This window comes from Protopterus annectens, chromosome 2.part2 (genome assembly GCF_019279795.1).
Source record: "Protopterus annectens isolate FY-2018-M chromosome 2.part2, PAN1.0, whole genome shotgun sequence".
Taxonomy (NCBI): Eukaryota; Metazoa; Chordata; order Ceratodontiformes; family Protopteridae; genus Protopterus; species Protopterus annectens.
The window spans coordinates 979724013-979796101 of NC_056730.1; positions in this window are offsets into that span (position 1 = coordinate 979724013).

The window sequence follows — 72089 nt, forward strand, 5'->3', positions numbered from 1 at the left end:
GCACATCTGAGCACTGTGTTTGCGCGTCACACCCCTGGGCTTAAACAGGAAGGCAATGGGAAGGGAAAACAGCAGTAGGATGGTAATCAAGGAGAACTAGCATAGCTGGCAGGCGAAATGTATCAGAATCAGCCAATTACACAGGCAGCAGACTAGCCCAGCCCAGCACACCACTATAAACTATGCAAACACCTTACCCTCTGGTTTGTCCCACATACTCTATTCAGTACAGAAGGTCATACTGGGCATGCTCCCACACTTAGAGAAATGAAGGCCATGTCAGACAACAATATACTGAAAGGTCATACTGGGCATGCTCACACACTTACAGAAATGAAGCCCATTTCTGGCAACAACAGTGGACCATACATATCTGACAGTTGCAGATGTTAGTGTATACACTCCTCAGTACACACCAGTCATGCTTTGCACACAGATTGGATAGGAATACACAGATATATCCAAGGACAACACACAATAATAGACCAAAATTGCACATACATACTATGTGTGGAAGAGAGTGAGGCCTGTCCCACCCAACACACATCCAGTTGGCTAAAACCACATGATGTGCAAATGTCAATCACTGTAGACATATGCCTCTGGTATCCCTCAGCACTATAGTGTCTGTGGTGCCTGTGCTAGCTGTGTAACATGCCTGTACAAGTCAGTAGTCATCTAGCAGTTGTATACACGTACCTGTGGAATATAAACCTGTGTGTGCCTGAGTGTTGTGTGTCTACCTCTAGATTAATGGGTTATGGCCCATGCACACACACTGCACTCCCCATTGCCCTACTATGGCAAGCCTGCTGATGTCTTCACCTTGAAATACACTTTTGGGGAAGTGCGAAACTGTGTGTGTGTGTGTGTGTGTGTGTGTGTGTGTGTGTGTGTGTGTGTGTGTGTGTGTGTGTGTGTGTGTGTGGTTGTTTGTGTGTGTAAGGATCAATTTTTTTTGGCCATTCACAGTCACTACGCACACCTGCAAATGGAGAACATTGATAACTATGCAGTAACAGAGACCTGATCCAAGCCTCCAGAGAGAACCCCTGCAATACCAGGTACAGCTCTCACCACAACTGTTGTCCACCAAACCAGGAGCAAAACAATAAAGATGGAGGAGTGTCCATATTCACTAAGAATATTCACACCATCAGGCTACTTGCCCAACAGAATGTGTCTGAAATACCTCCAGTGCAACTAACAGTAAGTTAGACTGCATTCCAAATTGTATATCTTGCTACAATTCCACCACCATGCCCCGTGATTCCCACTACAGCTTTTGAAACATATTGTGAAATATTATGATACAAGCAAACACCCTAATACTGGGTGACTTACACTACTCTTCCATTAACTGGGAAAACTACTTGTGTACCAACATGTGTGCCCGATGGTTCTTGGAAGTCATAATTCCCAATGTCCTGGATCAAGTAACCCATAGTCCCACCAAGGGCTCCAATATCCTAGACCTGGTCATTACCAACATGGGAAATCAATGCTCCACACCTATGGTCACCCCATCGGTGGTCAGGTATGCCCATGAACTAATCACCCTTAACATCAACATCCCTCCCCCACACCCCAGTAAGGATTCCTCCATAACACACATCTCCAAAGCCAATGTCGTGCTACACATGTCAGATGTGACTAACATCATGACACCCATGCAGAGGGGAACTGAAAGGACAACTGCTGAATCATACATGAAGGCACTATACAAGCACATCCACTTTTGCATGAATCGTGCCATCCAATATTGAACCAAGACTTTCCCCACCAAGAAAAGGAAGCCAGTGTGGTGGCCCCCTGCCATAAACATACTGTACAACAAATGGAGGAAAATGTTGCAGAAAATGGGGTATTTCCAGGATGCAAAATGCTTCCTTACCAGCTACAGTAAGAGGCAGAAATCCCTCATAACATCCACCAAAGCTAGTTACGAACATAATATAGCCAAAGATGCCAAAGACAACTGCAAGCCATCCCATAGCTATGTGAGGAATCTATATAGCAATGCTCAGAACTGCAGTGAGCTACAACAGGATGGTATTAAATCTACTGCTCCCAGAGATATTGCCAATATCCTGGCAGATCGATTCAGTGCCAACTGCACCCCCCTCCCAACCCCCAAAGGGCCCATCCCAACACGGATAGATTGCCATATTATGATAATAATGAACACAGATGTAAAAACCACACTCTACAGAGCTATGACAACAACAGCCATGGGTCCAGTCAACATCCTAGGCTGTGTACTACATGAGCTACTAACTGAACTGGCACCTCACCTACGTGCCATGTCTAATCATAGCCACACCTCAGGCTTCATGCCTACTGTGTGGCGTACAGCTACAGTTATCCCAGTCCACAAGGGGGGATCCACCTTGGATCTTGGGAACTACAGTCCCAGAAGTATGATGTGCCTGATCTGCAAGGCCATGGAATGTATTATCATGGAAATTAAAGCAAAGACATTGGCAACCTGCAAACACTGAACCCTAACCAGGTTGGATGTGTGAAGTGGCAATCATGCCACCTCAACCTGAATGACAACTGTGAGTCCATCTCCAGAGCCATGGATGAGGGTATGGTGGCTCACACAGCCTATCTGGACCTTGCCAAGCCTTTCAACACCATCCCCCAGTCTGCAATGATACATAACTGTATCAAGCTGGCCATTAATCCCAATGTCACCTGATGGGCTTCCAACTGCTGTACTGACACAACCCACACTGTAAATGTAGGTGAAACCAACCCATGCCAAAGACAAGTAACAGTTGTAGTACCTTAGGGTACAGTCCTGGCACCGCCCTTGTTTGACATCTACTGCTCTGAAGTACAGTCTGTCAGTAAGAGACACCGGCAAACAAAGGTCGCAGATGACTCAACACTGGGAGCCAATATCGAATCCCCACATGATGTGGATATTCTAGAGAAGGGCCTTACAGAAAGACATGCATGGTGCCTGAGCCATGGCCTCAAGATCAATGCCAAGAAATATATAGTTATCCCCATTGGGAAAGGATATGTGCCTGGGAAGTACCACATAAGTGGCAGTACACTAAACACCTAAAGTGTGATAACAGGCCTAGGGACACAGGTAGACAGTGGTCTCACCTTTGATAACCACATCACCACAACAGTCAGGAAACCCACCTTTGTGGCACACCTCCCACTAAGGGCTTTATGTCCAGGAAAAGGAGGCCATTGTCCCACTGTAGGCATCTCTCAGTAGACCCAGCACAGACTACAACGGCCCATTATTTATGTACCTCACAAGACATCTGCAACAAGTACAGAGGCTGCAGACATACCTCAAGAAATGACCACAGGCCTAAACCAGATGCCCTATGCTGACTGTCTGAAAATCATCCAGCTATACTCTGTCACGTATTGTGTTCTCAGAGGCGATCTCTGCTTAACATACCATGCCATGTCAAACCCACAGCTGTTGGACATGCTACACTTAGAGAATTCCAACTCTTCACAGCCACATGCTCCAGGGATCCAAATCCTGTTATCACAATGAACAATACATGCAGGAGGGATGTGTTCCTGACCCAGAGATTCCCAAACTCTGGAACAGACTGCCCATACATGTCAAGCAGAGTGCCTCTTTGACCCTCTTCAAAAGGAACCTGGACAATTGGATGGGAGATAGGACATTTACCTTGGGGATCATGTCAGCTGCCCTGCTAGACAGGGGTGCAGGGAAATAAATATTGTGGGAAGTCATAACCAGAGACTTGTCATGTCTAGGCATGTATAGGCCCTAGGGCTGATAGCCTAGTATCACTGTATGACCCTATGAACCTATGAACTACATTTTCCATTACCCAACCATGGCAAGGTTGCTGATGTCATTCACTTTGAAATACACCTATGGGGAAGGAGTAGCCCAGTAATCTATGTGGTGGGTCCTATAACTGTGTAATGCTGTAGTGTGATATACTAGTTAGGTAGGAGTTCTATTCCCAGACATGGCAAGTGTGGATGTTTGTGTGTGTGTTTGTTTGTCTGTGTAGGGAGCAATTCTTTTGAAGCCATTCACAGTCACTACAACCTCCATTGCCCTTCTTTGGCAAGCCTGCTGATGTCATTCACTTTGAAATACACCTTTGGGGAAAGACTACCCCACTAATCTCTGTGGCACACCCTATAACTGTGTAATGCTGTAGTGTGATATACTAGTTAGGTAGTAGTTCTATTCTCAGACATGGCAAGTGTGGGATATTTGTGTGTTTGTTTGCCTGTGTAGGGAGAAATGTTTTTGAGGCCATTCACAGTCACTACAACTTCCATTGTCCTTCTTTGGCAAGCCTGATGATGTCATTCACTTTGAAATACACCTTTGGGGAAGGCCTAGCTGAGTAATTTCTGTGGCGTGCCCTATAACCACGTAATGCTGTAGTGTGATATACTAGTTAAGTAGGAGTTATGTTCCCAGACATGGAAAATGTGGATGATTGTATGTTGGTTTGTTCCCCTGTGTAGGGAACAATGCTTTTGAGGCCATTCACAGTCACTACAACCTCCATTGCCCTTCTTTGGCAAGCCTGCTGATGTCATTCACTTTGAAATACACCTTTGGCAAAGGACTAGCCCAGTAATCTTGGTGGTACATCCTATAACTGTGTAATACTGTAGTGTAATATACTAGTTAGGTAGGAGTTCAAATTCCACACATGGCAACTGTGAGACTTGGTGTGTGTGTGTGTTTGTCATTCGTACCCTGTGGGGAGGTGGCTGTGAGTGTGTAACAACTGGACTCATTGTAGAGTGGGTTTTGGATATTTCTTATATGGTGGGCCTATTATATGTCACAATGTCCACCTTACAAGGATAACAGATGTGAAACAGCAGAGAGGCTGGGGTTGACAATCCATATCCCTACAGGTGACATCAAGGCCTGGTGAACAATTAAGGCAACCCTTGTATTACCTGGAGAACACTCTCCACCCATGTCTCATACATAAACACACTTGGCTAGGCAATAACCACTATGTTGGTAGTTCCCTGCATATTGCCCACAGATAGTAACCAGGTATGATTGAAGCAGACTGCAGAGGTATGCACCCTGTCCCATCACTACAATAGGCACATAATTGCATAGAGTGCTCCTTCACTATGTTCCCCACTGGATGCCTGCAACAACTGTAGTACCAGCAAATGTAACCCACAAAGGACATACCATGCCTTATACACATGCCCTGTATGGACAGATACCACTGACATCAGGGAATACCTGTATCATGCTGTCAATGTAGGTGCAGGGTCAACCTGGTGTTCATTGCCAGTTCCCACCACATGAGGCCAGGAATGGCACATCTGATGATAACAATATGTGTACACAACATGCCCCAGACACCCCAGGTACACGTCCATATGTCACATAACATGCCTGTGGGATGTGTGCACATCCCAGACACCGTCCGTGTCATGGACTATAGAACACATACATGGCAAGCATTGCATAGCACTGGCCACCCACAATAGTAACCCAAATGACTGGTTGGTAAATACATTACCCACCTGTGTGGGCCAATCCAGACACTACACCCCTGAGCCACACTGCAGACAATTTTCATGTGGCCTGATGCCAAGATATACCCTTTATCTAGCCTTGTACAGCCTTCTGCCACAGTCAACCACTACACATCTGTGAAGCAATGCACCCATGCATGTCAGTACTAGCAACCTGTGTCTGTGTGTGTGTGGAGTATAATTATTTAGATGCCATTCACACTCACTACATCTCCCATTGGCCTACTGAAGCATGCCTTCTGATGTCAGACACCTTCACATACCATTTGCCCATATATCATCTGATAACCCCTGTGGTGCATGTGATAACTGCGCATTACTGTATTGTGGCAAACTAGCTAGTTAGGAAGTCTAATCCTGACCCTGCCAACTGTGATAATGTGTGTGAGTCCCTGAGAGAGTGTGGCTGTGTCAATGTGGACACCTGTTCATGTGGACAGGCACGTGCACTACACCTACCTTACCCCCCTTTATCACTTCTGCAGATGTCACTCACCATCAGATATACCTTTGGACCACTCTCCAACATCTAAGGTCTGTGGCGCTTGCAATAACTGCATAGACATGTGATAACAATACATAGTCAGACAGGGGTTTGAAACCTTATACTGGTAAGTGTGTGACACAAACATGCTTAGGTTTTACTCACCCACCCCATCCCTGTCTTACTTTGTCTCTGTCTGTCTCTCTCACTCCCTCTCTGGTGGATGTGGAGAAGTATACCTGCTTTGCTTAGGCAGCAGCTTGTATTTTTTAATGCTCATGATCAGCTGATGGCCGCTGCACGAATTGCTTTCCCCCACTAGCTGATTGCATGTGGAACAGCTGTGGTAACATTCCCATAACCAATTGCATGGAAACACACTCCTTTACTTACGAACATCATGTGGGTGTTGGACCTTTTCATTCACTGTGAGCAGGGCCTCATGCCGGTGTTTGGCAAACAGCATCACAGATGGTACTGGGATATACATCTAACAACATACACTGTGGAGACAGACCAACAAACAGGACGGGGATGTTCCAGACATGAATACAGAAAGTGTTGCTCTTCTGCATTTGGAGTAATGTTGGTTTAACAGGGTTTGTATGGATATGGCTTGTCTACATGATTTAATACCTGTCATGACAGTGTTATGTGTTTGTTTAAGGTTATCTGCAGACTGTGCAGTGTTTGGAGTTGTATGTTTCTTGTGTTACTCACAGATCACCTATCTTAGAACTGCAGAAGCATAGTCTGAGGATTGCAGTCAGTACATGGTGACAGCCATGATGACAGTTACTGACTTCATATCCCTCATAGGACATATGTCACAACAAAGCGTGTTACAACAGTAAATGTATGAGGGTATTGCAGCAACATGCCCAGTGTTTGTGGTTCCAGACGCAAGCCTGTCAACATTTGTTCATATGTCATGCAGTAAGCGGTGCATATGTTCTGTACACCATTATTTATTGACATCATACCTGATAACAACCCAGTCAGATATCAGACTGCTAGACATGTTATTTATAGTAGGGGTTATTTCTGAGGACATAACCTGGGCATTCTGTGGTTGTGTGTACAGTAGTGGCATCTGTCTACTTATGGTGATTGTCGATAGTATGTGTAATGCGACTATGTACCTTGGCCTGTGTACAGACTGGTAGATGTTATTGTTCTTGGTCCTGTTCTATCTGATGTTAGATGCTGCTCCAGTGTATGGTTCCCTATCATCTCACATGTTTGTAGGACCAAGCACACATGTGTCCCATACCACAGAGAGGCATTGGACCACACTGTGTCATGACCCAGTATATGTAGGGTTAGTGTGTGAGTGGCACATATGAGGATGGTGTTGATCAGACAGTCCATATAGTGTAATATTAAGCTTGCATACCATATGTGGCTGTGGCTGTGTTCACATTGATTGTGGGTATGCACTTTTTCACAGGTGTCTGTTACTCTGTGCTGTGACATGCCTGTAGAGCCTGCTATATATGCAGGTACATGTGTATTCCTCCATATAAAATGTAGGCTTGTGTTGTGGCAGTCTGCCTGTAGTTTGCACAGTGCTTTGTTACATGCCTAGCATCTGAGTGTAATTACCCAGTGTGATGTTATGTCCAGATATTTGCAGGAATGACTGCTGATGGGCCACCATACCTGTTGTGTATTTCTGACAAAGCAGTGGGATTCTGTACAGATGTATGTCACTAACTACTGGGTAGTATGTGACCATGTGACCTCTGCACCACCAGTTATTATGTGTCAGGACAGACAGGAGTGTGTGAATGCATAAACTGTGTGGGCATATGTAGTCCAGTATTTACGTGATATACCCATATACATGGCTGTTAACATCCACATTGTCAGGGTTGGTCCACATGTCTTGCACGAAGAGGATCTGTGTATACCTCTGGACTGGCCAGAGAGTGCCAGACTGTCCACAGATATTGGTCATATCTCTGCCGTAGTCCACAGAATCATTACTGTGCTATCAGTGGTACTGTACTATGATGTCCTTTGGATGTCTGTCAGTAACCGATGGCGTACATGTCAATAGCAGATGTGCCCTCCCACACACGTCTGTTAAGACAACCCCTGTTACAGTAGCAACAGTCTACATGTATACCTGCAATACATACATGACATCCGCTTGCACTAAAAGGTTGAGACTATTGGTGCTGAAGTAGGACTCCACTCCATGTTCTGGACATATGGTAAACATATATATATATATATATATATATATATATATATATATATATATATATCGACCCCTAACCAGGAAAAGCCGAAAGATAACAAGAATATATATATATATATATATATATATATATATATATATATATATATATATATACATATATATCTATATGTATATACATATATATATATATATATATATATATATATATATACATATCCATATATCTATATAGATATATAGACATATACATATCTACATACATATATAGATATATATAGTGTCTATATCACCGTATCAAAGACGTAAAATGTCGAATGCTCACAAGAGCGAAAATGCCAAAATTTGAACTCGTTAACACCCCCGCTAAATATATATTCCAACTCCAAGATCGCACTACAGTAAGGAAAGGGCAAATATCCTAATCTTCACTGTTCAGTGATCTCAAAAATGGACCCTCGACATTTTGGCACTTTCGCTATTGTGAGCGTTCGACATTTTACTTTTCGATACGGTGATATAGACCCATATATATATATATATATATATATATATATATATATATATATATATATATATACATATATATATATATATATATATATATATATATATATATATATATATATATATATATATATATATATATATATATATATATATATATATATATATACATACATATACACATCTAGATATGTCTACACATATACAGATATATAGATATATATGCACATATAGTTATAGATATCTACATATATATCAACATAAAAATATCTGTATACATATATATATATATATATATATATATATATATATATATATATAATACATATCGTTATAGATATCTACATATATCGACATAAATATATATAGCTGTACATATATGATGCACATCCATATATATATATATATATATATATATATATATATATATATATATATACAGAGAGATCTATAAATGGCCATATATATGATGCACAGTACAGATGTGTATAAATACATATATATGAATATGTATGTGTATGTACATGTAGACATATATCTACATATGTATATATCCATATCCTTGTCATGTGTAAACATTGCTGTTGTGTTTACCTTCCCAGATGTATCACACCGTATGAATCTGATGTGTGTATATTTAGATATAGCACATGTGATGCAACCGTAATATCACTAACATGTACTATACAATTGTAGAAGTCACAGCGATTGTTCCATACTATTCAATATGTTTACTGACAAATGTATTGGAAATGCAACCAATGTCTTCACAGCTGTCATGGCATAGTGGTTTACTGTTGTGACTATAGTGTACAGGGTCCTGGGTTCAAGACCTGAAAGGGCTGTTTATTTTGTTGCTGGGCAGAACAATGGCTGTTGGATGCAGAATGTTTAAGGTAGTTTTGAGCAGCTTTGGGTTTGTGCGAAGTTAAGCAGTGCTAAGTTATGGTTAAACGTATGGGTACTTACACCATGTTGGCTTCGCTTACCAGTGCACAAATCCACTTAGCTGTTATATTGCAGCAATGCTGAAACCTGCTAAGCATGGCTCAGCCCTGATAACCTGTGCTCACATCCCAATCTGATAACATAGCAGGCTAATGTCATCTGTAATAGGTGTATGTAATGGCATGTACATAACATCCATCTATGTGCTGTCAGTACAGTAGCAAGGGGTGTGAGTGTCATGTCTGGGACACTTGAGTATATATGACCTGTACAATACTCTTAACCATGTGAACGTGTTACATACAAGGGTAGCATCCCAGGTTATGTGCCATCACACTGGCATGTAGTGTATCATGCCATTACTACTGTTGACAGTGCTTTCCTAAGCAAGAGTAGAGTGCTAATTGTAGTACTGGCAACAAGCACCCCTGCATGCATAGATGGACTCTGAGTCCTCACTGTCATGTTCTTGGTATGTGAGCTGTATCACAGTATATATTTCCTACTGGATAATGATCTAACATGTGGAAATTAACTGTAGACTACTGTCTGTATAGCACATGTCAGTGAGGGCTGCCATCATGTAGTAATGGCATACATATTGGTGTCAGACATCTATCTGTTGACACATTCATCCTACTGCATAGCTAGTTGGCAAGCTGATGTCTGTCAATCCCTGTACAGATGTGCAGATGGCAGGTATCCAGCTTGGATACGTACAGGAAACCTTTGCTTGACTGACACTGACATGTCCGCCTAGCTGTGTTATAACTGGCACAGATAGGATGCAACACCCTGTACGTACCACATGCCACATGTACCTCTACTACACTACCACAGTCAACAGAACATGCTTAGGTACAGGTCTCCAACACAGACACTAACCATGTTTTGTAATACATGTTGCATACATGTAAACTGGATTACCTCACTGGCCATTTGCGTGAGTCACCCAGAGAATTGGCTTATGCATGTCACTCTCACCCTGAGGGTCACCACAGTGGTGTCTGTAGATGGAGTGCTTGCTGGCACATGACAGGTGGCATGATACCACTGTACACATATCCCCTACACTTCCCATCTCTCCATGGACAATAGCCAGGGACACACTTATGACCACCTGCAGTGATGCATCCCAGTACTGGCAAATGTGTACATGTTCATTACTAAGGATATCAGTGTCTGTGTGTTAGTACACCCGTAGTTGGGAATACCATGAGGGCCTTCACACCCACCGCAACACCCATTGCCATACTTAGATGTGGCTGCTGCTGTACTGGACATTACATGTACCCTGTTATGTTCCTCTCCCTAAAGGCTACCTGAGCCTTGCAGTACCAGCACAACACTGTTGTACAAATGGGTTGATAGGCATGGGATCCCAACTGAGTTCTGCCAAGTGTATGTATGTGTGCATGTGTGTATATCTGTAGGGTACAGCATTCTGAGGCCACATACCACTATTACAATATGCATTGCCACACAGTATTACAGATAGTGATGTTCCTGCCCATAGGAGAGTCATGACAATGCATTATCCTACTATGCCTGTGGCATGTACATTAGATGCATATCCCTGTAGTACCACTCTTTGGATGGACAATGGGTTGTATTGCAGTCCTGTTCAATGTGTGATGGTGGGTATGTCAGAGTGCTGTCATGGGTTCCAGTGTGTACAAACTCCACAATGGGGTGTGGGTGCTGTGTACACTGTCTTTACGCCATGGTACCCCAGTACATGTCCCATGTACTACTTTATGGTGACCACTGTCACCATCAACCATACAGGTAACTGATAACACAATCCAGCCCAGTTATGCATGTGCTGTGTGCAACCTACCTGTAACACATTGGACATGCTAACAAGTAAGTTAGCACTGATAGGGCCAGGTATATTGGATGCGTGTCTGCCTGTTATGTGTCTGTTAATGTGTATATGATGGTATGTCACACAATGTATTGTCCATATACAACCATTACATCCCCCATCACCATACTGTACATGCTTGGAGATGTTCTGCATGTAACATGTAACCTAGAACACACTTCATCCTAAACAATGTGTGGTGTGTGCAATTAAACCCACACACATCAGTAGCACTACATACTTAGGTAGGGGTCTAGTCTCAGTGTTGCCAAGTAAGAGTGTGCGTGTATGTGGAGAGATCTACTGAAGGTTGCTGAATATATATGTCCCAGGGGGTCACCTGTCCATGTGGCACATGCAGTAACTGTTATTCAGACCTGTGACATATGTTCAACTGTCCCAGGATATGGCACAGCCGTGGTGTCACCACAGTGCCATACCCCTTGTGAGATATGACAGCAGACCATCCTTCTGCTGACACATGTACACCTACAACACAAATGGATAACATTATGGAGACCACAATCACTCAATGTTACTAATAGCTATAATGCATCATGGCTGGACAGCTATACTATCTGATATGGAAGCATTAAACATTACTGCTGACAACATGTTACACAGCAGTACATTGGTACACTGTAATACAGTCACCATGTGCATCACAACCATATTAGCCTGTCCTTGCATCAATGTTATGGATGACAGGGATGTGGCTCAGGTATCATCATATGGACAGGGTGTGTTGTTGGTTTGCCAGAGACCTAGGGTGGGCCATACATATGACACCATGTGTGTGGGTGAGGGGTGTAAGTTGCTGATATGGGCATGGTGATGTGGTGTGTGTAGGTATGGGGTTGCACTAGGTGTGTTTATATAGTGTGTGGGTATGCATGCACACAGTTCTGCCATGTGGCTGCCCTATACAGGTGTTTCTTGAACAGCTGCAGACCATACCTGGCAGGGTGTGCAGTTCACCACCTCTGGCCATGGACATGAGACCATGCCTGCCAGGGGTTCCATGGGCACATCCAGGTACAGGCCTTGATGTGCTACTCTCCCCTGATGATGACATATGTCTGCTGGAACCAGGTCCCTCCTGGAACTGGCCAGGGCCACTTACATGTGGACTGCGGTGGTGTGGTGTGGACAGCTCCCCCTTGCAGTGCTGGGGCTGGTACTGCCACTATGGTAGCAGCTTGGTATACTTGCATGTCCATGTCAACCGCCAGATGTTGGTGTTGCTGGCTTACAGCTACACGGCCATTGCCCTACTCCCACCACATGTTCTAGCACAGACAAAGCACGGTCGCTGAGGCACACCATCTCACCCACACATCTATCCATGACCTCTGTGTACATCCATCCTGTGTGTGGGCAGCGGTGTTACAGACAGCAGGTAGCAATACCTCTTACAAGAGTGGCGCACAGCAACAGTTATCCTGCTCCACAAAGGTGGAGCCACAATGGTACCCGGGAACTGTCGCCTTATAAGCCTGACTAGCCTGGTCTGCAATGCTATGGAGCACATTATCATGGAACTTATTAACATAGACATTGGGAACCTCCAAACATTGGACCCTACCTAGTTTGGCTTTGTTAAGGGCAGATCATGCCTCCTAAATCTGGTGGATGTCTTTGAGACAGTTACCAAGGCTTTAGACGAGGGGAAGGAGGTCCACACAGCTTACCTAGACCTCACAAAGGCTTTTGACACCATTTCCCATTCTGGTATTATAGACAAGCTCACCAGCCTGAACATAAACCCCTATGTCATGAGATGGGTTGCCAGTTGGGTCATGGATAGAACCCACATAGTGAGAGTTGCAGGCTCTAGGTTTGACTCTAAACCGGTTACAAGTGGTGTCCCCCAGGACTGAGTCTTGGGAACTCTCCTGTTCAGTATATACTTCTTAGAGGTACAGGCAAGCACAGGAGGACTATGGCTGACCAAGTTCACAGATAACTGCAAACTGGGGGCCATTATTGACTCTCAAGCTGATACAGACATTCTCCAGAAGGGTCTCACTAAGACGGATACCTGGTGTCAAAATCATGGCCTCAAGCTAAATGCCAAAAAGTGCATAGTCATCCCCTTTGGAAAACCAAAGTACCCGTGAACTACCACATACGTGGTAGTCCCCTAAATACAGAAAATGCAATAAGGGATCTGGGGACCTAAGTAGATAGTAATATCTCCTTTGATAATCATATTTCCAACGTGGTTAGAAAATCCTTCTATGTGGCCCACCTAATCAAAAAAGGGTTTACATCTAGAACAAAAGAGGTTATTGTCCCCTCTACTCATCACTCATCAGACCCATCATAGAGTACAATTCCCCATTTGGGATGTACCTTACAAGACACCTGCAACAGCTGGAAAGGCCACAAAAGTACCTCACCAAGAGGATTACTGGCCTCAAACAGATGCCCTATGCAGCCCAACTGAAGAAACTCCAGCTGTACTCGGTTGCATACCACTTACTCAGAGGTGATCTCTGCCTGACATACAGGGCCATGTCCAACCCAGAATTGATGGACACACTTCACCTAAAAAAAAAAAAAAACAAATCTCTAAGAGCCATGTGCTCTTGGGATGTAAACCTCACCACAATAATAAATAGGACATGCTGGAATGATAGATTCCTATCCCAGAGACTCCCCATGCTTTGGAACAGGATTCCAATCTACATTAAGCAAAGCCCCTCACTAACACTCTTTAAGAGAAACCTTGATGAGTGGATGGGAAACAGAAATTTTACCCTGGGGATCACTGCAGTGGCTCTGCTGGACAGAGGCACAGGGAACTAATGGCTCTGCTGGACAGAGGCACAGGGAACTAATCTAAGGGGGTGGTGAAAGCCATCACATTCTGGCTAGGCTTACAGATGCCCTTGGGCAGATAGCCAAGTACTTACCTATGATCCTATGAACCTATAAACTTGCAGACTCAGGCCAACTACATATTTGTATAAGGTTCCAGAACTACAGACAGAATGTGAGTTGTGTTGTTATATGTATTGTATAGCACCAGTGTTACAGGGTTTGTGTGTACATACTAGTTTAACATGGGATGCAGTTTGTCTGCATAGCTCTCAAATGTGGGCCTATGCACATGATGGCCACAGGTGCACCTGTTGTGGTTTGTCTGTGCACCACACAGGTCTTGTGTCAGATATATCACTGGCAGTGTGTGTGTTGAGTGCTATCAGTACATGTCTATATCCATTTCTGTTTCTGACTTCATATTCCTGACTAAGGGTATGTTGCAGACTATCCTGCATCACCAGCAATTTGCTCAGTGTATGACAACAATATTTCACATATGGGCCTGTGTTCCGGCATCTGTCCTCCACCTACATACCAGACTTTGTCCATATGACATGCAGTAAGGGGTTGTTATGTAGTGGCCTGTGATTATGTCATGCTGCCATTCCTGCCATCATTTCAGTGCTGTTGTGGGCCCCACACATATTGTGGGGTTGGGTCCATATATATGTGGGCTTCATCTGCACAAAACATGTGTGCCCTTCTGCAGTCCAGAGGTCAGTGAATGTAACAGTGTTATATGCCCTGTAAGTCAGTCTATGGGGGGGTATGCACCATAAATAACCTGGGCTGTTACAACATGTGTGTGGGATATAAGTAGTAAGCTGCTTTACAGTATATGGATGTACATTACCATACATTTCACCTTGGGAAGATTGCTGGCCTACTGCTTACTGCCATACAGACTGTTCGGTTTGTCAGTGTGACTGTGTTGGTTTCAATTATGCATTCTTATGTAACAGATACATCCCATTGTGTCAACTGAAGTCTTTTCCCCCTAGGGATTGCATACAGAGTGTAGTTAGAGGTTGCTGGACTATACATCTCCATTACTTACTTTTGACTGATTGTTATATTGTGGCCCAGTCTGTCTTTACTGTTGTACTACTTGCAGGCCTTGGCCTGGACAGCAACATATGTTATGCTTTCAGATTACTGTATTAAAGTATCTGCTTGAGAGTTGCATTAATCTGTTTGTATGCATTTCAATGTATAAACAGCTATATGACAAAGCATATACAACTGTGATAGTACACAAATAAAACTTTGCTATGTATGCACACTTGTGTGTGTTGTTATATCCTTTGACTTCTCTGTGGGTATATGTTTTAGGCAACAATTGTCTTTTGCATGGGTGACTCATACACTGTCCATTTGATAAGGTGTTATCTGTAGGAATACTGGCTGTTCAGTATGGTATGCACCCTCTAAATATGTAACATCCTATACATATCTCTGTATGTGTATTGTGTAGTTACATATATATCTATATATGTGTGTGTGTCTATATATATATATATATATATATATATATATATATATATATATATATGTATCTGCATATATGTGTCTGTGTGTGTATATGTATATTTGGAATGTTTATTACTTCCACATTGAACATTTCCTATGGTAGCCAGGGTGTACTGCATGATATGTTATTGATACCATCCTGACATCATACAGGTGGGATGGATTACTGTTAACGTCTTGTGCTCATGTTGTGTCGGGTCCTGGATATGGGACTTACAACAGTTGGTACTGGACATATTTAGCTTGGGCTCCCTCACCCCCTATTAATGGTGCCTTTGGTCATCTGTATTTGTTATGTTCTCCTTTAAATCTATATATATATATATATATATATATATATATATATATCTGTATATATATATATATATACTTAGACACACACACACACACACACACACACACACACATCTACATGTATCAATACATTTTATGTACTGGTGAATGACTTTGCTGGATGCTATGTTTTTGAAAACAGTAGGGGTATGTGTATCTGACATGGCTTAGTGGTAAACCACTTTGGCTATGGTGTTTAGGGTCTTGGGTTTGAGCCTTGCTGAGACTGTTTATTTTGTTGCTGGGCAAAAGAAAGGCTATTGGATACAGAGCGATTAAGACACTTTTAAGCAGTTGTAAGCTAGTTTGCATGGATGTAAGCACTGCTAACTTCCGGTTACAGCTTCTTATACTGATTTAGCTTCTCAATTGCTTAACCAGTGTAGGCAATGCTTACCCCCATGCAAACAAGGTTAAACCCGCTTACTGCTGCTTAAAAATGTTTACTCCCACTTACCCCCACACTAATTTCTTTAAAAGAAAAGAAAAAGTGTTGAGAAAAAAGTGGTGAAAAAGGGACACAAAGAGGGTAAGAAAGTAGGGAAAATAGCTAGGGATGTGCAGGATGGGTGTAGGGAAAGTCCATAGCTGCCCTTTTCTTCTACAGCAACAGCTGTGCATATACACTGGATTTGGAGATTGATTTGGACACTCAAACCCCTGAGAGAGGGGTGAGAATAACAATAATATGTTGTGAAGCCAATTAGACCAGATTACATGTGTCCAGTGGACATGTGTGTGAAATGGACAGCTATGTATGGGGAGAGATTTGTTTTTGGGAACAGATTGCCCCTTTTTTATTTTCAGGTGAGAGTGGGATGTTGGGGAGGGATAGTAGCTATATTTGGGGAGGTGGGTTGAGTAGGATAACAGGCAAGACAGCATACAGGGGTGGTATATGACACATGTGAGGGGTAAACACCTTGATGGGGAGGGGTGTTTGGAAATTGAAATCCCATGAGCTCCCTAGTGGATACAGTGGGACTGAGGTCCCGACCCATGGGCAGTCAACACTGCACCTTCACGGCCCCAAAGGTGGTTGTGCTGGGGGGCTGAATAGGAGGGCCAGGCCAACCAACTAGTTGTGGCAAGTGGCCCTCAAGCTGGCATAGCAAATCTCCAAACTCCCTGAGGGGCTCACTATGCACCACGCCCCGGACCTGGCGATGGGTGACAGTGTACTGTCCGCGCCACTCCTGGGAGGGTGAGCCCCATCCCCTGAGGTGCTTCCACCCAAAGGTGGTGCAGGACCAGTGGACGAGGAGGTCCCAGGGTGGGCCCCAGAAGTGCTGGTGCCCGGTGGCATGGCCATCTGAGGTGGGACAGGTGGGACTGGACTTCCCAAATGTGCTATGGTGTTCAAATTTACAACATATGTGGGTTAGTAATAGTCAACACATTCGAGAATTAGGTATAACAGCATGCATGCGTATTCCCATTAACCCAAACCACCAGATATGGGAACAGTTGCATAGCAAACAAAACACATGCATATATGGAACCACAGTGGCCATTACAACAGCATGCAGGTACATTGATGGCAGCATGCCACCAATGTGGGAGTATTTCAACATGGCACATGCATAGAAGCAATTTTAAATATTTATCAAACAATAGGACATATGTCCCAACAGTAGATTTAATGCAGCACATACCGATTGAGTTGTGTATTTAGTTTATTGTTGCAGATATAGTGGGGGGAGAGAAAGATGTCAATTAACAACTAGTATATTCCTGTAGTTCTCATTACATTCCCAGTCAGTGCTGTGATCTGTACCTTACAGGTATTAGTACACTACCCTATGGCCTTAGTTTGGACAGTGGTATGGATGTAGACAACTATATACATAAACTGAGTTTTACCTGAAGTATACACCTCTTACCTGGTATACCTGTAGAGGTATTGTTTGTTAACACTACCTACCTGTTTCTACACATATTCCCAGATTCCAGGCTGATGTTATGCAGATACATGTCCATCTCTTATTGCACACACTCTGGGCATGTCTTGACCACATGCAGGTGAACTGGGACATATTTTGACTATTGCCCTCTTAAACCTTTGGGGAAATGTACAATCACAGGTTTGTTTTCATTGACATTTTCCAAATATGTACAGGCCTGACAGTCAGTCATATGACATGAAATGCTGCCTACATGTCAGAGATTAGCACACTGATATGCCAGTGGGGCAAGGTAACAGCTGACAGATATGGGTCGATTAACTGGACATTCTGGAGAATTCTGTACACTTGTAGGGTATGATTCTGCATACAGCTTACTACCACCCCCAGGATTCGAATCATGGCTGTGTCTGCGAAAAATAAAACAGTGTCCATCACAGTTGAGTGTGCTATATAGATATTGCTGTGTATCTCTTCTCTGATTTCTGTCTATAATTCTCCTGTGGTTTTACAATCTGACCTTGTAATTACAACACTCTTATACAGCGTTTCCTAGACAGTTTTATTATGTAGCACAGTGTGGGTGACAGTGATGAGTAATACCTTATTATTCAGAGCAACTGCAACACTAGCAATGCCATACAATACCAGAGTAAACAGTACCAGTACAGGATATCAATCTTTTATTTCTAGGCACAGGCTTCTATTCTGACAGACCCACGGGGGCAATGTTTGTTAGCACTACCTGAATGTTGCCACACATATTACCAGATTCCACATTAGTATTATGCACATACATTTCACTCTGTTACTGCACACAGTCTGGTCATAGCTTGACAACATGGTGGTGTAGATGGGGCATACTTGGCTTATTACTCTCATAACATTTTAGGGAGTTGCTAGAGTGACAGGTTTGTTCTTTTAGATGACTGACAATCAGTTGTATTTCTTATTTGCTGCCTAAACGCCTGGGAACATCACACTGATTTGCCAGGGGGACAGTGTGACATGCAGCAGATATGGGCCAATTTACTGGACATTCTGGACATATCTGTACAGTTCTGGGGTATGATTCTGCATACAGCCTACTACCACTCCCATGATTCGAACCATGGCTGTGTCTGCTAAAAATACAACAGTTCATGTCTCAGTTGAGTGTGCTATTTGGTTTCTGTCTAAATCTCTCAGTTGTACTATATGACCTCTTGGGATTACAACAGTCATATACAGACATTCCTACACATTTTATTTATGTAGCACAGTGTGGGTAACAGGGCTTAATACAACAGTACTATTAAGAGATTGCAACTCTACATTACCATATGATACCAGAGGAAACACATGCAGTCCAGCAGTTAGATATTTTTTGTCAGGCTATTATGCTTTTATTTACATACAACCTATATGAGACTCTTCCTGCCATATTCTCTGGTGTACATAGTACATGCCTTAAACAATACAGGTTTTATACAGGCAATTAACTTACTACTACTTTTAGATTTATTTCCTATGACAGTACATGCAAGAGTATTATTAACCTGCCTCAAGTCGCAACGGCTGCATTCTACAGGCATGGGCTTTCTGGTTCACAGCCAGCTTATCTGCCGCTGTGAAAGACATAAGAGGAATATTTAGCCATACCTATCCATAATATACATGAGCTGGAAATTATTAAACAGGTTGTGGACTGATACTTACACACGGCTGTGACACCCCCGTCCTCCTAGCCTCTTGGATCCACCAATCCAAAAGATTTCCTTTCTCCGCTTCAGGTCGGTATAGTGATGCCTGACCTGCTCATCAGTTCAGGGTATGCCAGTGGCACTGGTGAGGTCATGGGTGAGATGGTCCCAGGCTTCTGCTTTGTATTGGGAATCCTGCTACTGGCCCTGCAGCAGTCTCTGGTCATGGTCTTTCACAATGAGTCCTGTCATGACTCTGGACTCCTGGATGCCCCAGCACTGCACCCGAAAGCACACACCCTCTCCCATACCAGTCATAAGGCCTACAGGTGGAAGCTGCAACCAGTTATGAGATGTATTTCCACCTGTTGGGTTTAAATATGGCCAATTTCCCACACTTTGCCATAAGTGGACAGTTTTGAAAATGCTAAGCTATGGGCAATTGTGCTTACCTGAGGTTGGCATTGCTTAAAGGGGTATACCAATGGGCAAACTGATTTAGCTGGCCTACACATTGCTTACACCTACTATGCTGGGCTGTGCAATGCTTAGCATTGCTTAATGTTTCATTTGCATACTATTTGCTGTTTGGCATTGATTTATTATTCATTACATGTTATATATGTGTTTAGTATCCATGATTCATGTGTACATACACTGTATGAGGTCCTTGTGTTTATTATGGGATTTCAACACTTTATTACAATGACACCTCACATCTGGGCTTAATACAGTACTCAAGTTTACATATTTATGTTATGTAGTAGGTTATGCAGCATAAAAATGTATATAGATTCCTTTCACATGTTCAGTTTGATTTTCCTATAGTGAGGATCTGTTTGGTGATACCTCAATTGTATGTATTGCTGTAGTGGATTACTGGTTAACTACTGTGACTATAGTGTATAGGGTCCTGGGTTCAAGACCTGCAAAGGCTGTTTATTTTGGTTCTAGCCATAACAGTGGCTGTTGCATACAGAATGATTAAGGCACTTTTCAGCAACTGTAAGCGGGTTTGCGCGAAGGTAAGCAATGCTAACATCTGGTTAAATATGCTTATAGAGAGTTAGCTTCAATATTGCTTAACCTGTGTGTGCATTGCTTACCCCTGCACAAACGGGCTTAAACCCACTTACTACTGCTTAAATATACTTGCTCTTGCTTAATAGTGCTTACTCCCACTTACCACTGCAATAATTTAGACAGTAATGTAAAATGCTTCTTGGGAAGGTGGTGGATTTGGAAACTCTGGATTTATCATTCATTCCACATTGTAGCTTTGATTTGTATCCCTGATTCATGTGTACATATACTGTATGGGGCATTTAGGTTCATAGGTTCATAGGTAGGTACTAGGCTATCTGTCTGAAGGCATTTATAAGCCTAGCCAGAATGTGTTGGCTTTCGCCGCCCCCTCAGATTAGTTCACTGTGCCTCTGTCCAGCAGAGCCACTGCAGTGATCCCCAGGGTAAACTTTCTCTTTGTGATTATCTGTGGATTTTACAACACTATGACAATGACACCTCACATCTGCATTTAATGCAGTACTCCAATTCACAAATATATGTTATTAAGAATGTTATGTAACAAAAAATATGGTTCATAAAGTGATTTGACATGGAAAATGGAATGTACTGGAGTGGGACCCAACCAAGAATGACTGCTTGCAAGGCGAATGTACTGTCCACTACACTATTGCAGTACTGCTTCATTTGCATATATCTTGATTTTTATCCTCTTCTGCCATTTTAAGCTGCAATAAACATAGCTAAACAATGGGCAAACCTATGCACCTACAGTTAAATTTTATCTGTTTGATTAAAAAAAAATCTTGTTTATTTTTTATATATTAACTATTGCTCTTATACACTTGGGGGATGTTGCTGGGGGTATGCAAACATCTAAGAGCGATTTTGCTCATTCTTATTCCTAAACTGCTGTTCTTGCTTGCAGGGGCATGCATATTCTGCGAGCTCTGCTCTCAGGCACGCCCCCTGTTCTCATACATGCTCCGTGTCCATTTAGGAGCTCAGGCAGCGTGCCTTCATTAATATGCCTGGCGCGCTGCCGTCCTGCTCCTAAATGGCTGCTTCCATGCAGGACTAAGCTAGTCCTGCACCGAAGTATAGTGAATCCAGGGGAAAGAGACTAAAACATTTTCACTGTTTGCATCTTACTACACATATTCAAAAACAAGAGCTTCTACTTTCTCAATTTTTGTATTATATTTTGTCTCTTCCCACATGTCCTTAGCTGCCATAAAATAATATTTTTTAATCGATACTTCTAAATTCTTCATCTTATTGTGACCAGGCCAGTAAATATGGTTACTGCTGAACCAATTCATGTGTGGTACATAATTTGCGGCAAGCCTTTGTTTTATCTTTATTAACTGTATATTCCGAAAAGACGTGAAACTGTCTCAACATGCTCCACAATACTGAAATGTCCTTTTCTGGATTTATCAGATACAAAATGATATCTTCTGCAAATAATGCTAACTTTTCATCACTACTATACCAATTTATATCCTTGAATTTCTAAGTCCCTTATTTTCTTTGCCTAATGACTCTAAATATAAAGTAAATAAAGTGGAAAAGGGACACCACTGCATGCTTCCTCCATTCAGACACAACTTCCCAGAGTGGATTCTAGCATCTGATCCCTAATATATCCTCATTAACCTTATTGTTGTATCAGGGAATGCAAATGCTTCCATTGCCCTACTCATAAAATCCCAGAACAATCTGTCAAATGCTTTCCCTGCATCAAGACCAAGCAACAACGGTGGTATTTTCTTATATTATGCTTCCCTGTGAATCATCATTGTTCTTGTAATTACAAAACACAAGGATGAGGAACCACCACGATGATGCTGCAAACGAGTTCTTCTTTATTAATACAAAGTAAGGAAGATGAGCGCTTTCTCGTACACACTGTACGCTTCTTCAGATCTAGTTCACATTTAATATAGCAAGGCTTATATAGTACTACTAATCAGTAAAAACACTAAATCTAATTAACTAATTAGTCAATCAGTGTTCTTAATCAAAAGTGTAGGGCTAGTTAATCATCACGGATAAAATCTGTTGCTTACTCAAGCAACACTTGTTCGTTGCTGTAGACTGCAGCTTACATATAAAAACTAAAAGTTAAAAGCTTTTATAACATTTAATACCAAATGCAGTAGTTGATAATTATGTGTATCACACATTTCGAAAAAAGACCATATGCAGAAAACATATAAAAGAATATGCAAAATTTCAAACAATGACTAAAAGGATATATAAAAACTGTGTATATAAAATACATGCCGTTATGGAAGATTGATATCATAAAAATGATTTATACATAGTATTTAGTAACTATCTCAAACATCTCAATTACTCTGATATCATATTCTGCTAAAACGATCAGTATTATATGCAAAACAATCAAAAGCATGAATGTCACCATAGAACAGCTGTCGCTGATAAAAACCTATGTCGCTATGAAGAGCATAGTTCATCAAACTCAGAGAAGTAGTAGAACTTAAAATGTCACTATGAAATATTGAACAAAAGTTACATTCTAAAATTGACTGGAATAATGGGTATACTTATATATTCATAGTGAAATCGGTATTTCATTGGCTTGACAAAAATCGTACAGAAAAGCCGTACAGAAAAACAGACCGTGAAAGTAATTAAGAGAAACAGAGTCAATAAAACATCAAACTGATGTAGCTGTTAAAACAATGAGTAGTGCCAACATAATATGTTTGGGCTAATTCAGCCTCAACAATGAACCCTATTTTTAACCGCTTATATAGTCTTATTTATCTTAAACATATTAATATATAATGTTTAAAATTAAAATATAATATAAATATGTAGAAAGACATATATAAGACATGTAGAAAAACATATAAAAAAAACATATAGAAAACACACAACTTATATTTCACGAGGATTCTGGTTCTGCGAGTAGAAGGGCCATCTTTCAAAATGTCATATGAACATTTAAACTAAAAAGTGTAAGAAATATAGGACATATATCTTATGAAATATTCATAAGGTGCATATTGTTGTATAAAAATATATAAAAATATATAATGAAATAGATGGACATATTACAATATTATTAAATAAAATAAATAACTAATCATATGATATAAAAAAATGATAATTATTATTAATATTAATAATTAATAAATTACAAAAACATCGACAATAAATATATATATGAATAAATCAATGAACATAAAAACAAGTAAAATTATTTTATAGAAAAATAGTGAATAATATGTATATATATATATTCAAGAAAATGTATATAGCCATAAGTATAAATATAAATAAATATATATTCATTATATGTGTGTAGTAAAGGAGTACATATTTCTTTTAAGAGAAATAAAAAATATAATGAATTCACCAAAGAGAGAAATCCAGAGGTGTATATACCTAGAAGTTTCTGAGGACTGCTTATATATTAGAAACTATAACAATATATTGTTATTTCAGACTCCTTTTTTTCAGGACTGATCTTACACTGACATATTGATTTAAGCCTGGAGTGTAATGTGCTTTAAATCTTAGGATCCATTGTAGCTCTATGCTCTCTAATTCATTAAAGGTATCCCCTTTCCTGTCACTTGGGCATACTAATTGTAGTATTCTGAATCTGAATCTGTGCTCAGGGTTATTCAAAATATGTTTAGTTAGAGCACTCTTCTGATCTTTTCTCCTTATGTCATAAATGTGGTTGTAGATGCGTTCCTTCAGGGATCTTGTTGTCATCCCAATATAGAACGCATCACAATCCAAACAATTAGCTAAATAAATTAAATTTGAGCTAGTGCAGGTTGATCTAAACCTTGGTTTAAAACTAATATTTAACTGGGGGTGCTTAAATTCTATGTCTCCCGAAATGTAGACGCACATGTTGCACTTTTTACATGGATAGGTCCCTATCTCATTCAGGCTAGTAAATTCTTCCTCTAAATTACTCGGTGTCTTATTAATAGTCCTGTATATCTCATGGTCTGATTTTTCAATACATAGCAGTCTCTTGAGATTCTTACTATTAGTGTATAGAAAACTGGGTTTAACCCCTATAGTGCCCTTCACCTCATCATTAGTAAGTAATATACACCAATTTTTACGAATAATATTAGTAATGTTTCTATTGTCACTGGTGTATCTAGTTAGAAAGGGTATAGTTTCTTTATATGACTTAGATATAGTGTATGTCTGATGAGGCCCCTCCCTATACACTGAAGGGGTAGGGATAGATCCAGTTAGTGATTTCACTCGCTGGATCAATTGTCTATCATAGTTCCTTTCTATGAACATGTCATCTAGTTTCATTATTTGTTCTATCTTGTCATTCTGTCCCTGACATAGTTTATTGACTCTTATATACTGTCCTTTAACAATGTTTTGAAATATATGTCTGGGATGCATGCTACTATATTCTAATAATGTGTTCTTCCAACAAGGTTTCCTGAAAATGGTGTGACCTAGTTTGCCATATTCATCTTTAGTAATAGTAATGTCAAGAAAATTAATTCCAGTCATAGAATGTTCAAAAGTGAATCTAAAGAAAGATGTCGTAGTTTCTAAGTCTTGCACTAGATCTAAAAACTCTTGTAGTGTGCCACTCCAAAAAATTATGATGTCATCTACGAATCTTTTATACAGTAGCATTTTATCAAAATAAGGATGATTAAATAAGTGCATACATTCCCAGTAATAGACAACAAGGTTTGCATAGGTGTTTGCACAGGGAGTGCCCATGGCCACTCCCCATTGTTGCAAAAATAATTTCTTGTCATACATAAAAACATTGTTATTGAGTACAAGGTCTAAAACAGCATTTAATAGAATCCTATCATCATTGCTATAACTATCAGTGTTAAGCAAAATATGTCTAATGGCCTCTGATCCATAGCCGTTGGGAATGGATGTAAAAAGATTTTTCATGTCCATAGTAATTAGGATACTATCTTTAGGAATGCCTTCTTTAAAACTAGCTAATACTTCTAGTAGTTGATATGTATCCTTTAAAATTGAGCTAATCTTATTAATAATAGGCCTAAGCTTCTTTTCAATAAAAACAGACATCGTTTCAGTGACCCATCCTTCTCCCACTACTATGGGTCGTAGTGGTGGTGGTATAGTCCCTTTATGTATTTTCGGCAACCCTTTTATGTAGGGGATTTTAGGTTGTTCTATCAAAAAATATTGATATAGATCTTGGTCTATCTGCCTGCACATTAAAAAGTCATATAATTCTTGATGTACAGAGAAAATAACTTTAGTTAAATCATTAGCATAAATTTCTTTATAAGTGTCAGTTTCTCTAAGCATAGTCAACATCAGTGTGTTGTAAGTGGTGTAGTCTAAAACTACTATTCCACCCCCTTTATCTGCAGGCTTTATAATTATATTTTTGTCATGTTGTAATGCATAAAGGGCTTCCCACTCAGCATGTGACAAGTTAGTATATAAATTGCCCTTTCTTTCACTGTTAAAATATCTATAGAGGTCTGTTTCACAGGCCTTAATAAAGCATTCTGTAACGGGTACTTGTGATGGTGTAAAAACACTTTTCCTTCTAAAATTCTTGGTGTACTCATGGCTATCATCATTACTTTGCACTTTATTCTTAAACATACATTTCAAGTTAATTTCACGTATAAAAGCCAAGAGGTCAGTAAGAACTTAAACATGTTACTAACCTGGGCTGGGATAAAAGAAAGTCCTTTGTTCAGTAGACTATAATCAGTCTCTGTGAGGGTCCGTTGAGATAGGTTAAAAACTAAGTCCTCTGTTCTCTTTTTCGGTTTCTGTTGTTTGATGTTACTTCTTCTTCTGAAAACTTCCTCTTGGTACGGCCTCTGCTCCTTGATCTGCTTTGAAAATTCCGCCGAAACTTCAGCGGTAGGGGTAAAAAACCTTCTATATTTCCTTGTTTAATCTTCGGTTTTGCACCTCGTATATTCTCGTCTTTTTGAGCAAGAGCTTGCTGGTTGCATGGGGGAGTATCCCTGAATGTATTGTTCTGTGTGTGCGTCAAAGAAGTAGACGCCAAAGGAGTTGCAATTATAGCAGATGATTCTCTTAAGGTGGAACCGATGCTTGTTACTGCTGAAGCATAGCTCTGATTCATGGAATGTTCTTGGTTGGAATCAGAGCCAGTGTGGGACACATTTGTATTAGTGTTGGTTTCACTGTATCTAGGCCAAGAGAAGACATTGTTATTGGCAAAGTCCATGTGATCCCTATGTAGCTTACGCGTTTTTATTTGTTGTAGCTTATCACTATAAGCAAAAAGTTGGTTAAACATACTATCAAGTCTCTGCTGAAAAGTTTCCTCCTTAAAATTAGTTGAAATGTCTTTACTCAGAGATTCAGCCCTTGAATGAAGTTCTTTCTCAATCGGAAGAAAATGTTCTATCAGTAATTTTATATAGCTAAACCCCAGGTCCAGGTTTAGTTGTTGCCACTTCCGAAGTAGCTCAGGGTGAGTTTCACCATAGGAAGGCATAACTAAAACCCTCATGCCTCTAGGAATTAATTTGAAGTGTAGGCATGCTTCTAGGTGGCGTCTTTGCCAGGTTAGTCTATATAGCTTATACATTGCATTTTCTAGTTCACGAAGGGCAACATTGAAGTCTTTCATTTTATCAATGTTACCTTTTTCAGTGTTAGATGTTGTAGCTGTATACTCCATACTGATGTTTAACAGCGGATTTTCCTTAGATTCCAATAAGCTGTTCCATTGTCTTTTCACATTTAACTTGTTCGGAGCATAATCCAACTCTATTGCGATCGCATCCATCGTGTGTAGGTAGCCGAGGATAAAAAACGGGGAACCAGTAGTATATGTCACAATCCCAGCAATAACCTCCAAAGATCCTCACCTCTAAAATTTGAGTAGGACAAAAGTTACAAAACACAAGGATGAGGAACCACCACGATGATGCTGCAAACGAGTTCTTCTTTATTAATACAAAGTAAGGAAGATGAGCGCTTTCTCGTACACACTGTACGCTTCTTCAGATCTAGTTCACATTTAATATAGCAAGGCTTATATAGTACTACTAATCAGTAAAAACACTAAATCTAATTAACTAATTAGTCAATCAGTGTTCTTAATCAAAAGTGTAGGGCTAGCTAATCATCACGGATAAAATCTGTTGCTTACTCAAGCAACACTTGTTCGTTGCTGCAGACTGCAGCTTACATATAAAAACTAAAAGTTAAAAGCTTTTATAACATTTAATACCAAATGCAGTAGTTGATAATTATGTGTATCACACATTTCGAAAAAAGACCATATGCAGAAAACATATAAAAGAATATGCAAAATTTCAAACAATGACTAAAAGGATATATAAAAACTGTGTATATATAATATACATGCCGTTATGGAAGATTGATATCATAAAAATGATTTATACATAGTATTTAGTAACTATCTCAAACATCTCAATTACTCTGATATCATATTCTGCTAAAACGATCAGTATTATATGCAAAACAATCAAAAGCATGAATGTCACCATAGAACAGCTGTCGCTGATAAAAACCTATGTCGCTATGAAGAGCATAGTTCATCAAACTCAGAGAAGTAGTAGAACTTAAAATGTCACTATGAAATATTGAACAAAAGTTACAATCTAAAATTGACTGGAATAATGGGTATACTTATATATTCATAGTGAAATCGGTATTTCATTGGCTTGACAAAAATCGTACAGAAAAGCCGTACAGAAAAACAGACCGTGAAAATAATTAAGAGAAACAGAGTCAATAAAACATCAAACTGATGTAGCTGTTAAAACAATGAGTAGTGCCAACATAATATGTTTGGGCTAATTCAGCCTCAACAATGAACCCTATTTTTAACCGCTTATATAGTCTTATTTATCTTAAACATATTAATATATAATGTTTAAAATTAAAATATAATATAAATATGTAGAAAGACATATATAAGACATGTATGCATGCTTCCTCCATTCAGACACAACTTCCCAGAGTGGAACCACTTCCACTTTAATTCTAGCATCTGATCCCTAATATATCCTCATTAACCTTATTGTTGTATCAGGGAATGCAAATGCTTCCATTGCCCTACTCATAAAATCCCAGAACAATCTGTCAAATGCTTTCCCTGCATCAAGACCAAGCAACAACGGTGGTATTTTCTTATATTATGCTTCCCTGTGAATCATCATTGTTCTTGTAATGTTGTCAAATGTTTGCTTCCCCTCCACAAAGCTACATTCATTCATATCAATTTTGGCAACACTTTTGTTAATCCTTTAGCTAGTAAAGACATAAACACTTTGTAATCATGGTTTAAATTTGAAATGGGTCTATAGGAAGCTGGATCTGATGGGTCTTTACCACTGCCACACCTCTCTTCCAAGATATTGGTGCTTAGTATCCTCTTAAAATACTGTTAAAATCTTCCAGATCTGCATCACTTTTGTCAGTCATAGCTTTCAGACTTTCACATGAATACCATCTGTTTCAGTAGAATATCCTGCAGATGGATAATAAATCAGCATTTCTATCTCATCTTTTCTTATCTTAACTGTTAATTGTTGAGTCTCATCTACCTGTAACCTTGGCATCCTTAAGCCTTCTATAAATATCTCCATTTGGCTCTTTCTTGATTTTCATATTTCTCTGCTTTATACAAATTTTCATAAAATTTCTGAAAGATATATAATAACTTAACAAGATCTCTAGTTATATTTCTAGTTATAGGCTCCCTAGGTTTAGCAGCAACTCTTTCTACATTGTGTTACCTAAGTTGTTGTGTTAAAATGTTTTCTGCTCTGGAGTTATTCTCAAAAACAGTTGCTAAACAGCAGTCTTTCTAATCATTGCATGTTATCTAGGTACACCCTTATTTAATTTTTGGTACTCTGCAGTTGTGCCTCTTATTATTCTGTGAGATTACTCTCATTCTCTAATACTTTAACCTTCATCAGCCCCACTAAATAATTCCTTTTACTCATTAAGCATATCTCTTTTTCTTTTATTTCTACCCAGTTTTACAACTCCATTTTCATTTTATCCCACTCACTAGCTATAACTTCTGAAGAAATTTCTATAATTTCCACCACCCATTCCTTAAATTCCTCTCTTTTTAACAGGTAGGTGGAAAAGTTCCAGTGTCTCATTATTACTTCATTACCTTACATTTTTATCTTAGTGTTTATTGGTGCATGATTTGAAATAATTATTGGATATGTGTTAAAACTTTAAATTAAATCTATATCCTGTTGTCAAATATTTCTATCTAGTCTGGTAAAGTTATTGTATCTTGGGGAATAAGATGTACATTTTCTCAGAGTTCCTACTATTGAATTCATGTCTTTCATACCAAATATTTTCATAAATGTCTTCAGAAGTCCCTCTTTTGTTATATTTTCCATTATGGTCCCCCAGATACATCCTCAATGTTGCAAGTCAAATTCCAGCCCACATCTATCAGTAATATTCCCTGCTGAAAGCTGATTATTTCTTCTAAAAATTTCTTAAACTTCATGCCAGCATAATCCTCCCCCCTTGCCAGTAGCCTCTTGCTGTCACAAATCTACCATTATTGTATTTCCCCCTCTTCTATCACTGTTGGAGCTCATCTATAAATTAATATTATTACTTCCTTTTTCCTTTGTCCGTTATATGTTGTTGAATATCCATCCAAAAATTCTTTCTTTATGAAATTCACATGCTTGTTTCTTTCCAAATGTGTTTCCTGCAGCATTCTTATTTGCACTCTGCGTTTCTTAATATGATTCAACACTCTTACCTTTTTGTCTGTACCTGTGTGGTCATTTACGTTCCAAAATAATATGGAGAGCATAGCTAGTCTGATGAGAAGTTATTGTTCCCATCTGTAGCATTCTTATTTTCACTCTGCGTTTCTTAATATAATTCAACACTCTTACCTTTTTGTCTATACCTGTGTGGTCATTTACGTTCCAAAATAATATGGAGAGCATAGCTAGTCTGATGAGAAGTTATTGTTCCCATCTTTTATACATGATGGCTTTTTTAAATGTGTATTTCCAAATTTTGTATTACATGCACACACTAATGTTTGACAGACTGACCCTTTATACAGTTGTTTCTTGTCATCTCCATTTGAATCAGTCACATTTTTTAAGACATTTTGTTTTAATGAAAGCCCTCAAATAAAGCAACCAAAAAACTAAATGCATTTCCATAATGTCCCGTAACCTATTAACATAGAACAAACAGACAAACCTATGTAGATCTTCAAAAATGAAGTTTAACCCTACTTTTAGGAATAATTGCCCCAAATCAACATCTGCACCCAGAAGCATTATCTTAGCTAAAATTAAGGTTACCCATGCTATTGTCATTTTACAGCCTGTGCTCCCACTTACATTAATTGCTGTATGTTCTTTTCTTATCTCTATACTACTCCCAGATGTGAAAAAAACAGCTTGTATGCTTTCGGAGAACATTAACTTTTAGCCTTTAGAAAAAAGTACACTAGCCATCTTTTAATAAAACTAAATTATGCACCGTTTTATTAAATGCATTGCTGTATTAAGGCTGCTGGGGAAGCTACTATCTCTTAATCACTTCTGATAATTTTTCATTTCATTTTTTTACTGAACTGCTTGCTGTTGTACCTCTAAATTTTACATTTCTTTAAACAAACAATGCTCTGAACTGTCAAGGTTAATTGCTTGCACCTGCAGACAGCTGGTTTCCATAAACCAAATGCACTCAGCTGCAGATTTCTTAACCCACTGACCATTTACTAAAGGAACAAAAAACAAGCTAATATAATTGCATATACAAGAAACTTAGTACTTTACATGCCATTCCTCATTTTGTCTTATTTTTAAAACCTACTTTCTTATATAAAATACTTGTTTTTAGATTAAACCATGGACATTAATCCCAGTGTTCACCTTTGCCAAAATAAGAGAAAACATCTCAACTCTACAAATAATATAATACAAACATAAATAATGTAAAACATTATTTTAATTTAATGACTGATGTGTATATTTAACGTTGGTTCACACCTTACCTTACCGTACGACTCTATGAAGTGCAATATAAATCTCACTGTGCAATGTTCATGCTGACTATACCATATACTGCTTAGTTTTTCTGTTATAGTAATGTCATGATCATGTTGTTACTCAAATTTATATGTAAAGTGTGTCTTGTCATTATGTTAATTTTTTATTCTATTTTTACTTTTATCTTTATTATGTTATTTTATTATTTTTCTTCTCTGTATATATGTTTTTGCACTGGGAACAGAGCATTGCAAGTTCATTCAGCAACACTGTGGTGTAGTTCTGAATGATAATAAAGTTTTCTTTAACGCTTGACTTTGACTATTTAAATACATATAATAGTGCATTTTTATACCCCACCCCCTCTGTAGCAGCCCAAGATCACAAACATGCTTTTGTCCAGCCTTTGTTCTCTTATTACATTGTAAGGCCTATATTTCTTAGAATTTAAAACACACATTTACTTTAATTTCTTTTATCACTTAGAACAATCACTAAAAAGAATACCCTCACCTTTAAAATATCCTGAGTATGTACTACACAAATCTGCTATGCTATATAACATGCAGTTTATACAAATACTATTAAGAATAAAAATTGTTCAACTTTTTTCCTTTCTGTGTCCTTCTAATGTTTACTGACATAAAGTAGAGTATGTGCTTTACAGTAGTGCACCACATGTTTAACAAAGTCAACAAAAGACCAGTCTTTTAAAGCCACTTTTTTTTACAAAGCCGTATTTCACAAATGTGATTGATGCTTTATAATCTCACATTTATTCACTAATTTCAGTGTTGCTGGTCTTCTTCCCGTTCATCTCCCTCTCCCAGCACTAGGCTCTGGTTCAAGTCCAAGGTACTCTTAATTCTTCTAGTCAACCCCTGTACTTTTTTTGAGTATCAAGCATTTTCCTTTGGAACATTGGAAAAGGTTTCACTGACAAAATCTCTCTGTGAGCCTTATTGTCAGAAGAATTAGAAGCAGAGTTACCTTCTGTTTGATGGCTTACGTTTTGTTGGGTAAACTTTTGTATTTCCTCCTTAGTCTGTCCTGCATCAAAATTGTTTTTGATTGTCCTGGAAAATATATTCTGAAGGCAGATGGCTATAACAGCTTGAATCTCACACCTGCCTCTTGACATGCCCTGATGGCTGGGATAATTTTGTTTCTCTTCTGCCTGGTTTATAGTGAATAATCATTTTCCACAAACACTCTACTGTCTCCAATTTTTAATTGTTTGCTTTTCTGCCTCACATTTGTCAGGATCAAATCTTTCTGTTATTATAATTGCATTTTTACTAATACAGGTCTTGGCTACCTTCTCATGGCCAGGTTTGAAGCATACACTCGATGTTGCCTTTTCAGTTAACAAATTCTGCTGTGTAATACCATTCAGTTGCTTATTTGTGCTTTAGTAAATGAATACAGTCTATTCCTTCCAGTTTCTCTGGTATAGCAGAAGAGCTCAGGTTTTCCCTGCTTGCTCTGTCTTCTAACTTTATCATGGTTTGAAATGGTCTTCTTGAAAAGTTTCATACTTAGCCAGTCTTTTCTTCATTTCAGCCTCTGATTTTCACAGTTTTATCAGTTTGTCTGAATGGCTAGTTAAAATTCCTTCTAGTTTTTCCAGACTTTTTTTATTTGAGTAGATATAGTCATTCAATGTTTCATTTATTTCAATCAGCTCTGAGTATGTTTGATTTATTTTTTCCTCTAAATTACTGGAAGCTATTTCTTGTACCAAAGCTCTTCTTTGGTGGCATCCAGGCAGTGTACTTACTAGCCAGTAACTGAATTTTACTCTAAGCTCTTATTTTTCAGTTTCTTTTTTTACACTGGGAGAGTTGAAATTAATCTGCCAGTCATTGTGCAGCCATTTTGGAAGTCTTCCAGGCAGTTCTGGTTTTAATGGCAAATAAAAGTAGTGCTTCTAGCAACGAATTGAGTCTCTGATGGTCTCTTCTCTAACAATAAATTATAATACAGATATTCCATGTTCAACAAGAAGCTTATTTATAGTTATTATGGTCTAGTCAACTGAATTTTATTCACTATTCTGATCTAACTGGAGGATTAACATCCTTTTATATCTGCCACCACCCACATAGATTTATTTAGCTTGAATCCAGTTTTGCACCAAAGCCCCCATATGATGTAGCTAGTAGATTTTCCTGAAATAATATATCAATGTCAGATGTCTAATTTTTAGAAAGATTTTTGACAGAACTAGCATTTTGAGCCATCCTTGGATATCATAGCACATTGAGGTTTGGCAATATAACACAAGAAGTTAGAATATAACAATCTTCATTCTGTAGCCCTGAGTTTGGTTCACTTTGTCTTTACTTGCACATTGTGTAAAGCCAAACAATTTCACTTAACTTGACCAATATCCCTTAGTCACCCCTGAGAAAAGGCACTTGTGCCTAATGAGCCATAGCAACATAACACATTAACAAATTAATGAAATAAAAAAGGTGGTAATAGTAATTGGTAAAGTATATCTAACATTCTGACTGGCATAGCCAGATGCTTTGTTTATGCAGGAAAAATGTCACAAAGGAATTTTTTTTCAGGAAGGTAGGCTGAATCTTTGCAAATCAATAAGAGTCAAGGGCAGCTTGAGTATGTCACCATTATGGAACAGTGGTCACTTATAGATAGACTAAGGAAAATAACCAGGTCTGTTTTTCTCGGGTCTATATTATAACATCGAAGTTCTCTAACATCGAATGTTATAATATCGAACCCGTAATGTCGAACGCTGAAAACAGTGAAGGTGCAGGACATAGAATTCTTTCCCAGGGAAAGAATTCGGTGGGCTGTTGCTGTGGCTTTGCTGTTTTCAGTGTTCGATATGTTGGAGCGTTACGGGTCGGGTTCAGGTAAGTGTGCGATTGTGTGTAGGTTAGGGTTAGGGGGCGGGTTAGGTGAGTTAGGGTTAGGGAGCAGGTCAGGTAAGTGTGCGGTTGTGTGGACGTTAGTGTTAGGGCTCGGGTTCAGGTACGTGTGCAATTGTGTGTAGGTTAGGGTTACAGGGTGGGTTAGGTGAGTTGGGGTTAGGGCGGGGGTCAGGTAAGTGTGCGATTGTGTGTAGGTTAGGGTTAGGGGCGGGTTAGGTGAGTTAGGGTTAGGGTGCGGGTGAGGTGAGTGTGCGATAGTGACGGACCTTAGGGTTAGGGTTGGGTTAATATAAGTGGATAGCTAGTACTGTATGTAAAGTTTAGTTTAGGTGTTGGATTTTAAGTTTATGTGTGTGGATGGCTGTTTTTTGTGTGTGTTTGCGCTGTGTGTATGTTTCTCAGAATAGCGAATTTTTTCCCTGGGAAAAAATTCGCTATTTTGACTGTTCGATGTTTTCACACTTCGGTGTTTAGGGTTCGATATAATAACATTCGATGTTAGAGAATTTCGATGTTATGATATAGACCCGTTTTTCTCTCGAGACAGCTTACAAATCATTAGACAAACTGGGAACACTTAACAGAATGATGGTAATAATCATATCTAGTGGGGAAAGACATTAGTTTTGTGAACTCAAATGCTTTACTGGTTCTGTCTAGTCACAAGCATTTTCTGTTCAGTCACACAAGGCTGAAATCACTGACACTATTTAATTATTCAGGACAGGATGGAGTAGCACAGTTCACTGAATATGGCAGACCATATTTATGTTTCTGAATGTTTATGGGAGTCTCCAGTGACAAGCACTGACATTTGATCAACTAGCATTCCAGTTAAGACCCTGGCTGTGGTTTTGAAAACTATATTATGATGGCAGTTCAAATGGGAGGAATGCAGGGCTTTTTTTTTTTTGAAGACCACAGTGCTACCTCTCTTCCTTTCATCTTTTTGATCCCTGTGATGGCAGTGAAAATTCTTCGTAACACTTCATACAGAGAGTACCAGTGAAATGAAGCTGTTGCCAGATTTTTGAAATCACAAAGATACTGTGGTACACATTCAAGGGAATGTCCTAGGATACCTCATTTTGTGTGTCATGCAGCTGATGTTAATATTTTTTTCTGATCTCCATTTATTGGCATGTTAATACGCAGGATTGTGAGGTGGGAGTGAAATGACAGTGAGAGTAAAATACAGGCTGCCATTAATGAATACAGATATATAGGATGTTTTACGTTTGGGAGCATTGAGCTGGTGTCATCATATATGCACAGGGAAAAAGGTTTGCCCTCCCCAGTAACCATTTGAAATGTCAGGACCCACTACTGCAAGTCCCAAAACACAGAGACGGAATGGCCAAAAAATGCGACTTACATATATTAAGTCCGAGATGAGAGTTATTAAGTTCAGGGTGTGTGTGTGGGGGACTGTCCCCTACATTGGGTGGGGGTGTAGGGGAGCTTGTCCCTCTACAAAAAAGACATTTAAAAGAGAAGAGCAATCTTGAGATTCCCCCTTCTCTTGTAGTTTTGGTCTTATTGTTTCAGCTGTCGGCACTCACCATTTCAAGTGCCCACATTTCAATAGGAAGCCTCTACCAAGACTAATCAGGAATCAGGATAACAGGAGGCTGAAGTGTAAGACAGACTCTGTACATGTGTTCGTTAATCTTATCCTCTGAAAACATTGCATCTCATACCTGAGTTGTAAAGTTAGACTACATACCAGGAATTGTGCCATAAGCTTTAGCTAGTGCTACCTGAAAACAGCACATCATAATAGTTATATTTCCTTACCAATGTTAAAAGAAGTCAGGTTAAGATTATTTGAGCTGCTAACATATGCACACTTCCAATGCTATTTGCACAAAAATACTCAGGAAGAGTAGCTGTATCTGCTATAGTGACCATCTGAATAATGAGTAAATCTGCTACAGCAAATACCATACACTAAAAATACTCTAAAAAGGAAGTGGTCATTTGAAAATATGTGCCTGCTAGTAGGACAGATTAGTATCCTACAATTTCACTTACAAAGCAACTCATAGGGATAGCAAAATGGCCCCCTAGAGGCAAGTACATGCATTACACAAGGAAATAAATATCAAGCCAAGAAGGTCATTCTGTTTAAACAATAGCAAAAATCATATTCAAAATGGGTACTTTTTCTAGGGATTAATCAAGTGCAGCCCACTTAGCTTAACACTGGGATAGTAGGATGAGACAATAGGAATGGAATTTCCTTCACACATTAAAAGGGAGTGGCACAGCTATAACACATTGGTTCACTTATTGTTAGGTTTTAGGGTTGTACACAATGTCCAATGGCCTTATTAGGGCTTTTGTAATTATGTCTTAGTAATGCACTAGTAAATCAATACCAAGCTGGAGCAATGCAATATGCCGATAGTTACCCATTAAGCAATGATATAGTATGGCTTTGACAAGTGATTCAAAGACATGCAAAAGTTGCACTGAGCAAAAGCTCAGTAGTGACTCGTTTACATATATCAGAACAGAATGCTTATGTGACCCCCCTACCAACCTGTGCAAAACACAGACATACACATAAATATAAATATACATACACATTGACACACACACACACACACACACACACACACACACACACACACACACACACACACACACACACACACACACACACACACACACACACACACATATATATATATATATATATATATATATATATATATGTATATGGATTCACCTCAGAGGCTCGAAATACTGAAATCTCGAATTTCAGTATCTCGAGCCTCAAGAAGCTGAATCCACAGAACAACGAAAACTGAAAACCACGAAATTCAAAACCTCGAATACTGGAGGTTTTGAATTTCACGGTACTACACACACACACACACACACACACACACACACACACACACACACACACACACACACACCATTCTCCGCTGCGCTCCCAACACCCCCCTCACTTAAATATTCTCACTCCAAGGTTGCACTACATACAAACACACACAAAAAAACACTACACAAGCTACATTCTTCTCACGCACACACATCACAGCAACAAAACACACTGACCCACACCACAGCCCTTACCCTTAACAGGCACACACACTTACCTGAATACATGACCACAGTGGAAGTTCAGCAGTGCAAAATTCAAAACCTCCGGTATTCGAGGTTTTGAATTTTGTGCTTCTAAACCTTCGCTGTTCTCAGGATTTGGCTTCTTAAGGCTCGAGATACTGAAATTCGAGATTTCAGTATTTCGAGCTTCTGAAGGGAACCCGTACACATATATATATATATATATATATATATATATATATATATATATATATATTTATTTATGGGTCTACTTTTACTTAATAAATTTACACTTCTTTGAATTGTAAATCACTGACTCCATTTCAGTGAAACAGCATTAGACTGAAAACAAGGAGTTCTGAACTTCTTTCCCTGGTTCCCTGGGAAATGAACCAGTTGGCCACAATGGAAAAAAACTCAACTGAAGTGGAGAAGTGGAGTCGGCGATGTACGATTCGAAGACGTGTAAATTTGGTAAGTGAAAGTAAAGCCATATATATATATATATATATATATATATATATATATATATATATATATATATATATATATATATATATATATATATATATATATGTGTGTGTGTGTGTGTGTGCACACAAATACACACACACACACAAACACAGACACCAGGATACTCACACAGACATAACCCCATAGAATCCCACTCATATCCCTACAAACACACACCCACACCAATAATACACACACACACACACACACACACACACACACACACACACACACACACACACACACACACACACACACACACACACACAGCCTGGAAACAACCTCACATTACTTCTCTGCTGGCATGCTAACAGATCTGTTGCTTCCATAGACATCAGTTGGTGTACAGCATGAATCTACTGCATTCAGTCTTTACTTCTCTGCATGAAATAGCATTGCATGACTTGTTACACTACCATGCTATTTTGATAATGATGTGCAGTTCTAGGGCGGAGCACATATGTACTTTACTTTAGCTACTCCCATTGCACATCACATTTGTATGCAACAATATTCAGCAAGGCTACTTTAGCATTACTTACCATTTTAGCACTATAACAGTCTTTTTACCTCATAATGCACTGAACTACAGGATTGCATATTGATTATGTGTTTCTAAATGCTCCCAACACTAGTCTTGTAACTTTGATGAGGCCAAAGCCAGTTACTGACAATTTCTTTTGTATGTCTTTAGCTTTATATAGGGTATAATAGGTTTAATGCCATTGAACAGCTTTAATGCATATGAGAAGGAATGTTGATCTTCCATTTCCCCAAGAAAAATACTAGAAAATAACAAAGTTAATGCTGCAGTGGTCTGACAAGCAGTACAGCCTTCATTTCATGGCCATGTCTGTCCAACACTCGAATACATAGGAGTTTGTGTATAATAGCAAGCACACACTCATCTATCCTGGTCAAGTCAGAAACAAAAAAAACACAGTAGCAGTATAATCTGTGTTGATCCCTTACAGATAGAAAAACTAATTGATATTCTCATGCATGGCTGATAACAGATTATAACTGTTATCTTTTGTTTAGAAGGACAAATAGTCCAACAGACAGTTCACATTTTTCTCATAAACAGATAAGAATTCCACATTAAAACCTGTATGGGTCCTCCTTTTGACAGTAAACATCATTCAAACCAAGCATATCTGTTAACATATGCTGTCAGCATTATTATTAGAGGTTGATGTGCCTCTGTTTTAATATCTGTGGTTATCACTATCAGTGTAAGCATAACTTTGTGTGCTTTGCATCAGGTAGGAGAATTAGTAGTTAGCACTGACAACATAAATTATTGTACTTTTATTTCATACCATGACAAGCATTTTCAGTATGAATTACTTTGCATTAAATAAGACAGAAACAGCAGAGTACAGCCTTTATTTGGCAAATACATACAAATGTAATGTGCACTACTTGTTGAGTACACTAACCTCTTATTGTAAGTCTAAGTTAATACCTGCTATTTACTGTTCTTGACCAGCAATGCCATTACTATCAGCCATGCAAAGACTCTTTACTGCACTCAAACAATGTTCCAAACATTAATGTACATTTGGAAGAGGTTATCGTGTTTGTTTCTTGGCTGGGATGCATTCTCTGAGGAGTCTACATGTGCTTACTTTTGGGTTTTCTCAGAGCAGCCCAATTTCCTCCCACATCCTAAAGACGTTTGATAGGTGGATGATTAATCTAAACTGATCATAGTTATGCTTGGGGTGCATTTGTGTGTGTGTGTGTGTGTGTGTGTGTGTGTGTGTGTGTGTGTGTGTGTGTGTGTGTGTGTGATGTGAAAGAAAGGACTGGCAATCTACCTCCATTCCATACTTGCCTAATAGACCCTGAGGATGGTGATGGCTGTTCATAGGTTCATCACAGGAGTTGGATGCTACACAAAAGTAATGGATTTATGGATAGTAATCTAGTATTGTGAAGTATTTATGTAATATCCCTGACTAAAAGTTGTAGATATATATTAAGTTATAGCTGTGTATTAGTTTCCATCTTTTATTTAAAATTCTCAGTGAACAAAGGTCAAAATAAACATGTGCCTAATGTTTATGAATAGTACTGCTTATATCGATGTATGTATATTGGTTTCATCTCATAACATATTTAAGAATCTCCTAGGTATATCAGAATACTATTTATTGGTTATTCTTGGCCAGAGTTTTTAATTCAGATTAGAATGCTATTTTAGTATCTTTGTTTATCATCAATAGTTGGTAGTGTAAATTTAATATTGGATATTTTTTAAGCATCATCAATCCTAATTTGCATGCATTTGTTATTTAATATTATTAGCTTGCTTTGTCAATATAAATAAGCCTTCATCTGTTATTTAACCAGCTAACCAAACAGTGTGAATGCAAAATCAGTATTCATCTATGTTTAATAGCCCTTGGCAGAGTTGTTCTTAAAATTTTTGTACAGCTGCTATTTAATATCCTCATCAGGCATTGTCAATAGAAATAAAAGGGAATCTGCTATTTAATTCCATGACCCTATTGTCAATACAAATTAACAGACAGCTGCAATTTCATACCTCAACTGGCTCTATCAATATGAATTACTGTGCATCTTTTATTTAGCATATTCTGTCAACATGATTCATTCAAAATGGTGTACATCTGTCATTTAATGTCCTCATCCAACATCATCAGATCAAATGAAATTGGTTGAGTTATTTCAGATTTTTGGATAAGACTGCTCATGAAAATGAGCACGCATCTGTAAAAGAGTACTGTCATCAAGTATTTTCATAGCAAATTAATATGCATCTGCTAGCAAAGTTAATACAAAATGACCACCTCGTCTTTAATATGTTTGGATGTCATCGCAAATACAAATTAGACTGTGTTATTTTGCATCTTTGCTTGGCTTTGAATATACAAATTAAGGCGCATCAATTGTCAGGTATCTCTGACTAGTGCAATTAGCTTGCACTTGTTATTTATGTCCCTTGCCCAGTGTTCCCTGTTATGCACGTTCTGCACCTGTTTCTTTCTTTGATATGTTAGCCAAATTCTGTAAGCATAGACTGGTCTTTAACTTAACATTTTTATCTGGCATTGTCAGTGCAGTTTTATCGGCTATTATTTAATACTTTAGTACTGTCTCGGTTGCAAGTTAAAAGGGTGTATGGATGTTTTAGGACTAATGGCCCTTTCATATTTCTGACAATGGTATTTGTATATTGCTTTATTTATTTATTATTTGTTTGTTTATTAATGTTAACATATTTATTGATCCTGATGGTGATATTTATATATTTATTTACTTATTTTGCCACTAATGATGGTATTCACATATTCATTAACTTATTTGTCAACACTGATTATGACATTTATATATTTTTTTACATATCTGTTGATGCTGCTTTCAGCTTTTTTCAGACTTTAATTTAGGTTCAATGAATCTGTCTGTCTGTCTGTTCTCAACCCAACAGTCCCCTTTATTAGTTAGTTAGGTATCAACAGTTGCCTCAACAATGAAAAGCAGTCTATTTTTTTTTTGGTCAACATTTGTGTTTTCTGGATCTGATTGTCTTGTAGTGTTAATCACAAAACAGGCGTGCCCCATGAGCTTCTACTTGAAAGCTAATATTGCTCACTCCACAACTAACTGCATCTGATAAGATTACTACTGCTCTGGTCTCTACCAGTAAGTATCAGTGGCTTCAAAGCATCTGACATCTGCCCAAAAAAGGACAAAAGGTGGGCTGTTTAATTCATTCCTTGCTTCCTGGCCAACCATGTGAGACTCAATCTCTTTCATTTCTCTGGTGAATGCTACATTAATAAATCATTTAGTTTTGGAGTATTATTAGATACGCATTTACTACTGCATATATAGGTAGTTGTTGATCATTGTTTTTATATGCCTAAAGTACGCAACTGATATGTGAAAAACAAACTGGGAGTTACACTTTGTAATTAGGCATCAATAGCAGACAGGTGTAACTTTTTCAGTTCAAGGATTATGAGTGAGGAAACTCATGTTTTTCTCATGGAAACATGCTGTTATTACTGCATAAGACTATGATATGAAGGCTACACTATTACAGTGAATTATGAGTGAGGAAACTCATGTTTTTCTCATGGAAACATGCTGTTATTACTGCATAAGACTATGACAGGAAGGCTACACTATTACAATGAATTATGAGTGAGGAAACTCATGTTTTTCTCATGGAAACATGCAGTTATTACTGCATAAGACTATGATATGAAGGCTACACTATTACAGTGAATTATGAGTGAGGAAACTCATGTTTTTCTCATGGAAACATGCTGTTATTACTGCATAAGACTATGATATGAAGGCTACACTATTACAATGATTCTTCTTTAGCCAGGTTCGACTATGAGCTGTTGACTGGCCCCTTGAAGCCTAGAATTTTGACCTGGCACAATCTTTGACAACCATCCCGGTTTAACCATGCAGCACCCTCTCTGCCCTTTTGACACACTTGTCTCAGTAGTACTAGCGTATCTGGTATTGCTTCACATTAATTAATGGGGAAGGTTCCTTCATTCCTGGAGGCATAGTATTTTGGTGACCTCACCTTATGATGAAGTAGTAAGAGCTGAGAGTTGAGCAGTAGATGACTGACATCTTTAGCTGACTACATCTTTGCTGCTACTCCCTGTGCTGCTCCTTTGAGCCAGATGTGAATGCCATGTAAATAATGGCCCCAGTAGTCACTCCAAACTCTCAGCACCATGTTATAATGCCTCTTTTCATGCTGGCTAAGTCAGTGCTTTAAACAACTATAGTTTGTCTTCTGGTCTCCATTGCAGGATACCTCTACTGTGGATAACTCAATGCTCTCACCATGAGATAGGAGAGCTAGTCATCAGTCATCAGTGTTCTTCTCCTGGTTGGCTCACCATTTGTTGGGTCCTTTACAGACACCCTAGTCATCTGTCATGGCATAGGCGGTGTGCCCCAATGTTTAATTCAATGCAGCTGACCTTTAATCTAGTACAGCAAGGTCTACAATAGCTCCCTGTGATGCCCCAACTTTATTACTTTTTTTTTTTCAAAAATAGTTTTTTTATTTTGTAATAAACCATGCATACTTATGAAGGTAGACGCATGGGAAATACACAAATGTTACACAGATAATGGTTTGTAACAACAATAGTACAAAGGACATGTTTAAAATGAACATAGAAGAAGTACAATATCTTGCAGTATGCATAGTACACAAACTAGAAGCCCAAACCAAACTAAACAATATTTACAAAGCTACCAATACTGAACCAGGGTGGAAGCAACAGTGCCATTACTTGTACAATTGGGGAATAACAGCCCTACTTATGACTTGTCTTAGAAGGGAGAAACCCTCAGCACAGGGGGTGCAGAGTGTAGGGAGAGAAAAAAAAAAACATGGATAAAGGGATATGTGTATGTTAGCCATAGCTTAGTCACATAGAATTACTTCGAACAGGCTTTTCCAAAGTTTACTGAAGTAAGCTCTCTTCATAGGTCCATTTATGATGAATTTCTGGGCAGAGATATATTTAATGGCCATATTTTTAAATCCCCGCCAACATAATTTGGTGCGATCCAACCAGTTGTGGGTGATGTAAAGTTTTATGAGAAAGCAAAGCGTTGTTAGGATATGAGTATGAAACTTAGGCAGGCCATGAGGGGGAATATTTAGAATAGCCGTTTCCCATGAAAGGGTGGAGCTATAGTAACCCATTTTTTTTAGACGCACTTTGAGAGAACACCAAAGTTTATGGGAGTTATTGCAATGCCACATAATATGCAAAAGGTCAGCTCTCGTGCCTGAACAGCATGTACATAACGGAGAGCTATTAGAGTTAAATTTGTTAATTCTTGCAGGAGTAAGGTATGCGTTGTTATTCAACATCATTTGGGTGTATAAGAATTTCTTGAAGGGAGATAGTTCAATGCTAGTTTTTATGGCTAGTAATTTTTGATCCTCTGTAATAGGGGGATTTTGATTGTCCCAGTATTTGGAAAAAAGACAATTTCCTTTGTGAAGTAATGGATGTAATAATTTATATGACGAAGAAATTGTTTTATTATTACTAGAAATTGTATTAATAATTAGGTTTAGTTTGTCCATTAGCTGTATATCGGGGACTGTAATATTGATTTGTGAAGGAATAAGTTCCCTGAGTTGGCGTAGGATACTTGAATACTTTTTATTAACCTTGAGGGCTAATCGTAATTCGGCAAGAGACAGAGCTTTATGTTTAAGAATATCCCATACTTTAAGGTCTTTGATGAGAGGGAAATCAGCAAGATCTATCATCTTGTTGTTGATTTTAAGATTTGGGATGCCCCAACTTTATTACTGTTGTTCAACATATGAAGCTGCATTACTTCCTAACTTAAAAAGTATATTAGTCCCTGTCTGACAAGAGCACATGCAGTGAGTTTCCCAGTGCTTGAACAGACTACTATCTTCCATACATATGGCATTCAATTTGATCCTCCTGACCAAGCTAAAATGAACACAAGAGTACATATTTCAGTTCTCTTTCATGAAATTAATCAAGAGAACAAATATTAAGAATGCAGCAGCAGTGAGGAGACCAAAATATGTCTTCTAATCAGGGTTTTGGGGTTGTTATAAGTGCTATTTTCCTTTTAAGTTTAAACAATTTAGAGCATAAGCTGTTTATTTGCTGTGGTTTTCCTGTCCCATAAATTTCAATAATGATGCCTTACAAACAGTACCATGACTGTAATCACGGAAATATCAACATCACCATCATCATCCTCATTTCTTACAACAGAGGCACTCTGAGTAGTGCTGTCTCTGGCTAGGATTTATCAAGCACAGTAGACCTGAATAAATGGGAAACTGCTGAGAAAAGATGGGCTCAGAGTAGGGGCAATAATACTGACTTCATTTTATCACAGAGACAATAGAATTATATATATATATATATATATATATATATATATATATATATATATATATATAAAATTAGTTATATAATTATCTAATGATATATATATATATATATATATATATATATATATATACATATATATATAGAGAGAGAGAGTACTTCTCAGATATTTAGTATCAGTTGCCATGCTAATGCATCATATATGACTGATGCTGTATGGTTTCAGTAGTATTGTGTACTCATTAGCTAATGTGCTTGAGCTGCATTATTAACAAGTATAAGTGGCTGTCTGATATCTAAAATCTTAGTGCCCTCTTCATTACAACTCACGTATCTCTCTTTTGTAAAACCCTTGACTAACATCTTCAGGTGTAAGCTAATGTGCAGTTTTGATTAACTTCTTTGACTGAATGCCAAGCATTAGGCATGTGAAAATGTTTAGCAGTTTTGAAATGGAATTAAAGGTGAATATCTTTATCACTAATGGAGTATCATACTGCCGATACTACACAACACATGGGTGGTATTTATTCTAGTGACTGCAGGTGCAGGGGGGGGGAGTTGGAAGTTGCAAACACTACACAACACATGGGTGTATTGAATCCAGTGACTGCAGGTGCAGGGGGAGTTGGAAGGTGCAAATACTACACAACACATGGGTGGTATCTAATCCAGTGACTGCAGGGGGGAGTTGGAAGGTACAAATACTACACAACATATGGGTGGTATTTAATCCAGTGACTGCAGGTGCTTGGGGGAGTTTGAAGGTGCAAATACTACACAACACATGGGTGTATCTAATCCAGTGACTGCAGGTGCTTGGGAGGAGTTGGAAGGTACAAATACTACACAATGTATGGGTGGTATTTATTCCAGTGACTGCAGATGCTTGGGGGGAGTTGAAAGGTGCAAATACCACAAAACACATGGGTGGTATCTAATCCAGCGAATGCAGGTGCAGGGGGGAGTTGGAAGGTACAAATACTACACAACACATGGGTATATATCTAATCCAGTGACTGCAGGTGCAGGGGAAGTTGGAAGATACAAATACTACACAACGTATGGGTGGTATTTATTCCAGTGACTGCAGGTGTAGTGGGGAGTTGGAAAGTGAAAATACTACACAACACATGGGTGGTATCTAATCCAGTGCCTGCAAATGCAGGGGGGCATTGGCATAGTTTATATTTTTCTTTAGTCTCTGTATAAACAACAATATGGAGGGGGTCAAATGGGAAAATACACCTCTGATAGCAGCAATATGGTAAGTTCTATAGTTAAAAGGAACACTGCTGACTAGATGGAGAAAGTGAAAACAAATCAGTTTCAAGGCTCATTTAAATGTTTAGCACCAGGTACTGGTACTAACACATGGAAATTTGCACATTTTTAGACACATATGAAAAACAGAAGAACATACACTTTAATGGACGATAAGGACTGACTGTCTATTCTGGTCTGTCCGTTCCTCTGCTGTGTGGGAAAAGCTGCAGATCATCATTAACATACATTTTTTTCTTCCATCTTATTTTAGAAGCGTCCCATGTCTGCTCTATGCATTCTTGAATAATAATGTCATTATATTTGGTAATGCCATTGCTTAATGTAGGTTGTTTCATTCATTAGTTAGCCTTTCTGTAGAAAAAAAAACTTTTATCTACCTTGTGCCTTCTACCTTGTACATTCAAACAATATCTTCTTCTGCTCCTTGCATAAAATTTGTGAAAATTATTAGCTCATTGGACTTCATGGATTCCCTTGAGGTATTTGACTATTTCTACCATATTCTCTCTCTCTCTCTTCTTTCATCAAATCAGTCTTTCTTTACAAATATAGCTTTTTATGAAAACCATGCATTTTTTTTGTCCTTCTCTGTATTGCCTTTGTCCTAGGTCCTGATGAAAATTAGATCTGCAGAGCTGCAGACAGTACTCCAGATGGCATCGTAACCATAAAGTGTTCCCATCGCAATTTAACTACACATTACAACACTTTGTAACTTACATCATAACAATATTATATGAGTGGTTTCTTTCCTTTTTAATACCTTTATTAAATTCAACCACAGAGTTATAGAAAATAAAGAACACCATTTTAAACATTTACGTTTTCTTTTTTAATATTTATCAAACACTCCAGAATTTCCCAAATTGCTCAAGTCCTGCCTTCACCATAAATTTCACTCATCCTCCTGAACATTATTCTGCATGTATTACTACCACAAATTCCATTTATTTCTATGAGGTTTACTCCTTCCCTTTTGTAAAGATCACATCTTCTGTTCTTTTATCTTCTTTAAAATATGCAATACTTTATTTATGGTTGGTTTAGATGCTAATTTCCATTTTCTAGCAATTGCCTTTTTGTCAACCAATATTATTAAACTTAACAAGACCTCACTATGCCTAGGCAATTCAGAGCTCAAAATAATAATTTCTGTAGTTGCATCCATTTGCTTCCCTAACATTTCTAAGAAAGTGCTATGCATAAAATTTGTAAAATGCACCAACTCATTATATTCCCAAAAGCATGCCCCCAATTTCCCATTTTTTTCCAATCACACATCCAGCAATTACTAACTACTTGAGGAAAATAATTCTGATGTCTGCTTGGAGTATAACAATACCTATGGAAACAGTTCTGTGCAAAGTTTTTAAATCTTTTAGACTTCATTGTATACCTGGGAGTCTTATGCAAAAGTGAATCTGCAGTATCATTGTCATGTGCAATAGCAGGCATGATTTATTTTTCAATTTTTTCATGTAAAAAGAAATCCACTTTTTGCATTGTTGAATTATTAATGTTGAAACAAGTCACATTGTAGAAATGTATATATAATCATTTTATTAAGTCTCAGATCTCACTTTTGCATACAGAAAAATTGTTTTACTGTTATTTCAGTCATAGTGTTACTGACCCGCGAAATTTCTGTTACTAATTTGTGGCTTGAAATGTTCACTTTGCAACTGTTAGCATTCTTGAAACTGCTCCCTAACTTGTCTGGAAAATGAGATGTCAGTATTTAAATATATGAGCTGGATCTAACTGCAAGTAGTGTTGCAGAGAAGCTAGAAAAGGTGCATTGCACAATGTTTCTTCATGTCACAGGTGAGGAAGCAGTAAAGATACTGGGTCGGATTCACGAAGGATTGCACGGAGTCTAAGAGTAGTGTAAGATGGCAGACAGGCAATATGTCTGCTGAGCGATTCAGCAATAGCTGGCAGGGGCGTGCATGAGAGCTTCTAAAGCTACTCTTGCATGGACAGTGTTATGGTATGCAAATTACCTCATTTGCTGCTGAAAGCTATGCAAATGAGGTAAATTTGCGATCCAGAAAACACTAACCTGTCCATGGAAGAGTAGTGTTATTTGCAGAAATGTACTCTGTTGGTAACGGAGTACCGTTCTGCAAATAGCTAAACGAAGATATGACAGCTCCAAATAAAGGATGCATCTAGTTGAGGAAGCATGCCAATGGCCAAATATAAGGCCATTGGCATTTGCAAATTTGGTAAATCCTTAAAATTCATTTTTTTCCCCGATCGCCGATGTTTAAGTGTAGCGCAGACGTGCTTTGCTTTAAATAAAATGAAAAAAGTGAAAAATAGCCACAAACGGGCATTTTCACTAAAAAGCTTGTTCTGCCATACAGGTGACTGGCAGGCTGAAAACAACATGGCCACTGAGTAGTGGTTGCTAAGGGGGGGAAGCTCAGTGTGAGAGATGTAACCAAGCATTAGTAGGCAATCCTATGCAAATGAGGATAAGGATAGTGAATCCCAATTTTCCCCGGCATGTGAGCCATGTCCCGAGAGTGTAAGTGTAGGAGTAGGGGAGTAGTAGAGTAGAAGATAGGTGACATCATGAGGAGGTATGTCTGAAAGACTGGAAGCTGATTGGAGCACAGTGGCTTGTGTTTGCCCTGAGTTGCACAGGATTGCAAGAGGCGTGTCTACAGCTGTCCTAGCTGAAAACAAGAAACCAAAGGTGTACGGCGTGGATATATCTGAAATTTCTTGCAAACAGGTACAGAGCGTGTGCGCGCGTGTGCGCTTCTTTGAGCGGAGCTGCCTCTTGTGGAAACAGAAAGGGAAAAAGGAAGGAAAAGAAGTAGTAGAAAGTTAACCAAGGAGAACTAGCAGAGCTGCCATGTGAAATATATCAGAATCAGCCAATTACACAGGCAGTAGACTAGCCCAGCGCAGCACTTTAAACTCTGAAAACAGCAGTCTACCCTGTTTTTTCCCAAGAACTCAGCAACACTGCAGTATACAAAGAGTGAAGACTTAAAAAGCTTAAGTCAGACAAAATGTAAGGGGCTGCTATTGCTATCATAAACCAACATGTACAAGGTGCTGAGGGTGGTGATGTTGTTTATGCTGCTGAGCAACCCAAAGTGAGGAGACGGAGAAGAGTGTACAGACCCAGGGTAACCTACCAGGGGCTACATGAGTTGGAGATAGTGGAGCACTATAGAGTGGACAGAGACCTCCTGCAGCAAATTGTTGAGCTGTGCCAGCCACGCCTTACACACAGAACCAACAGAGGGGAACCCATTCCAGTGGATACAAAGGTATGTGTTGGCTTACGAATACTAGCTACAGCTACCTTCCAGAGACCAACTGGTTTTATGATGGAGGTTTCACAGGCATCAGCATCCAAGGTACTGCACCAGTTCCTGGATGCCATGTCAGCACATGTCGGTGAGCATGCATATTTCCCCAATTCCAGTGAGGCATTGGCCAGCAATATGCATCTTTTCTATGAAATAGCAGAATACCCTGAGGTAGGGGGTGCAATAGACTGCACGCACATACACATCAAAGCATCACAAGGTGAGCAGGGTAGGGTCTACATCAACCACAAGGGCTTCCCCTACATCAACTGCCAGGTCATGTGCAATGCCCAGGGCATAATAATGAATGTGTGTGCTGGCTGCCCTGGAAGCTATCACGATTCCCACATCTGGCATCTGACGCAGCTGTACCAGAGATTTGCCAATGGGGACATCCCTGACAGTCACCTAGTGGGGGATGCTGGATACCCACTGGAGCCATGGCTGATGACACCCATCAGAAATGCACACACACCTGAACAAGAACTCCATAATGAGGCACATGCACAAACAAGAAACATTATTGAGCATGTGTTTGTGATGCTCAAGTCACGGTTCCAGTCCCTGGACACATCTGGTGGAGCCTTGCAGTACTCACCAACTACATGTACCCACATTGTCATGGTATGTGCCATGCTACACAATATGATCCTGCGAAAACATCTGCAGCAGGAACAGCATGGGGCAGGGCCAAATAGCCCCCCACCATTGCCAAGGCCTGCACAGGCACAGCATGACTCAGAGGAGGAGCAACCTGAGCCTGCCCCAGTAGGCAGATGAAGGCGTGCCCAGTATGCCTTGGCTTTGACAAAGAGGCAACACATAGCACATACACTGACTCAGTAGGAACCCTGGAAATTACACCTCTCTCTGACTCGCACATACAATAAAAGGGATGCCTAACTTGACACTACCTGTTTTCAAACATGTATAGGGAGCGTACTATTGGTATCTGACATAGGCAGCCCTGCAGCACCACCTGAGGCATGATTGCCCTATTTTAAGCAATATAAAGCAGTGCTAAGCACATTTTACCGCTATTTAGCATATTTAAGCACAATTGCGTGGAGATGTACACTGCGCAAACTAGCGCAACGTCGGGCAACGTTGGGCAATGTTGGGCAAAGTCAGGCAAAGTCGAGCAAAGTCAGGTAAACATGCTCACACCTGCTTTACTGTTCCTTAACCAGTCAGGTTTGCCCAGCAGGAAAATAAAAAGCAGTGACAAGGCTCTAACTCAGGATACTGTGCACTATAGTCACAGTACTGAACCACTAAGCCATGACAGCATTTCACTGGCACAGACACAGCAGGACAATTGTAGACTAACGCAAACACGAACAAATGCTGTATCTTGCCCTCTGAACTCCCCCCCAGGCCTATGCAGACAGATAACAGCAGGCCAGGCAGTGTGATGTGGGTTTGGTAGGCTACAAAGTCACAAACTAATATACGTGAAATTGGAAGCTAAGATCTGTAGTACAGTAGTATGCCTCATGCCAGTATGATAGGCAAAAGTACATTCTGAAATGGAGTACCTGACATAGCAGTGCAGGCCTAGCAAATGTGTATAAGTGTCAGGTGAACCCCTCATCCTATGTACACCCACAGTAACAATCAGGTGTGCCCCCGGGTAGAAATGTACAAATAATAGCTGTCCCCCCGTATGTAGAAATGTTGATAAGTCTATGCAAAGTGACTCATGGAAGCCCTGCAGGCACAGCATGCTTCCTGTCGATGTACAACACAAAGGTGAGCCCTGAAGTAAAAAACAACTTGATTTTTCACACACACATAGTATATATGTCCATATTGGGCATGCTCACACACTTAAACAAATTTAGCAAATTTCAGTCAGCAACATACTGAAAGGTCATACTGGGTGTGCTCACACACTTCAACAAATTTAGCAAATGTCAGTCAGCAACATACTGAAAGGTCATACTGGGCATGCTCACACACTTAGGCCATATCTGAGTACAACAGTGGGCCACACATATCTGGCAGTTGCATATGTTTTACCCCAGGAACCTGTCACTATTCACCAATCCTGCCTTGTGCACACAGTTATATGAAAACAGACACATATAATATATTGGAATCCTGTCATAATCAAACTATATACCACAAGTACTTAAGTTGTTCACAGAAAGTGAAAAAGCAAAGAAGATCGATAAACCTGCAATCAGTATTATGAATAAACAATGTGCACTCCAAACATTATCCAATCCATGTTCTGGCAAAATAATCTGTGAAGGAGTCCATAGAGAACCATGATGCTTCCTTCCGCTATGTCATAAATAGCAATGTACACTCATATATGTCCTGAGTCAGTGCAAACTGTAAATGACTGACATTGCCAACATCCTGTCAGACATACATACCCCCCTCTCACTGACAAAAGGCCCTATCATCATACCTGGAGATTGTGAAAGCACAGATATCACATATAGAATGGGTAAACAGCTCCTTCCAAACCTGAAAACACAGTGTCTATGGGATTACATTGTTTCCCTAGCTGTGTCATAAGTGAACTCCAGAACAAACAGACCCTGCACCTGAATAGTCTGTTGAGCCTCACCCTCTGTACAGGATATGAAACTGTTGAATGTGTTACAGCAACATTTGGCACACTCCACAAGTGTTGGTGCATAACTGACCATGGGAACTATTGTCTTATAAGCCTATTAAGCCTGATCTGCAAGGCCATGGAGTCCATCATGATGGAATTCATAAACAGAGCTATTGGGAGCCTACAGACACCCAACCCTACCAATTTTGGTTTGGTCAGGGGCAGATCATGGTTCCCAAACCTGATAGACTGTTTTCAAGGCAGTCACACAGGACATACATCAATGAAATGGGTTACACACGTCCCACATAGAACTTGAAAAGCCCTTTTCCAACATCCCAGACACATGTCGTATCCACAAAATCAACAACCTGTGCATAAATATGTGTGTCATCTGATGGATTGCCAACTGGGGCACAGATAGATCACACAAGGTAAGAAGTGTTGTCTCCTGTTCAAGCTGGTAACAACTGCTGTCCCCCATGGCTCAGTCCTGGGACCCCTCCTGTCTGGTGTATACTTTTCAGAAATACAGTCAAACACACGAGGGCTATGTTTAGCAAAGTTTGTGGATGACTGCAAAAAGTTGTCATAATCGATGTTTGGGACAACAGAGACATCCTTAAAAAGGGTCTCAGTCAGTACAGATGTGGTGTCAAAATTATGGCCTTGAGCTACAGTCATACAAATACCACATAGGTGCCAACACCCTAAATATGAAGGTGATAATAAGGGATCTATAGACACATGTGGATAGTCATCTCTACTTCCAGAAACACATTCACAAAGTGGTCAAACAATCAAGCTATGTGTTCCCACAAACATCCAAGGTCTTTGCATGTAGGTCAAAGGAGGTTCCCTCTACTCATCAGTCATCAGACCTGTCAGAGAGTACCACAACACACTTGCGATGAATCTGACTAGGCACCTGCAGCAGCTGGAACGACCACTGAAGTACCTCAACAAGAGGATTACTGGCCTCAAACAGTTGCCCCATGCAACTAGACTGAATTTAACTCAATCTGCACTCTGTTGCATACTGTCTACTTAGGAGATCTCTGCCCAACAGACAGGTCCATGTCATGGCAACACTCAGATCTGCTCTGAGTTACAGCTCAATGGCACTAAATATATAGACCCAACTGATATTACCAACATCCTGGCAGATAGGATCAGTGCTAACTTTACCCTCCTCTCTCCCATGAAAGAGCACATCTCTATAAAGGAAGACCGCTAAGTTGCTCTCATCACGGCTGCACAGGTAAAAAACACTCTCCAAAGTCAGTATCACAACATCCATGGGACCAGATAACTTCCCAGGCTGTGTTCTACACAAACTACAGAACGAACAGGCACCACACCAATGTACCATGTTCAGTCATAGCCTCACCTCAAGCTTTGTGCCTGCTGAATGGTGCACAGTGATGGTTATCCCACTACAGAAGGGTGGAGACATCACGGACCCCAGGAACTAGCGCCCCATTAGCCTGATGAGCCTGCTCTGCAAGGCCATGGAATGTATCATCATACAACTTATAAAAAAAGACATTGGTAATCTCCAAACTCTGGCCCACAACCATGCTGAGTTTGTAAAATGCAGATCATGTCTCCTAAACTTGATAGACGACATTGAAGTAGTCACCAGAACTGTAGACAAGGGTAAGGTGGTTCAGACAGCCTATGTAGATCTTGCCATGGCTTTCAACACCATCCCCCACTCTGGAATTATAGATAAACACACTAAACTAGGTATAAATTGCTATGTCACAAGATGGGTTGCCAACTGGCTCACTGACAGAACACACACACTGTGAAAGTAGCAGACTCCAAGTATGACTTTGGACTAGTGACGAGTGCAGTACCACAGGCTTCAGTCCTGGGTCCTGTCCTGTTTTGTATCTACTTCCCTGAAGTAAACTTTAACATGGAAGGTCTGTGGCTACTGAAGTTTCCAGATGACTGCAAACTAGGAGCTATAATTGTAAATACTAAAGATGTGCACATCCTACAAAATGGGCCTCACTGAGACAGATGCCTGGTGTCAAAGCCATGGCCTCAAGCTCAATACCAATAAGTGCATTGTCATCCCCTTTGGTAAAAGCTCAGTAGCCATGAACTACAACATAGGCGGTAGGATACTTAACACTGAAAGTGTGATAAGAGACCTTGGTCATACGTGGACAGTGGACACACCTGTGATAATCACATCCCCACAGTAGTCAGGAAATCCTTCAACGTGGCACACCTCATCACAAAAGGTGCCTCATGCAGAATAGAAGAGGACATTGTTCCCCTCTACTCATCACTCACTAGATCCATAATAGAGTACAATGCCCCTTTTGCTATGTACCTCACAAGACATCTACAACAACTGGAAAGCCTGCAGAAATACCTCACAAAGAGCATTAGCGGCCTGAAATACATGTCATACACAGACCTTGTCAAAACGCCACAGCTGTACTCTCTCGCATATCGCCTACTCAGAGGTGATCTCTGCCTAACATACAAAGCTATGTCAAACACAGGGCTATTGGACATGCTCCATGTAAAACACTCACAATCCCTCTGATCTTCGGCCCCAAAACCTAGAGTGAAATACAAAAGGAAGGGGTGTAGCCATTTACCTTATGGATACCCACACCTTCAGGTTAGTGGCACAGCATGAGGCCTTGGAGACCATGCAAGTGCAATGAACATTGGGCAAAGCTGCTTATCAGATTATAGCCTGCTACAGATCACCTACCTTGTTTCAGGAACCTCACTCAGTATTCCTGAGAACAGTGGAAAATATAAAGGTCCTATCAAACACCATTATATGAGGAGATTACAACTAACCAAACACTGAGTGGGAGAATTACTCATGTACAACGTCCTTTGCCCAATGTTTCCTAGAGTTTAAAAACTCAAACGCCCTGGAACAGCTGGTCACCACGCCCACTAGAGGTGACAACATACTGGACCTGATCATCACCAACATGGGGTACCAGTGTTCCACAACAGAGATAAACCCCTCGCTGGTAATATCAGATCATAAAGTAATCACACTGGACTTCCACATCCCCCCCCCCCCCAGTCAAGGAAACCACTGTGAAGACATTTTCAAAAGCAAACTGCACACTTCCCAAGACCTAAGTGGAAAGTTCCAAAGCCCCCTTGCTATAGGATAATGCTATACAATCTGCCAAATCATTTACAAGTGCATTCTATGAGCATCTACAGGGATGCATGGATTGAGACATCCCAAATAAAACCAAGATGCACTCCTCCAAAAATAAGAAACCAATCTGGTGGTCATTGCCCATAAATAAGCTATACAACAGAAGGAGGAAACGAACACATGATAGAGCAAACTTCACAAAAGGAAAGGCATCACTGATCATTATTAGGAAGAAACAATGATCACTCATAAAATAATCCAAGGCCAGTTTCTAAAGACAAATTGCCAAGGAATGTAAGAATAACAACCACAAAGCCTTCATTAGCTATACCAAACATTTAGGTGGCAACTCTAAAATATGCTGTCAGCTACTGTAAAATGGCAAAAAATACACTGAACCAACTTACATTGCCCACAACCTGGGGGACATGTTCAGTGCAAACTCCCCCCATCACCCCCAAAAGGGACTGTGTCTATCCCAGAAGAATGCAGAGCCCCAGACTTCATGGACATGCAGGTAAAAACAGCCCTCTCCAAAGCTAAGAACACAGCATCAATAGGACTGGATGGTGTCCCAGGCTGCGACTTACACCAGCCCCAAAAGGAACTACACTCTCACCTACATTCACTGTCCAGACTCAACCTTACCACAGGCTATGTACCCAAAGAATGGCATACAGCAACAATCATCCAGCTCCACAAAGGGGGTGCCACAACAGAACCAGGAAACCATTGCCCTATAGGCCTACTCAGCCTGGTCTGCAAAGCTATGGAGCAAATTATCATGGAACCCATAAACAGAGACATTGGGGACCTCCAGACACTGGACTCTACCCAACTTGGCTTTGTTAAAGGCAGATCCTGCCTCCTAAACCTAGTTGACTTATTTGAAACAGTTACCAAGGACATAGATGGAGGTAAAAGTAGTCCACACAGCCCACCTGGACTTCACTAAGCCCTTTCGACACCATTCCCCACTCTGGCATCATGGACAAGCTTACCAGCTTGAACATTAACAGCTATGTCACAGGATGGGTGGCCAACTGGCTCACAGATCAAACACACATATTCAGAGTTGAGGGTGCCATGTCCGACTCTAAACCAGTCACAAATGGCATCCCACAGGTCTTGCTCCTGGGACCCCACCTGTTCAGTAGATACTGCTCAGAGGTACAGGCAAGCATGGGAGGAGTATGGCTGAACAAGTTTGCAGATGACTGCTAACTGTGGTCCATAATCGACTCTACAGCTGACACAGACATCCTCCAGAAGGGTCTTACAGAGACAGATACCTGGTGTCAAAACAATGCCCTCATGCAGAATGCCAAAGAATGCATAGTCATCCCCTTTGGATAAAACAAAGTGCACACAAATTACCACATAGGTGGTAATCCAGTATGTATGGAGAATGTAATTATGGCCCTGGGGACCCAGGTAGATATTAAACCCTCCTTTGATGATCACATTGCCAAAGTGTTTAGAAATTCCTTCTATGTAGCCCACCTTCTTCTTCTTTTGGCTTTTCCCAGATAGGGGTTGCCACAGTGGATCACCTGTCTGCTCATGATTGGCAGTGGAGTTTTACAGTGTCAAGTTGCCAGCCTGATGCCCAACCTTCCACAGAAGGCACACACACACAAGCACTCTCATCTAGGGCCAATTTAGAGTGTCCAATCCACCTACTGCATGTCTTTGGGATGTGGGAGTAAACTGGAGCACCTGGAGGAAACCCACATGACCACAGGGAGAACATGCAGACCCTGCACAGAAGGCACCCCAGCTGAGGATTGAAACAGAGAACCTCTTGCTGTGAGGTGACAATGCTAACCACTGTACCACTGTGGCCACCCCTTTTATGTAGCCCACCTAATGTCACCTAATGTAACCCACTTTGCCTAGTCTGATGATGTCACCATCCTACAAATATACCTGTGGAAAGGAGAACTCCCAGTAATGTGTATAGCACGTCGTGTAAATGCGTACTGCTCTAGTATCATAAAGTAATTAGGTAGGGCTTTGAATACTACACTTGACAACTGAATGAGAGTGTGTGTGTTTGTATCTCCTTGTAGAAGAGCAACCTTTTTGGAGACTACTACAACACCTTAAAAGTGGTATACTTATCTTTGTCAAGTCTGATGATGTCACCATCCTACAAATATACCTGTGGAAAAGAGAATTCCCAGTAATGTGTCTAGCGCTTTGTGTTAATGTGTACTTCTTTAGTATCAAAAAGTAGTTAGGTAGGGGTTTGAATCCTGCACTTGACAACTGTATGAGATTGTGTGTATATCTCCTTGTAGAGGAGCAACCTTTTTGCAGACTACTAAAACACCTTAAAAGTGATATACTTATCTTTGTCAAGTCTGATGATGTCACCATCCTACAAATATACCTGTGGAAAAGAGAGCTCCCAGTAATGTGTATAACGTTTTGTGTTAATGCATACTCCTCTAATATCTTAAAGCAGTTAAATAGGGTTATTAAATCCTGCACTTGCCAACTCGATGTGTGTCTCCTTGGAGAGGAACAACCTTTTTGAAGACTACTGAAACACCTTAAAAGTGGTATACTCATCTTTGTCAAGTCTGATGATGTCACCATCCTACAAATATACCTGTGGAAAGGAGAGCTCCCAGTAATGTGTACAGCATGTCGTGTTAATGTGTACTGCTCTAATATTATGACCTAATTAGGTAGGGGTTTGAATCCTGCACTTGGTGAGTGTATGTGTGTGTTCTATGTGTGTGACACAGTTGGTCAATGTGTTGTGGGTTTTGCTTTTACTACTGTATGACATATCACAATGACAACAGTATGTGCATTGCACGTCATGTAGCTGTGTGGAAAATACATATACGTACATGTGACCTCAATTATTTCATAGATGGGAACCCTGCTTTCTCCATGAACACATCTGTTATCTTTGCCAGAGTGTGCTGCCATTTTCCAGACCTTAGGTCACATCTGTATGCTTGTGACAAGCCCAGGTCATCCGTGTCACACACACTCATTACGGTTTCTACTGAATAGTGTGAGTGAGGGTTTAATACCTGAGGTATATTTCAGACCTGTTCAAATGCAGCAAAGTCTGTCAATGATGGCTATTCATTATAGGTGTACAACAACCTTTGTGGATATGCATGCAGACCCCTTATTGCTTATGTGATTCACCGAGGGATTTCAAAATATCTTTGGAAATGTGATTACCAAAGGAGAGATGACGTAACACTTGGCTGTATGTACTCATCGGTACCTGTTCAACATGTTTTGGGCTACTACCTATGTGGTACTGTGGGGATACTATGTTTTGTAAAGGTGGATGACTATGCTTTAGTTGGCTTATAGCTTTACAGCATGGGTTTGACAACAGGTATCTTTCTGTATGATACCCTTATGGAGGATGTGTGTGTGTGTCATCTGGAGAATGCATTATAGGCCTCAGTATGCATTTCCAGATGTGGACGGACATATCCCTACTGTGTTTGCTTGTACCTAAGAGAGCTATATGCCAAACAGGAGTGGTCCCCTGGAATGGGTGCAGGTGAATACCACTGGTTACTGCCATAGTATAGTACCTGAAGGATTCAACTGTTACTGTGTGTTCTACATCTGTGTGTCAGTTGTCAAGACATCATCTAATGATTGTTTATGGTCAGGCTGTTGAGGTTATGTATACTACCAGAATGCAAATCAATGACAGATAGTAACAGTATCACCCACAGCACAGTGTCAAACCATGTCATACACACATGTGTACCCAAGTTTCAAAATGTGTGTAGTACAATGCATACTGGCCACCAATAGAAACTATGGAGTGTTAACACTGTGTAATACAGGGCATGTCACCCTGCCCATGTGTTCACTATGCACGTACATGCAGACAGTGCACCTCCACCATGTTCACAAATGTACAGCTGCAAATCCGTGCTGCACACATCCCACATGTACTGTCCACTCTTTAACACATGCTGCCAATACTACACACATCAGCCAAGTGGCACGTGGGTGGACAATACACTATTGGAATTAACACTGGTGTAAACAATACTACATTGACAATCATAGCTTTAATGCATCATGCCTGCTCAGCTACACCTTCAAGGATATCATTACACTTTACTGCTGACAACAAGCTAACATTGCTATACTGCTATAAAGTCACCCTGTGCATCAGCACCATGTTAGCCTGTTTCTGCATCAATGTTACAGATGACAGGAGGTGGCACAGGTTTCATCATATGCACAGGGTGTGTTGTTGGTTTGCCAGAGGCCTAGATTGAGCCATACAATCAACATGTATGTGTGTATGTGTGTGTGTGTGTGTGTGTGTGTGTGTGTGTGTGTGTGTGTGTGTGTGTGTGTGTGTGAGGGCCAAGAGTACTGGTATGGGCCAATGTTGATGTAATGTGTGCGGGTATGTGTTAGCCCCAGGTGTCTGGTTTATGTGTGTGTGTGTCTGCATGCACACAGTTCCACCATGTGGCTGCCATATATGGGGATTTGTGGGATAGCCACAGACTGTACCTGCCATGCTTTACAGATCATGGTCTCTGGCCATGGATTCGGTACCTGTGCCTGGCAGGGGTGATACTGACAGTATCAGGTACTAAGCCAGACTGGGTACTATCCTCAGAGGTAGACATATGTACACTGGACCCAGGTCCCTGCTGGGACTGGCCAGAGCCATGTGCACGTGGTCTTCTAGGACGGTCTATGGACAGCCCATCCCCAACATTGCTGGAGCTGGTAGTGGCACTACGGGAGCAGCTGTGACTTAATGGATGTCTGCGGTGACTGCCAGCTGTTGATGTTGCTGGCATACATCCACATTGATGTCTCAACCATCACGCACTGTCCTGACACATGGACATGACATTGCGGAGGACATCTAATGTCTCAACTCAATGTCTATCAGTGACCTCAGTGTAATTATGGATGGCACCTGCTAGGTCACGGATACTGTCATTTAAAGTGGTGTTATGTGCCCTCTGTGCCCTTAGTCCCTGTCTAGTGTACTGTTCCTTACACGCCTGTGCCTCCATGACAGCCTGGAACATGCGTGAGGTTGTAAGACCTGTGGCATGTCTGCCAGGGGCATGGTGACCAGCAGTGCTCCAACGAGAACCCCTGGACATCTGCCTATGTGGTAGAGTTACAGACATCTGGGTATGGCTGCTGTGTCCAGATGCATGTGCCATAGATACCACACTGTCCTGGCCCTTGCCAACTGCACACTGTCCCTCAGCTAATGGCATTGGTGATGATGGATGTATTGGCAGTATGACTGTGTGCATGGATGGGGTGGACACTTGTGTACTGTCGATTGGTGGGCCAATGACAGACCTTGGCAAACATGTCTGTGCCTCAACACACCTATCCTCATTATCACTATTTGTGTCAGTGACATCAGGTTCCCTGCTGCAGTGAACCAGCCCAACCTCAGCACCTGTGAGAGGAAGACAGGAAACACACTTTACGACCTGTACATGATGCCAGAACACATGCATACATGCACACATGCACACATGCACACATGCACACATGAACACATGAACACATGCACACATGCACACATGAACACATGCACACATGAACAAATGCACACATGAACACATGCACACATGAACACATGCACACATGCACACAAATGCACTCCTCACTAAAGCAGACACACACACACACACACACACACACACACACACACACACACACACACACACACACACACACACACACACAACCACCAGCAATCCAGAACATACTCAATAGCGGTTGATGGTGGGGTACAGTATCACAAGCCAAACAGTCATATCACACGTGTCAGCATGCAGGATGTGTGTTGCTCAACAGCATGCAGTGCAAGTGTAGACAGTCCTTGCTAATACAGTATACATGGCTTTGATGCATGTGTGTTGTTGTTCAGTGATTGGCCTCACCCTGGAACACAATGTGTACATGGACACAACATTGCTGTGCAAGTATTACAAGCTCTTCAATGTCCTGTGCACTATCAGTCACAGGTATACATACCATGGCTGGGTGTGTATCTGTGTGTCACATAGATATCCATTACTGATTAGAGCATCTGTGTCTTTAGCAGATAATTGTGGACACAGGTTTAGCTCATGCATGCGATGTATACACACAGGATGAGTAGTGCGTGTATACCTGATGGAATACAATTGCTCAACATAGCCATTGTACAGTAGTTATGGTGAGTGTAGAACATATTGTGGACATGCCAGTACCAGCCATGACATGGCATGCTACAACACAACTGCAACATTAAACATCATACATACCCAATGTATGTATTGTGCAAATGGTGATTGCTATGCATATTGTGTATAGGTGCATATGTTTGCACACACACAACATTGAGGTGTATAGCAATGAATGCTATGTGTAGTACTGTTGTTACTGTAACTGGATGGGGTGTAGTACCATGAGCCATCATCATGCAGCATCATGTGGTCACTCAAGGCTACTAATGTGTGCCAGACTGGCACCTATCATGCTGTACCTGAACTGCAGTACCATGGCTACATTCACCATTTCACAGCCAGTTGTTACATGGGTTTGTAAGGTGCCCAATAGGGAGCATTGCCTAACATGAATGTGTTGTGTTTTGAAGAGTGTCGCACCACCCCATGATAGGCCTCTACCCCTCAGGCATATTATGTGTGCTGTGTGGATGACATTTGGGATACTGGAGTGTGACCTTACAGCGGGTGTCTGAATACGCCATGTACAGCATATTAACATGTACTGCGTATGACAAAGTTGTGTATGTTGTGTGCATGTGTATCGACTCTGCCTATCCAATGTCCACTACAGTGTAGCCACAATTGTTTGGGATGCTCTGTGTATTGCATGTGCTTGAGGCAGCTACTCACGTTACTGAGATGTGCATAGTCTCACAGCAAACATGCACAGCATGCATTATGCGTAGGTGTGTTACATGTGTACATGGCCTACACCTCACCTATGACATGCACATTTGATTTGCAATATTAAATGTAGAACACACTCACCAGCATGGGTCTGCTGCCTTGCTGTCACACCAGAGGGACCTACAAAGATATGAGACAGTTTGTTAGTGGCAACAACTGTGGCATTGCTACTGTGGTTTTGCAATCTTACAGTAGTACAATGGTTGACAGTCACAGGCCTACAGATCATGTTCCAAATTATCAGTATTGCACAACACCAGGCTCCACATCTTCTAACTACACAGTACACATCTCACATATGCATGATCTACCAATAGAGGTAACAGTAGTCTACAGATATGCCATGTTACCTGCACACTCCATGTGAACTTGCTGGGTGGCTCTGGCCTCCATGATGATACATGTCTGTTGTTGTTGTTGTTGGCCAGGAGCCACCGGGCTCAGAGCAGCTCCTCAACTCTGGAGAGGGGGGATGGATGGTAACCCCACCACCTGTGGCAAGCTGTTGTCTACGGACATCAGACGCACTACCGGACATGTCTAAGTAAATCACTGCAGTGATGGCATACCTGCTCATATGTCCTGTTATGCATGCCTATGTCATTTACCCTATGGACAACATCTTGCCACACTGCAGTCCGCTCATGCTGGTCCTGGCTGGTTCTTGAGAAAAGCAGTATGTAGTGCTGAACCAGACTGGTTGTTATGATGTCATCCTCAGCAGGACTATAGGTTGGGTTGCGATGGTGGGCCATGAACCCTGGAAGACAATGAAACAATATGTGTGAGCAAGTCATGTGGCACACTTAACATTCTACAGTACAGATATCACTGAACTGCCATAAATAGCTACCTATTGTCTATCAGAGGATACACACTTTCAATACCACATATCAGTGCTCAACCCACAACTGCCTGACAGTGTCTGGCAGCTCTATATATTAAACCATGTTCTGCACAGCAACAAAGAGAAACCACTATGTAAGACTATACAACAGTACATAGCACACTGTATGTGACACAATGCACCACCTAGCCACAGGAGGTATATATCAAGCTAATGCATAAAGAAATATGTCATCCATTGCAATGATTGTAAAGTCCAGTTACAGTATTACCAGTATACCACACTAGTTGTTGATGGCAAACCCCTGCCTAAAATATGTGCACATTCATGAATATAGGTGACATACTGCTGTACTAGACTATACATGTTGCTAGATACGCACTTATATCCTGCAACACACATATGACCGAGGGCATGTTACAGGCATACCCACACACACACATCAGACATCATACAAGACACAAAGGTATGGCAACCCAGATGAGCTTTATGTGTGTACCATACAGTACTGTGTGTCAGTACTTACAAAACCTTATGCCTGAGGTATGTAATCCATGAGGACTACAGGGAACACACAAAACAGTGGTTCCAAGCAATGTGGACATACACCATACTGTGCTGTTTAGGCCTACAGCTTCAGGTAGTACTACACTTCATACAGGATTTGGATTCACCAGCAGTACCAATCAATAAGCATACATGTACCACTTTAGCCTCCAATGGCACACCCCAGTTAACAGCAAGGGACTATGTCAGATCGTATGCCACACTGCTTTTTCTGCCTAGCAATAGCATACACATCTCTTGCTGGGATCAGAGCTAGGACACAAAATACCATGACAGAAACAGTTTCCCACTAAGCTATCTCACATATACACAACTGTGACACATTCACCAACACATTCACTATCACACTTAGTCAACCTCACATAGCAATTATTGCAACAATTACATGTGGGTGTGTATTGGTTCATAGGTAGGCAATAGGCTATTGGCCCTAGGGCCTATAGAAGCCTAGCCAGATGGTACCCTGACCTTTGACACCCAAGTAATTTAATTTCATGTGCCCCTGTCAAGCAGAGCCACAGAGGTGATTCCCGGGGTGTATTTCCTATCTCCCATCCAATCATCAAGATTATTCATGATGAGTGCTACTGAGGAATTTTGTTTGCTATTGATAGGTAGTTTGTTCCAGAGTATGGGATGTCTCTGAGATAGGACTCTATCCCTCCAGCATGTTCTGTTTATTGAGGTGACAAGGTTTAGGTCCCTAGAGCATGTAGCTCATAGGGATTGTGATCTGTTTACGTGGAGCATGTCCAACAGCTCTGGGTTTGACATAGCTTTGTATGTTAGGCAGAGGTCACCTCTGAGTAGGCGGTATGCGACACAGTCTAACTGTGGTTTTGTGAGATGGTCTGCATAGGGCATGTGTTTGAGACCAGTAATACTCTTTGTGAGGTATGTCTGTGGCCTTTCCAGTTGCTGTAGACGTCTTGTGAGGTACATGCCAAAAGGGGCATTGTATTCTATAATGGGTTTTGTGAGTGATGAATAGAGGGGAACACTGACCTATTTTTCCCTGAATGACACACATTTTGTGATGAGGTGTGCCACGTAGACAGATTACATGACTAGTGTGGCACTGTGATTATCAAAGGGGAGACTACTGTCCACCTGTGTCCCATGGTCTCTTATCACACTTTCGGTGTTAAGTCGACTACCACCTATGTGGTAGTTCATGGGTACAGAGTTTTTACCAAAAGGGATGCCAATGTATTTTTGACATTGAGCTTGAGGCCATGGATTTGTCACCAGGCATCTGTCGCAATAAATATGGCTCTGTCGCTCTCTCTCTCTCTCTCTATATATATATATATATATATATATATATATATATATATATATACACACATACATATAAACATCTATTGGTGTACATATAGATATACATATAGGCACATATACAGTCATGGTGGGAATATCAATTATGTGAAGGATGCGAGGTATACAATTATGTAATAATATTGCACAGTCTTGTGCGAAATGCATTGAAGGTGTTTTCAGCCCATGTAGCTTTAGCAGGCCTTACTGGCTGCAACACTGCAAACCAAACAAATCACACCCACAGCGTTTAACCACCACATGTCATATACCAGCACTGCTGTCTTGTTTGCCACATACTACAACCTACATACAAATATGCACATAACAACCTTCACCAACATATATATGACCACCCTTCACAAACAGTTGCAGTATGTCCCTTGCTCGATGCACATGTACAGATGCTAATATATCTGACACAGATATATCTCTCCATATGTGTGTGCCATACAAACACAAGGTCCACACTGTTTAAGTCCCTGGACCTCACGGCTGACCTGTTGGGCCTTGCTGCAATATGAACAGGTGTCACATGTGAGCAAACAGTAATATTAGAGGGTGTATATACAGCTGCAAATGCTAGATTAGCATACCAGCCTGGTACAGCAGTTGCCAATGCTAAGCTACACATTAATATAACTATCATGCATGTGTTACTCTGTCAGATCCATGTTTATATAGCTGTATGCGCTACTCCCTCAAACAGCCATTGTCCACACTACTGTACAGAACACAGATAACATGGATCAAATGTTTGACATTTAATGCTGAGCTACATATGGCACAGTTATGTCCCACTGCACACAGCTACACACTGATTTGTCCATGGCAATAGTTATGCAGGGCGTCTGTGCATAGATACGTACTGTTGCCACATATGGATGTTTCAAAGTATGTAGAGTACTCTTCAAAAACATCGACTAAGTGCCTGTAAATACATATCTGTTACATACCTTTCCTTTGTATGTTTTGGTAGTATTACATTCCGTGTGTCTTTGGCTTTTTTTTTTTTCTGTTGAAGTGGGTGTGTGTCTTTCTCTCTCAATATCTGCAATGGAATTATTGTGTGTGTGGGCAGCAAGTACAGCCTGCTTTTATACGTATCTGCACATGTGCATGTGATGGCCTCTGCACCAATTGGTGGCCACCATTTAAACACCTAAAATTTATTCATTCATTTATTTGACTGGATATAATGCATAATTTTTATATAGAAGTTATCTGTTAGGAACTTCCTTTATCAGTTCTTTGGTCTATTCGACATATATACATGCCATAAAATGATTTAACTTACTTCATTACCATATGTTCATAGAGAAAGTTTAGTGTTTACTTCTGTTTCATACAGTATCTTTAAGTCTTTTTTAGCATAAATGCTTTTTAGAGTTTACCCCTTCTAAAGTAGCTGTTTTAAACTGTTTTTAACTGTTCATTGAGTTTTTGATTGTGTCTAATTGATTGTGATTAAACAATTAAGTGTTCAAACCTATGTATATAAAAAGCTGCTATCTTGTTGAAACATTTATGGTCTGAGGAAGCGTACAGGAAGGTACGCGAAAGCGCTTACCACAATAAAATTATACAATTTTTAAAAAGTTTTTGCTGGGTCGTGTTTAGTCCGCAGTTTATTATTTTACTATAGCTACTTTTCTTTTTAACTACGGTCTTTCAGTTGTAGTGGTATTTCGTTATAAGTAAATATCCTTTTGTTTTAATTCCGCTACAACAACACGACATGACTACTTTTAATGTGGAACTAGACTATGTGCCAGAACCGAGGATACCGAGAAGGCAAGAAATGTGGACAACTTTGTTAAAAGATGGACTCAATCCTTTATTGGATCTGGACTTGAAAGTACCGAACGGTAATGCAATTGAGATTAATAATGACCACCTAGAAACATTCAATACTAAAATTAAGACCTTGGAAAACGATTTGTATAAGTTCCAACGTTTAAATTGGCAGAGAAAACATATGGAAGCCTGTGTACGCTTCAAGTTGGTCCCCAGAGGCATGCGCATACTTTGCATGCCTTCCTATGGTGATGCTCACCCCATCCTGCTCAAGAAATGGCAGGAGATTAACTTAGAAGCCAGCATGCAATATGTTCGACTCCTGATAGATTATTTCAGTCTTATCGAAAAAGAGTTACTCACTAAAATTAACATCTCCCAACAAGAACTGAATGAAAGTTTCCCAGGAGATCATTATCAACAAAGAATGGACAGTCTATTTAACCAAGTGAGCTCCTATGCCCTCCGGTTGCAGCAAATTAAACACAAGAAGCTACAGCGTGATTTTGAAGACTTTTCCTCAGGGAATGTCTTCATTTGGCCAAGGAGAGACTCACCCAGCACTCAGGCTCGTATGCAGACACGTAGTACGGCGCCACATGATGACACCATCGTAACAGCAGCAGATTCAGCACTGGCTACGTCAAGGGTAGTTCCAGAGGACGGCTCAAAAGAGAATTTTACTACACCGCCTGAAGCCCCCATTGTAATAACACAGTTGGCAGCAACATCAACTCCCCTTCCTAACCAGAAAGCGTATCGCAACAAGCTCGCACAGAAGAGTTTGGGTGCAATTCCTAAAAACGACAGTACGGCTTTTTTACCGTACCCTATAAAGAAATTGGTACCCATGAGAGAATGCCGAAACAGCTGGAGCAAGAAAAGGAAGCTATCGGAAGACAACGAAGCCTTCCAGAGAAGGAGACATTACCAATAAGTAACCAGCTTTTCTTTAACTTATCCAGGTACGTTCTTTCAGCATATGATGAAGAGCTTCTTAATAGGGGACTGTCTTTTATCCCATCGCAATGTAGCGTTCTTTCTGATGTTTTAACTGACCTTAGAATGTTTGGGCGTTCAATAGCCCTGAAAATTTTCTTTAAATCTAAACCTACAAAAAGAGACACTGATGAAGTTTATACTTTTAACTTTAAAAGAAAAAGCTCGTTTTCTCCAGCCTTACCAGGGCATGTTGAACTTTTTATTAAATTATGTGAAAAGGAACTGTATGAATATTATATGAGTACAAAGAAAAAATGTATGTACTTTAATATGACAAATGGTATGAATTGTTCCCTTCATAACTTGATGCATGACCCTTCCTTAACTTTTAGACCTGTAGACAAAGGGGGTGGGGTAGCCATATTTGACAGAACAGTATATGTAAGTCTAATGCTTGATATGTTGAAAGACCACACTACATATCATGAAATTGATAATCCACAATTGTTAAAAATCTTAGCTAGAGTCAAAGATGAGATTTATGACTTACTTATGTGTGGCCAAATATCAGAGGGGCTGTATGATTACTTTATGATAGAAAAACCGTTCTTACCTGCTATTAAAGGACTGCCTAAAATGCACAAAGGAGTCACACCACCACCCCTTAGACCCATTGTGGCTAGTGAGGGATGGATAACAGAAAAAGTGTCAGTCTACCTAGAAAAAACTCTAAGGCCCATAGTAAATGAAATTCCTAACATACTGAGAGATACCTATCATCTTTTGGACTCCCTAGACTCCATTGGTAAAGTATTTGTTAAGGGACAACATTTACTGGTAACTTTGGATGTGACCAGTCTTTTTACTTCTATACCTAATGCTGAAGGAGTCCAAGCTGTGAGAGAACTTTTATCAGCATTCCCAAGTCTAAAAAGCAATGACATCATTCTCATCTGTCAGCTGTTAGATTTAGTTCTTTATAACAATGTGTTTGTCTTTGAAGGGTGTTCATATTTGCAGATATCAGGGGTAGCCATGGGCACCCATAGTGCAAACACTTATGCAAATTTAGTAATGCATAAGTGGGAAAAAGATTTTGTTTTTACTCACCCGTTGTATAGGAAGATATTGGCTTACTACCGTTTTGTGGATGATATTTTATTGGTTTGGGAAGGTTCTAAAGAAGAGTTTACTGCTTTTAAAAATCACCTGGAAACTACTACAACATTCCTCAAGTTTACAGCGCATATGTCATATGAGTCTGTGAATTTCCTTGATGTATGCCTTAGTATAAGTAATGGTAAGTTAGGCTCTACTTTGTTTAGAAAAGCCTGCTGGAGAAATTCAATATTGCACTATGACAGTATGCACCCCCGACACGTTTTCAAAGGGATAGTTAGGAGTCAGTTCATCAGAATATCAAAAATCTGCAAAAACAGAGATGATTTAATGTGTGAAGCAGACAACTTGGAGAGGATCTTTCTTGAAAGAAAGTATGAAGAAAAACTAGTGAAAAACATTAGGTTACAAGTTTTGGAAGAAGTTGAAATTTCTAACTCTTTGCCAAAGAAGAATTATATATATGATATGAAAAGTAATAATCTGCACTATTCTGCAGGGAAGTTAAGTTTCCTAACCACTTACACAAACGATAGTCCAAATATTAAGAGAATAATTAGTAATAACTGGAAAGTGTTAATGACTGATGACTATACACAAGAATTAGTAGGCAAGACACCTCATTTTGTTTATAGGAGCAATAAAAGCCTGAAAAGAATGCTCTGTGATAAACCTAGCAGAATAGGACAGAAGCCGATAAAGAAAACAGGCACTTACCCTTGCAATCACTGCAACTACTGTAAGTTTATTACTAGTGAACAAATCTTTATACATCCAGAAACTAAATATGTTTTCAAGCCAAGGTTTCTAGCTACCTGTGATAGCTCAGGACTGATTTATTTAGCTACCTGTGAACAATGCCCTGCATTTTATGTTGGTTTAACAAAACGTAAGCTCAAAAATAGAGTGTATAACCATGTCTATGATATAAAGAAATTAAACAAACTGAATGCTCTAGCGAAACACATTCAATGTCATCCAGATCACTGCTTTGTGTTTAGAGTACTTGAAATAGTAGAACCAAATGCCAGGGGAGGTGACTATGTTAATCTATTAGAACTTAAAGAACTGAAATGGATTTTTAGATTGAAAGGGCATTATCATCCAGGTTTGAATCTCTACGTTTCAATTAAACCACATCTTAATGCACGCAGGTAACACTCTGCGAAGTGGTATCATTATAATATCTCATATACATTTCTCCTATCTATGAAACACAGTTCTTGTAGCATGGTCTGGTTTTCTTTCTTTTAATTAGGCTGATGTGCGTGTTTATTGATATCTAGATGTATTAGCATTCCATACATTATATGCCTAACCATTATTGCTGCTTACTTCACAACATATCCTTTCCCTCCCCCCCCTTTCTTTTTCACTCTCCCTCTTCTTTCCCTTATCCCTTGCTTCCCTTTCCCCTCTGACTTTCCCCTTTCCCTATTTTCCTTCATTTTGTTTCTACACTGGTTCTTTACAATGGTTTTTATAAAGGCCCTAATAGCCTTATGAAATTATTGTGTACACACATTTTCATACCTGTACATAGCAATTGGTACATATATATAAGTTAGTTGTATTCATTTTTTAATATATATCTATTTAAAGTGTTTACAGACACATATTTATATATCTATTTATTCTCACATATTTAAACACCTAAAATTTATTCATTCATTTATTTGACTGGATATAATGCATAATTTTTATATAGAAGTTATCTGTTAGGAACTTCCTTTATCAGTTCTTTGGTCTATTCGACATATATACATGCCATAAAATGATTTAACTTACTTCATTACCATATGTTCATAGAGAAAGTTTAGTGTTTACTTCTGTTTCATACAGTATCTTTAAGTCTTTTTTAGCATAAATGCTTTTTAGAGTTTACCCCTTCTAAAGTAGCTGTTTTAAACTGTTTTTAACTGTTCATTGAGTTTTTGATTGTGTCTAATTGATTGTAATTAAACAATTAAGTGTTCAAACCTATGTATATAAAAAGCTGCTATCTTGTTGAAACATTTATGGTCTGAGGAAGCGTACAGGAAGGTACGCGAAAGCGCTTACCACAATAAAATTATACAGTTTTAAAAAGTTTTTGCTGGGTCGTGTTCAGTCCGCAGTTTATTATTTTACTACATGTTTCAAAGTATGTAGAGTACTCTTCAAAAACATCGACTAAGTGCCTGTAAATACATATCTGTTACATACCTTTCCTTTGTATGTGTTGGTAGTATTACATTCCGTGTGTCTTTGGCTTTTTTTTTTTTCTGTTGAAGTGGGTGTGTGTCTTTCTCTCTCAATATCTGCAATGGAATGATTGTGTGTGTGGGCAGCAAGTACAGCCTGCTTTTATACGTATCTGCACATGTGCATGTGATGGCCTCTGCACCAATTGGTGGCCACCATTTGGTAATTGCATGCAGCCTGCTGTGTGGTAATTACAGTACTCACTGTCATAGCAACCCAATGCTATAAATTGCTATGTCAGGTAGGCGTGGCCCTTTCAGCTTTCCAAAGTGAAGCCCATGCTTGTTTGCTGTGGACACCATTGTTTAAGTCAGAAGGTTGGTATAGTTCTTATATCTGAAGCTAGGGGTGTAGCCAGTGATTTAAATATTGTACTCAGACCTGAATGTTGCCACTTCCAGTACACAGTTGTCAGTGTAGAATTGTACTCATCCCTACAAATGCTAACACAAGATACATGGGAGTATGTAGTTTCTTTGCTACTTATACAATTAACTGCCATACAAAAGTAGTCATTGAGGTGTATTAATTTGGCACATGAACTGCTATACTGTGAATATTAATGTACTCACTTCATAGGTTCATAGATTAGTACTAGGCTAACTGCCCCTGTGAACCATTTTAAGCTTAGCCAAT